The 72089-nt window shown below is 42.3% G+C and overlaps 2 protein-coding genes across 2 annotated transcripts; both read right to left on the bottom strand.

The window, feature by feature from the left end:
* Positions 1 to 33669: 33669 nt before the first annotated feature.
* Positions 33670 to 48176, bottom strand: LOC126237486 (uncharacterized proline-rich protein-like). Its single transcript, XM_049947636.1, has 2 exons — positions 48046 to 48176; positions 33670 to 33925 (listed from the first exon to the last, which is right to left on the bottom strand). Exons 1-2 carry the CDS (start codon positions 48160 to 48162, stop codon positions 33755 to 33757), a joined length of 288 nt encoding a protein of 95 aa, XP_049803593.1. The 5' UTR covers positions 48163 to 48176; the 3' UTR covers positions 33670 to 33754.
* Positions 48177 to 63549: 15373 nt separating this feature from the next.
* On the bottom strand, positions 63550 to 67881 carry LOC126214997 (uncharacterized). The gene is made up of 2 exons (XM_049941659.1): positions 67567 to 67881; positions 63550 to 63732 (listed from the first exon to the last, which is right to left on the bottom strand). Exons 1-2 carry the CDS (start codon positions 67867 to 67869, stop codon positions 63550 to 63552), a joined length of 486 nt encoding a protein of 161 aa, XP_049797616.1. The 5' UTR covers positions 67870 to 67881.
* Positions 67882 to 72089: the final 4208 nt, after the last annotated feature.

Consider the following 72089-nt stretch of genomic DNA (forward strand, 5'->3'; position numbering starts at 1 on the left):
CATTCAGAGTGTTACATCGGCCTACGGTAGAAGTTGGTAGACTAAGTACAGAGTAGTTCAGCAGCCGGTGTAAGCAAGGGATGATTTTTGTACAGTAGTACTCTTCTATGAAAGTGTCTATATCTATTATCCATTTCATAAAGACTGATCCCTGATTTCGAGCTCATGTTCTGGTCACATCGCATGAAGAAAATCTATGTGTTATACCTTGCCGGAATCGTGGGACTGTGTACTTTTATTTGGTGTATGAATATCACATTTAGTCGAAAAGGGGACAGCGTAGGCGGTAATATTTAAGAGAAAGTGCGCTTTTTTGACGATGTTTTGGAGAAAGTCGAATTTTAAGGAGTCATAGGAGTCAGACCGTAGTTAGGAGTAAAATTTACTTTGCCGGGTTAAAGATTATAGCATACTCAACTTCCAAACGAATTGTCGTTGCTTTCCAATTAGTCGTTTTGTCCTAATGACGGTGGGCGTAGATCGCTGCAGTTCGCCTAATGGTGATACACATTAACAAGACGAAAAGTGTAAATTTAAGCTCTGTTGTTGCCTTTCACAGCTGTTTTCTATGCACGTAAATCTACATCAAGCGCTAATATCACATCTTTATTTGCTTTCGCGTTCTACGCGCTCTGTGTTCGCGTATGCTCTGTTGCTGGACCTCTGAGCAGTATTTCCATTTAATTGTTCATTGTTGGAGTGTTTACATCGCGGCTTCCCGTCAGATAGGAAACAATCATGCTTCATTTCGTTGTTTTGCGTTCGTGTGAGACCGTGCTCGTAACATAATTAGTTGGCTTGAGCTTGTGTAAAACCCCGAATCATTTACGTAGTTGTGAAAAGTCTATGGTGATCAGTGCGCGTTCTAACTTCGAAGCCGGAAAAGAACAGGGTGCGAGTAGTTCCTTATCTCAGCCCGTAAAAAGAAATTCTGAACGTCTCGGTATTAGTGAAAGTACGGTGAAGCGGGTTTCAAGAGAATGTAGGGAAACTTCATGTCTTGATGTCTTGTATCACCAAAAAAGAGTTGTGGCAAGAGGCAGAAGTATATATTGGACTGGACCAGTTTGTACAGGGAGTCATAAGAAGAAAAATCCATTTCTACGTCGAAAAGCAGTTTCCAACAGTGGCAGCCGTGTTGGAAAAGATGAAGAATGAAGTGGAAGATTTTCCTTATATGAGTGAAAAAACCATTTGACGAGCTATTCGAACATTATGCTTCAGATACAAAAAGTACAACAAAAAAACCTGTGCTGATCGAAAATAACCAAGTAGTAGGAACAGGAGGCTAGTTCTTACGAGAAATGACACACTTGCGCAACAGTGGATGAATTGTTTATTACAATGAAGAGAGTTGGTGTGGTGCAAATCGTTCCAGAAAATTTGGTTGGCAGGAACAAAAAATTCCACGTGCATCATACTGTTTTAAACACGGTTATCTCTCAGCAACCGTATATAAGTTTCAACATAGGAATCGCACAGCCAACTGGTGCATCAGAAAACGTATACGATTATCACAGACGAAGTGTTCAAAGGTGGAATGCCTGGAATGGGGGAATTCAAACACAGTTCGGTTCTGGTAAAAGGATTTTAATCTGCCATCATTGGGAACGAAGATGGGTTGGTGCAAAATGCTGGTTTATGTTTTACTGGGCAAGAAGGAGGTGCAAATCGTCATTCTGAAATGAATGCCAGACACTACGAAGAGTGGTTTAGCAGCGTTCTGGAAAAATTACCAAACAGATCTGCGATTGTTTTATATGAGGCTCCATATCACACGATGATAAATCCAGTATCACGAAAGACATCTACGAAATCGAGATAGGATTCTGTTATTGAAATGATGGAAAGGAATAATGTAGAGTTTCCATGTAATGCCACATCATTAGAGGAATTTACTAAAGCTGACCTCCTGGAACACACGCGACCGCGCTTTAGGGCGGAGGAATACATTTTGGAAAGTATATTGCGATCATTGGGCAAGAAAATTAAACTTCTGTGATTTCCTGTCGCGCACTGCGATTTGAACTGATTCGGGCATTTGTCAAGAACAAGGTAGCAAAAGGGAGCAAGAATTTTAAAATAAATGATACTTTACAGTTGAATCGCTCCTCTCGGGAAAGTGTTCCCCAAAGTGCCTGGAGGAATTCAGTGAGATATGTACACAAACTTAATAGTTATTCACAAAGAGACCACTGTCTTATAGGAATACAGAGTATTTCAAAAGTGATAATCAATAATGTACTCATGGAGAGCGCAGACCAAAACTAGCTAAAAAGCTACAGTAAACATGTGTCCCCAAATCAACCGTTGCCAAGGTATTGCATTCGAGTTGAGCACCAGCTGTAAATTCCCCTCGATAGCGCGGTATTTACTTTGGTATCTCAAGGTTTGGGATCGATATCTGTTTGTTTCAGCATGCGCGACTACTTCTTTTTCCCCCTCCGTATACTGTGCCGTATCAGCCTTACAATCAGTTATGAATGAGAAGTCACCGTGGACAGAGGTTAAACCAATGAAGAGTACGCTGACATGCACTTTACGTATGATAAAGCGAATGGTAGTGCCTTTGAAGCAGCACGATTGTATGAACGAGCGTTTCCTCTCCGCGGGCAACCAGACAGGCGTACATTCAGCCGGTTACACCAGCGCCTTACAGAAACCGGGAGTTTCGCACACCACGTACGAGAAGGTCGACCCAGATCTATAGAACCCGATGCTGAAGAAAGGATGTCATGCATTGTACACGAACGTTCGAGTACTTCAACAAGGAGGATTGCTACCCAAGACCGTGTCCTGTGTCTTAGCAGTGTACGGTGGATTTTACAGTGTCAAGTACTCCGTCAATATCATCTCCGGCGAGTGCAAGCCCTCAACAATGCCGAGTTCCCTCCTAGAGAGGGCTTCTGCCAATACATGCAACAACAATGTACCCTACATCACATTTTTAAGCACTATTCTGTTATCGGATGAGGCTGGATTTACTAGTGACGGTATTTTAACTTGAATAACTGTCACATTTGGGCCGATGTCAGTTCTAATGCAACAGACGTATGACGACATCAGCAGTGTTATTCGTTGAACGTCTGGGTATGACTGCTCCGAACCGCATAATTGGGTCACTATTCCTACCACAGAGAGTAACCGGGCAGCAGTACATGCGATTTCTGCGTATTGTACTACAACACGTAGATGACGATGTCCCACTAAACCAACGCCTGAGCATGTGGTTCATGCATGACGGCGCTCCAGCACATTTTCATTGACTGGTGCGCCATCTTCTACTTCGAAGTATGGTCAACGTTGGATAGGTAGAGGAGGGCCTGTGCCATAGCCTCCAAGGTCTCCGGATTTAAGTCCCATGGATTTCTGTGTGTGGGGTCATGTCAAAAGCCTGGTCTACGATACCGAGGTCAACTCTCTTGAGGAATTACGTTTGCGGATTGAAGCAGCCTTCCAGATTTACAGAATTCCCCAGGACTACCTGAGAGGATCCGCAACTCATTTGAGACGAGTTGAACGTTGTATTCAGACGCATGGACAACATTTCGAACACCTACTTTAACATGCCATGTGTTCCTAGACACTGATGAACCGCAATAGAAAATGTGTTGCTTGATTTTTGGACTCACGTCTATTGGAGCTTTTTAGCTTCTTTTTGGCCCGTACTTTCCATGTGTGAGTTATTCACAATGACTTCTGAAAGGTCCTGTAGAACCGTTGCTAATCCAAGTAGACGAGTACAATATGCAAATGTTCATTTATTGTGATATGCTGGCATATCGAGCATTTATTTACAATTTCCCATTTCATTTCCCTCTACTCGCAACAAAAACTGAATGCGGCTGTGCTGTACTGGAACGTGACTGCGAAGTTTCGCGTCACAGCAGTGGCGTCGGGCTGTGGTGACAACTACGCTCGAGCGTAGCCGTGCGTGTACCGCAGCTACAAACAAAATTGCTTTACAAACTAGCAAACACGAGGGGTATTCACTGGTAAAGATATATGATGCAACCAACAGAAACTCAAGTTTAACACCAGTGCCTCCTCCGTCGCGATAGCTACAACGAAAAGCTCTATCGCAGCATCTTGCGTTTGACATTGTAGCGATGAAACGAGTAATCAGAAAATATCGAAAATCCGCATGAAAATACGACAAGGTTGTATCTTTAAAATGTGCAAAGAATATTTTTCTCCTAATTACGATCTGATTTTTGTGTGTCCTTAAAGTTGACACACTAAAAAATGCTTGAAAAAGCATGGTTTCTCTGAAATATTACAGCGTATGTCGCCCCATTTCAACTAGGATGTAGTACTCATACGCTAAATAAAAGGAGACATTTTCACGATTCCAGCAAGGTATAAAATAAAGATGGTGTTAATGCAATGTGACCAGTATATGAGCTCAAAGTCGGTGGTCAGTTATTAGGAAATGGATAACAGATCAGGCTTTCCCCGACTGTTACTCTGTCGGAACGCTTTGGGAATCCTGGTAGTCTGATGGAACACCTTGTTTATTTTGAAGATTAATACAATTCTTTTAAAAAATTGAAAAACTTGTTTTGTTCGAAAACTAATAACACAAAAATCAGAATTAAATTTTAAAAAATGTTTAGTAGTGTCAAAAAGTCGGAAAGAAGCGCCATGCCATTAATAGTGTTCCGCGGAGCACTTCTTTACTTTCCGCGGAACATCAATGATCCGCCGAACGCAGTTTCGGAAACCCTGATCGAGGGCACTAGTGTAGTGGATAAATCTAATACATTGTTATTCAACTACTCGCACTTATACGATCCGATTTGTTTCAAAGTAGCAGCGATTTTCACCCTATCAACGTCTGGCCTACATCACAGACACATTTGCCGGACCAAGAGTGGAATGGCGACAATTTCGTGATATGTTTAAGCATACCGTCGGTCCCTAAGGCGATCTAGGGCGGCACAAACTGAAGCGCACAGGTCGCGAAAAGGAATTATCTGGTTTCGAGTTCCAGTCCGCCTCCCAATTTCACTTCACACAAATATTCGTCGCAACGGATTTTCTGCTGTAAAATAATAACATGTTACTTAATACACTAAACTTCCCCCATGAACCATGGACCTTGCCGTTGGTGGGGAGGCTTGCGTGCCTCAGCGATACAGATGGCCGTACCGCAGGTGCAACCACAACGGAGGGGTATCTGTTGAGAGGCCAGACAAACATGTGGTTCCTGAAGAGGGGCAGCAGCCTTTTCAGTAGTTGCAGGGGCAACAGTCTGGATGATTGACTGATCTGGCCTTGTAACATTAACCAAAACGGCCTTGCTGTGCTGGTACTGCGAACGGCTGAAAGCAAGGGGAAACTACAGCCGTAATTTTTCCCGAGGACATGCAGCTTTGCAGCTTTACTGTATGATTAAAGGATGATGGCGTCCTCTTGGGTAAAATATTCCGGAGGTAAAATAGTCCCCCATTCGGATCTCCGGGCGGGGACTACTCAAGAGAACGTCGTTATCAGGAGAAAGAAAACTGGCATTCTACGGATCGGAGCGTGGAATGTCAGATCCCTTAATCGGGCAGGTAGGTTAGAAAATTTAAAAAGGGAAATGGAGAGGTTAAAGTTAGATATAGTGGGAATTAGTGAAGTTCGGTGGCAGGAGGAACAAGACTTTTGGTCAGGTGATTACAGGGTTATAAATACAAAATCAAATAGGGGTAATGCAGGAGTAGGTTTAATAATGAATAAAAAAATAGGAGTGCGGGTTAGCTACTACAAACAGCATAGTGAACGCATTATTGTGGCCAAGATAGACACAAAGCCCATGCCTACTACAGTAGTACAAGTTTATATGCCAACTAGCTCTGCAGATGATGAAGAAATTGATGAAATGTGTGACGAGATAAAAGAAATTATTCAGGTAGTGAAGGGAGACGAAAATTTAATAGTCATGGGTGACTGGAATTCGTCAGTAGGGAAAGGGAGAGAAGGAAACATAGTAGGTGAATATGGATTGGGGGGAAGAAATGAAAGAGGAAGCCGCCTTGTAGAATTTTGCACAGAGCATAACTTAATCATAGCTAACACTTGGTTCAAGAATCATAAAAGAAGGTTGTATACCTGGAAGAATCCTGGAGATACTAATAGGTATCAGATAGATTATATAATGGTAAGACAGAGATTTAGGAACCAGGTTTTAAATTGTAAGACATTTCCAGGGGCAGATGTGGATTCTGACCACAATCTATTGGTTATGAACTGCAGATTGAAACTGAAGAAACTGCAAAAAGGTGGGAATTTAAGGAGATGGGACCTGGATAAACTGAAAGAACCAGAGGTTGTAGAGAGTTTCAGGGAGAGCATAAGGGAACAATTGACAGGAATGGGGGAAAGAAATACAGTAGAAGAAGAATGGGTAGCTCTGAGGGATAAAGTAGTGAAGGCAGCAGAGGATCAAGTAGGTAAAAAGACGAGGGCTAATAGAAATCCTTGGGTAACAGAAGAAATATTGAATTTAATTGATGAAAGGAGAAAATATAAAAATGCAGTAAATGAAGCAGGCCAAAGGGAATACAAACGTCTCAAAAATGAGATCGACAGAAAGTGCAAAATGGCTAAGCAGGGATGGCTAGAGGACAAATGTAAGGATGTAGAGGCTTGTCTCACTAGGGGTAAGATAGATACTGCCTACAGGAAAATTAAAGAGACCTTTGGAGAGAAGAGAACCACTTGTATGAATATCAAGAGCTCAGATGGAAACCCAGTTCTAAGCAAAGAAGGGAAGGCAGAAAGGTGGAAGGAGTATATAGAGGGTTTATACAAGGGCGATGTACTTGAGGACAGTATTATGGAAGTGGAAGAGGATGTAGATGAAGATGAAATGGGAGATAAGATACTGCGTGAAGAGTTTGACAGAGCACTGAAAGACCTGAGTCGAAACAAGGCCCCGGGAGTAGACAACATTCCATTAGAACTACTGATGGCCTTGGGAGAGCCAGTCATGACAAAACTCTACCATTTGGTGAGCAAGATGTATGAGACAGGCGAAATACCCACAGACTTCAAGAAGAATATAATAATTCCAATACCAAAGAAAGCAGGTGTTGACAGATGTGAAAATTACCGAACTATCAGTTTAATAAGTCACAGCTGCAAAATACTAACGCGAATTCTTTATAGACGAATGGAAAAACTGGTAGAAGCGGACCTGGGGGAAGATCAGTTTGGATTTCGTAGAAATGTTGGAACACGTGAGGCAATACTAACCTTACGACTTATCTTAGAAGAAAGATTAAGAAAAGGCAAACCTACGTTCCTAGCATTTGTAGACTTAGAGAAAGCTTTTGACAACGTTAACTGGAATACTCTCTTTCAAATTCTGAAGGTAGCAGGGGTAAAATACAGGGAGCGAAAGGCTATTTACAATTTGTACAGAAACCAGATGGCAGTTATAAGAGTCGAGGGGCATGAAAGGGAAGCAGTGGTTGGGAAAGGAGTGAGACAGGGTTGCAGCCTCTCCCCGATGTTATTCAATCTGTATATTGAGCAAGCAGTAAAGGAAACAAAAGAAAAATTCGGAGTAGGTATTAAAATTCATGGAGAAGAAGTAAAAACTTTGAGGTTCGCCGATGACATTGTAATTCTGTCAGAGACAGCAAAGGACTTGGAAGAGCAGTTGAACGGAATGGACAGTGTCTTGAAAGGAGGATATAAGATGAACATCAACAAAAGCAAAACGAGGATAATGGAATGTAGCCAAATTAAATCGGGTGATGCTGAGGGGATTAGATTAGGAAATGAGACACTTAAAGTAGTAAAGGAGTTTTGCTATTTAGGGAGTAAAATAACTGATGATGGTCGAAGTAGAGAGGATATAAAATGTAGACTGGCAATGGCAAGGAAATCGTTTCTGAAGAAGAGAAATTTGTTAACATCGAGTATAGATTTAAGTGTCAGGAAGTCGTTTCTGAAAGTATTTGTATGGAGTGTAGCCATGTATGGAAGTGAAACATGGACGATAACCAGTTTGGACAAGAAGAGAATAGAAGCTTTCGAAATGTGGTGTTACAGAAGAATGCTCAAGATAAGGTGGGTAGATCACGTAACTAATGAGGAGGTATTGAATAGGATTGGGGAGAAGAGAAGTTTGTGGCATAACTTGACTAGAAGAAGGGATCGGTTGGTAGGACATGTTTTGAGGCATCGAGGGATCACAAATTTAGCATTGGAGGGCAGCGTGGAGGGTAAAAATCGTAGAGGGAGACCAAGAGATCAATACACTAAGCAGATTCAGAAGGATGTAGGTTGCAGTAGGTACTGGGAGATGAAGAAGCTTGCACAGGATAGAGTAGCATGGAGAGCTGCATCAAACCAGTCTCAGGACTGAAGACCACAACAACAACAACAACAACAATACACTAAAACGTCCCGAAAGGCGGCAAATGTTCATTGACTGGCCCGTTGCCAGCACAAGTACTTCGAAAACACAATAACTTGTACTCATTGTGATGATAGTTAGATGCTATTCTTAGTTCATCGTAAGAATAAACTTGATGTAAACAAACACAAAAGCGATGATTGGTCAGCAACCGCAGCTCTCGCACATTGGTATTGTTCGGCTCTTGGAAATTGGTCGAACTTATGTATTAGCTATCTTATTACGAGGGCTAATAGAAATCCTTGGGTAACAGAAGAAATATTGAATTTAATTGATGAAAGGAGAAAATATAAAAATGCAGTAAATGAAGCAGGCAAAAGGGAATACAAACGTCTCAAAAATGAGATCGACAGAAAGTGCAAAATGGCTAAACAAGGATGGCTAGAGGACAAATGTAAGGATGTAGAGGCTTGTCTCACTAGGGGTAAGATAGATACTGCCTACAGGAAAATTAAAGAGACCTTTGGAGAGAAGAGAACCATTTGTATGAATATCAAGAGCTCAGATGGAAACCCAGTTCTAAGCAAAGAAGGGAAGGCAGAAAGGTGGAAGGAGTATATAGAGGGTTTATACAAGGGCGATGTACTTGAGGACAGTATTATGGAAATGGAAGAGGATGTAGATGAAGATGAAATGGGAGATAAGATACTGCGTGAAGAGTTTGACAGAGCACTGAAAAACCTGAGTCGAAACAAGGCCCCGGGAGTAGACAACATTCCATTAGAACTACTGATGGCCTTGGGAGAGCCAGTCATGACAAAACTCTACCATCTGGTGAGCAAGATGTATGAGACAGGCGAAATACCCACAGACTTCAAGAAGAATATAATAATTCCAATACCAAAGAAAGCAGGTGTTGACAGATGTGAAAATTACCGAACTATCAGTTTAATAAGTCACAGCTGCAAAATACTAACGCGAATTCTTTACAGCCGAATGGAAAAACTGGTAGAAGCGGACCTCGGGGAAGATCAGTTTGGATTCCGTAGAAATGTTGGAACACGTGAGGCAATACTAACCTTACGACTTATCTTAGAAGAAAGATTAAGAAAAGGCAAACCTATGTTTCTAGCATTTGTAGACTTAGAGAAAGCTTTTGACAACGTTAACTGGAATACTCTCTTTCAAATTCTGAAGGTGGCAGGGGTAAAATACAGGGAGCGAAAGGCTATTTACAATTTGTACAGAAACCAGATGGCAGTTATAAGAGTCGAGGGGCATGAAAGGGAAGCAGTGGTTGGGAAAGGAGTGAGACAGGGTTGTAGCCTCTCCCCGATGTTATTCAATCTGTATATTGAGCAAGCAGTAAAGGAAACAAAAGAAAAATTCGGAGTAGGTATTAAAATTCATGGAGAAGAAGTAAAAACCTTGAGGTTCGCCGATGACATTGTAATTCTGTCAGAGACAGCAAAGGACTTGGAAGAGCAGTTGAACGGAATGGACAGTGTCTTGAAAGGAGGATATAAGATGAACAGCAACAAAAGCAAAACGAGGATAATGGAATGTAGTCAAATTAAATCGGGTGATGCTGAGGGGATTAGATTAGGAAATGAGACACTTAAAGTAGTAAAGGAGTTTTACTATTTAGGGAGTAAAATAACTGATGATGGTCGAAGTAGAGAGGATATAACATGTAGACTGGCAATGGCAAGGAAATCGTTTCTGAAGAAGAGAAATTTGTTAACATCGGGTATAGATTTAAGTGTCAGGAAGTCGTTTCTGAAAGTATTTGTATGGAGTGTAGCCATGTATGGAAGTGAAACATGGACGATAACCAGTTTGGACAAGAAGAGAATAGAAGCTTTCGAAATGTGGTGCTACAGAAGAATGCTGAAGATAAGGTGGGTAGATCACGTAACTAATGAGGAGGTATTGAATAGGATTGGGGAGGAGAGAAGTTTGTGGCACAACTTGAGTAGAAGAAGGGATCGGTTGGTAGGACATGCTTTGAGGCATCAAGGGATCACAAATTTAGCATTGGAGGGCAGCGTGGAGGGTAAAAATCGTAGAGGGAGACCAAGAGATCAATACACTAAACAGATTCAGAAGGATGTGGGTTGCAGTAGGTACTGGGAGATGAAGAAGCTTGCACAGGATAGAGTAGCATGGAGAGCTGCATCAAACCAGTCTCAGGACTGAAGACCACAACAACAACAACATCTTATTACTATTCACTGTAAAAGAACCTTTAAGACATTCTGATGTATTAACAACCTAAGCCGTTTTTATTACGTAATTTTTACTTCAAAATCGTGTACAGTGACAGTCTCTGTAAGCGCTGCTTGTGCTCTGATTGTCTCGCTGTTTATACGTACTGTAAAAAGGAATGACATTGCTTTCTGCTTCGTCGTGAAACACGCGCGCAGTGCACTGTTAAAGGCGTGAAACAAATTGTGTTACTGCTTTTTACAAGCTTGCAGAGAAAAATCAGCTTTGACGTTTTTCGAGAAAAGCTATATACTCGTAGTAAATATAGGAACAGGTTATATTATATCATAATATGACATATTATCATTTAAATACGCAGTTCATCAAATATATGTTAAGGCATATTTAATTATCATTTTTCAAGAAAAGTGCACGTCCTCTAGTTTCTAATTAAGTATCGCACGCAAAATGCAGGTTTTCATTGCAAATATACAGTCTGAATTATTCATATTTTATACGAGTAAAAGTTTGTTGAAGATTGTTGAAGTTAAGAAAACAGTACACAATTAAATTTTTTTGAGAAAAATGAAAAATCGCTCTTAATTTGAATATGTTCGTTGTTTTGAAGGACAGATACGGTCTCACACGAGCCAGAGTGATAAGCTTCATAGAAACATGGAACACAATAATTCTCGCGGCGTGAGAACATTGTACAAATGTTGTATTTTTACAATTGTCACCGTAACACTGCAATCTGAACCCAATAGAATTGATCTGAAGCCAAGTTAAGTGATTTGCCGGTAGAAATAACTAGACATTTAAGTTGCCCAAGGTACTAGAACTAATGCACGAAGGCGTGTGACACTTAATTGCCGAACGACGGCGAAATGCAGAGCAGCACGTAATAAAAGAGGAGGGGCAAATGCAGATTTTATGGTGGGTTGGGACACTTTTGCTGATCGCATCGTTATCAACATAGCAGTACCGAAATGTACCGTATTCTTCGGAGTCCGATATGAAAGGAGTTCAGAGATTACTATACGACTGACTGTAATACCTTCAGTGGCTTCAATATTTAACTACAGTGAGATCAGCAGAGCGCTTTTACGCCACACATAGCTCATGCAGAAAAATGTCCCTTGTTAAAGTCACAAATTTTCGTCGTTCTTGTTTTTAATTGTAGTACTATGTTAGCTAAGATCGTGAGAATGTTTTTTGTCCATTCACCTAAGAAGCGTATCGTCTGAGTTTTGCCCTATGTTATTTCCTTCTGTTTAAAACTTAAATGACATTCAAAGCTATATTGTTTCTTTGCTCGTCTCTTTTTACGCATTTACTGCAACTGTTCACAACACTACAGGCTAGCTGGATCACTTGCCTGCCACGCGGTATAGCCGCGCGGTCTAGGACGCCTTGCGACGGTTCGCGCGGTTCCCCCCGTCGAAGGTTCGATTCCTCCTACGGAATGGGTGTGTGTGTTGTTCTTAGAGTAAGTTACTATAAGTTAGATTAAGTAGTGTGTAGCCCTAGGGAGCGATGACCTCAGCAGTTTGTCTCATAGGAACTTACTATCACCAATCACTTGCCTGGCCGGCCGGTGTGGCCGTGCGGTTCTAAGCGCTTCAGTTTGGAACCGCGTGACCGCTACGGTCGCAGGTTCGAATCCTGCCTTGGGCATGGATGTGTGTGATGTCCTTAGGTTAGTTAGGTTTAAGTAGTTCTAAGTTCTAGGGGACTAATGACCTCCGATGTTATGTCCCATAGTGCTCAGAGCCATTTGAACCATTTTTTTCACTCGCCTGGCCATTGCTGTTGAACCATACCATCGCTTAGTCGATTTACACGTAACGCACTGCATAAATCGTACCCTCATCCAGATGGTTCAAATGGCTCTAAGCACTGTGGGACTTAACATTTGAGGTCATCATTCCCCTAGACTTAGAACTGCTTAAACCCAACTAACCTAAGAACATCACACACATCCATGCCCGAGGCAGGATTCGAACCTGCAACCATAGCAACAGTACGGTTCCGGTCTGAAGCGTCTAGAACCGCTCGGCCACAGCGGCTGGCCGTACCCTCATTATCGTACTTGACTGTACTCGAGACAGCTTGTGTTCCGCTCCACGTGGAACTAAATCCAATGAGATTCCAGCAAATGCGGAAGAATACAAATTGTAATGTTTATATGAGGTTTATTACTACGATGAATGGAATATAGTGACATATATCTGGGTGTGTGTGTGTGCGTGATATATATTTGTGTGTGTGTGTGTGTGTGTCTGTGTTGATAACCGATAAACAAATAATTTTAGAACGTTCGTATAAGGAGTTCATCTTGGACATTATTCAGAAACTTACGTGTAAGAAATTAACGTTCTAAATCTAATAACTGAAACAGTACATTTGTTATATTGGTAAAATCACGATGGAGAAAATGTCAAGTTGATCCCGCGTTCAACATGAATGTGGGTAAAATAAAATTGTTGTCACACAGTAAAGAGGAAACTATAAAACGGCTCTCATTCACATTTACTCGCACAGTCACTCTATCCCACACACCTTATAACAATGGAGAAAGCGTGAAAGGTACTGTACCAGGAATTAAAACAACTGAGGCGCAACTGAGGCGCCAAAACAACGGCACAGGCAAATATGACCGGCCGACCACTTATAAAAAACCATAGGTGAGCCAGTCACCCTGTGAACACATTAAAAACATCTTCCTAAAATTTTAGTAACAAGTTGGACAGGTCACAAAATATTAAAACTGTAACCCCAATTAGTGTCACTTGAAATAGAGGGCAGATCTGTAGGCAAATCTGCGCTGCTCTGTGGTCTGAAAACAAAACGCAGTGTAGTAAAATGTGGCGCACAGTTATCTGTACGTCACAAGCCCCAACATGGAGGATCCTCTCGCCGCAGTAAGAAGCCATGCATCGTTGCATGTGCTTTCCCTCCCTAGAATGCAGCTACAGAATCATGACGTAAGGTGCGGCGGACGTCACTGTTATTGCTGACATGACATGGTACACTCAGTTCGTGACGTCACTTAGCAACAGTGACGTCAGTCGAGCGAAGGACGACGCCCTTTGTGTCAGCCGAGGGGAAGTTCCGTCCCCAGCCGGACGTGCACGCCAGCTCATAGGCCCCGGTTTTCTGCTCAGCACGTCCGTCACGCAACGTGCCCAGCAGGATACCCAAAGCAACGGTCTCCTGAAGATAAGACTGTAACCTTCCAGCTCCTGACACTGTCAACTTTCACCTATCTGTAAAATCTGTGTCCGCACTGACAGCCTTTTGTGTGAAGTTGAAAGCTGCATTCAACGTAAGTCTTTGTAAGTCAACTGGCAAACCTGTAAGGAAACATTCTAACATAAGCGAGGGTACGAGTAACAGTCAGGAGAATTATACAATTATACTTTCTAGGGAAGCTGAAGTTCAATAAACAATTCCACACAAGAAGCAAGTTAACAAATTTAAGGAGCTAAACACTTATAAATTCCACATAGTATCGCATCACAGAGGAAGCCTACAAGAGGCTAATAGACGGCGACTAAGTCCTACGAGCAATATTAACACGTAATACATTCTCGTACAGCCCATTTCTCAAACGCAAATCTCACATGTCCGTCTGCTCCTCCCATGTATTACTGTTCCCTTTAGATCCTAGAATAACATGCACTGCGCTCTGCCTTGCTTTCCGCGTCCGAATACTTTCTTCCACCCGCCTCCTATAATGGCTTATTAAGTTCTCCATGTCCCCTCAATCACACGATGCACACTTACTTGACTTTTTTTTCCTTATTTTTCCTTTTATCCTTTTTTGAGTCATCAGTCTGCGACTGGTTTGGTGCGGCATGCCACTATTTTCTCTCCTGTAGTAGTACTTGGAACCTGTGTGCTCAAGTACTTGATGGGTGTATTCCAATCTCCGTCTTCCTCTACTGTTTTTATCCACTACAGCTGCCTGTCATACCATGGAAGCTATTCCCTGATGTATTAACACATGCCCTATACTCCTATCGCTTTTTCTTGTCTGTGCCTTCCACATGTTGCTTTCTTTGCCGATTCTACGGAGAACCACATCATTTCTTATCAGTCCACTTAACTTTCAACATACTTTTTCTGTGGTACCACATCTCATACACCTCTACTCTCTTCTTTACCGATTTTTCCACGGTCCACTATTTATTACCATACGATGCTTTGCTCCAAACGTACATTCTCGTAAATTTCTTCCTCACTTAAGTCCGATGTTTGATACTAGTAGACTTCATCTGGGCAGAGACGCGCTCTTTACCTATGCTAGTCTGGTTTTTATGTTATCCTTGAATTTGTGCCGTTTTGCTTCCAAAATAACAGAATTCCTTAACTTAGTTGCTTCATCTACGTCTTCGTGATTACTCTGCTATTCACAATAAAGTTCCTGGCACAGGGTTCAATGAACCACCTTCAAGATGTCTCTCTACCGTTCCACTCTCGAACGGCACGCGGGAAAAACGAGCACTTAAATTTTTCTGTGCGAGCCCTGATTTCTCTTATTTTATCGTGATGATCATTTCTCCCTACGTAGGTGGGTGGCAACAGAAATGTTTCCGCAATCGCAGGAGAAAACTGGTGATCATGAGAAGATCCCGTTGCAACGAAAAATGCCTTTGTTTTAATGATTGTAGAACATATATAATTTTCATAGTAGTATGTGTAAACACAGTTCACATAAATGAGCTGCACTTTGGCACGATTACAGTGCAGCTTGTGATATCTCCACACTTAATAATTGACACTTTATAACTGCCAAAGGTACACGTACTACATGATTGTTAAAGAGATCAAGGTGAACACATAAAAGTATGAATACCTAAAAGGTTACAAATATTCTTTGGTATAGCCAAAGTTTACAGTAACAGAAACACATAAATAACACGACGTCTTTCTCTGATAATAATCTTGATACATAACGTGTTATAATCTGGTATATCGATTTCATTGTTACAGACATTAAAAAGAAGGTACTTATCAGTGTCAAACACTGTAAAAAGAATCCATTTAAGGGATTGTAATGGAACAGAACAATAAGAGCTATATATGTCGACAATGGTAGTAGAAGTATAAGAAGGGTTGAAGCCAGGCGTAGAAAGCAATTGCATTTAGTAACCATTGTGTTAGAGTGACTGGTAAATCTTATTAAAGTATTATTTGGGCCTTGTGGAACCATTAGTTGATAGTAAAAGCTCTACAGGACGACCTCAGTTTAGCACATGTAGAAAAGTGGTCTTACCACTGAATGTAGCTAACCAGATGCTATGGATATTAGTGTACACATGGAGCATTGAAGGTAGTATTATGCAATTTATTTATTGTTTTATAGCACATTTCAGTAAAAAGCACACAAATAAATATAATCCGAAGGAATATGAAGCTTAGATCCCGCAATGTAACGTCTAATTAACAAGCTTAAATGGCAATAATCAAATAGTGAAACCTAGGACCTTGAGCCACCGATGGCACAAAACATGGACCGCGAATAACGGATGGTTTAAACCGAATTGCACAATGCCTTAAATCATCTGTCTAGAATTTAAATATTTAAGAGCTCGTTTACACTGTATTTTGACCTTGTGGCGGTGGGTAATATCTCAGTTCCTGGACAGTGAAATCATGGCGTTGGTGTTTCACCTAAGGCGTATCCAAAAACTATCACTGACCTGGTGCAACAAGTGACATGATTCATACGATCAGGCGACACGTTTCCATTGATCCACGGTCAATCTTGATGATACCGTGCCCAGTGCAATCGTAACTGACGATGCCGTTGGGCCGACACGGGTGCACATAGGAATAACCCCACATTCAACAATGTGCATTGAGCGGAGCGCTCGCCCACACCAGCATTCTGCTCTGTCGTCAGATGTGGAACGGATCGCCGCCTAGCCTCTGGTCTGCACAGTTTGCGATGAGGTCTGGACGTCCAACACTTTGTCGCCTTCTCGTGGCTTCACCGTCCTTCCAGCACTTTCCATAAATGCTCACGTCTGTAGTCCACGAGCGGCCGACCAGCTTCGCCGTTTCCGATATGCTCGTTCTCAGGTACTGGACCATAACAGTCCGCCTTTTCCCGAAGTCGCTTATGTTAGTAGGTTTCCACATTTGCAGTCGGTATCTTTGTGAAAATGATTTTCCACGTTTGCAGTCGGTATCTTTGTGAAAATGATTTTCCACGTTTGCAGACCGAATCTTCGCGAAAATGGTTTTCCACATTTGCAGGCCGTATCTCCACGAAAATGATCTCCAGTTCGTCTTTGCTCCACTGATTTACTATTCCTACATGGCAGAATTACAGAAGGTATCGTATTTGGACGTGTTTGCAATCATATCGTTCGTGATTGTATGGAATTTGTTGTCTGAACGGGGAATGTCCAACGTGGTCAGTCGCAGCCATATAAATGATGCAAGGCGTAAACTGCACAGCCGGTCTATCAGCCGCTTAACTTGTAGTGTGTGGAGGCTGTTGATGGGACCGGAGGTGTTTCTGCGATGTTGTGGGGGTGTTTTTCGCACCGTGACTTGGGCCCACTCATTCTGGTTGCCGTGAGCGTGCAGTAGGACGGTTATTTAAGACTAGCTTAGCGCCACCTGCTTAGCTCGCGTAGACTGTATGGGCAGCAGAGAATTTTTGTTTTTGTCTTTATTTAATCGAATTTTTATGTTCAGAAGCTTCAGCTACTTCTAAGCTTTTCACTCTCATTAAGGCAATATAGGCATGGTATTTTCCGAATGTACTTCTGACCAAAAAGCGATTCTGGTAGTTTGAATCCAAAGTTGTTTTTAATCACGCCTTTTGCGTTCTTCTGGAGGTATTTCCACAGCAACGTTCATCCCCTGACAAATATTTCTTCATATCTAAGCGACAAGTGAATTACCACTTTTCATAAATTTAGTTTTAAAAATCTTTTAAATGTAACGAAATATTTTATTAAAAATTTTCATCACCTATTGCACCGCCTTAGGGGTTGAATTTCCAAAAACACTGGAACACATATTTTTTATTTTTATCAAAGAAGTGAAATAAAAATTGCCACAGATGTAGCCTTATAACTCTTCAGTTGTTCTTTAGTAATTATTTATTTTCAAAAAATTTTCGCCGCCTTAGTGGTTGAATTTCCAAAAATGCTGAAGCATAGATTTAGCTTCAAAAATCCTTGCACAATGAAATACTCCCATAAATACTTCCATACTCGGTTTAGAGCCCATAGTTGTTGAATTTTCAATAGTGAAACAAGTTTTTTTTTCTAACTGAGAAGCCAAATTTAAATTGTTCTAAATTTAGCTTCAAAAATGCTTTCACCATAAAATATTTTTATAAATAATCTCATCCCCTATTTCACCCCTTTAGGCGTTCAGCTTTCAAAAACACTGAAAGACGCATTTTTTATCTGAAACCGAGAAGATGTACTTTAAATATACTTCAGTAGTTCTTTAATAGTGAAATATTTTCAAAAGAATCCTTTCACCCACTATTTCATCCCCATAGGGTTAAATTTTCAAAAATGCTGAGACAAGTCAGTATTTCTGACTCAGAAACCAAATAACAATTGTCGTGGGTCTAGCTTCAAAATTACCTTGATAGACTTCTTCAAAAAAAAATTTCAATCCCTATTTCACCCTCTTAGGAATGGAATTTCGGACAATCTCTTCTTAAACGATGCCTACAGTAAAAGATTCACGACCTCTCCAAACTTCAAATGTCTATCTCCAGCGGTGTGGGCTGGGCGATGATGTCTGTCAGTCAGGACATTGCCTTTTATATGTAGAGATTCTCGGTGGCCAATTGTTGCTGATGCTTTTACGTCTTCATGACGAATGTCCTACGCACAGTACCGTCATCCAATACCACACCATCCGTTTTGAAAGGACTGAACGCCTACTTTCTTGGTCTGATTAACTGTCAGGCAGCCTATGGCAATTCTGGGACTTTTTGGAGCAGCAGGTGAAACTTGGCAATCTTCAACCTCACAGTCTGGTGGCTCTGCAGGATGCCATCATCAGTGAGTGCCTTCAGCTGGATATGGCGTACGTGAAGGAACGCTTGGACTCTCTCTGTCTCCATTACTTACGCCTCTATCAAGACTAGAAGCGATGTTACACAGTATTAGCGCTTTCAACCGGAGTGCGTATACTAATTGCACACTTGTTCACGGGACAGTACTAATAACAAACACAGTGTGCTACTTTAAAATGTTTTACACCGTCGTAATTATGTTTTTCTCTCTTAAGATCTTTCTCGGGTCCTGATAAGTTGACACCTAAAGCTATAGTGACATCGAAATGCCTACTACAATAGGGACATGAAGGGGAAAGATCGCACAGGTTAGTCGTGAGTAAAGCTCGTACCAGATTTCATCTTAATAGTGGAGTACTAGAGAAATGCAGCCAGTCTGCAAAGGAGATGCTTACAAATCACTCGTGCGACCCATCCTAGAATACTGCTCAAGTGTGTGGGATCCGTACCAAATAGACTAGCATGGGATATTTTAGGTATACGAGAACGGCACTGCGACTGATCACATGTGTGTTTGACCCGTAAGAGAATGTCACTGGTATGTTGAAAGAACTGGACTGGCAGACTTGAAGATATACGGAGACTATCCCGAGAAAGTCTCAAATAGTTACCCGGGTCGGCTTTAAACGATGACCCCAGGAATATACTGCAACCCCCTACATACCACTACCATAGGGATCGTGAGGATAAGATTAGATTAATTACAGTACGAAATGGTTCAAATGGCTCTGAGCACTATGCGACTTAACTTCTGAGGTCATCAGTCGCCTAGAACTTAGAACTAATTAAACCTAACTAACCTAAGGATATCACACACATCCATGCCCGAGGCAGGATTCGAACCTGCGACCGTAGCGGTCGCTCGGTTCCAGACTGCAGCGCCTAGAACCAGCGGCCAGTCCGGCCGGCAATTACAGTACGCACGGAAGCATTAAAAGAATCATTTTTCCCGCTCTCTATACGTGAAAGGAATGGAAAAAGGCTCCAATCACTGATGAAGTGGGACGTACCCTCTCCCATGTAGTTCAAAGTGGTTCGGAGACTATATATGTTGATGTATATGTAAATGTAGAGTGTCTAAGTGAATCATAGTTTTGTGCTTCTGGAGCCAATCGTATAGTGCACGAATTTAATGGGATTGCCTCTCACCAAGTGTTCGTTTTTAATGTTTACATTAACTTGGTGTTCTCATAAATAGATGGCTTTTTTTGCAGACTACTGGCTCCGAACGGTAACACTAAATACCCACGGCCATAAGATTTGTCTGGCATAGCAGTAATTTTTTTACGGGCGTCCGCGTAGAGTTATGATTAAAATTTAGAAAACAACGTTAGGTAATTTAATATCAACTCCAAATTCTAGTATAACTTAAACGATTAAGCAGTGCACATCAGAAGAGTTCTGAGGAGACACGGCTTATTTCACAATCTTTATCATATTCACCCAATTTACACGACATATATACTAATTATGTTCATAAATCAGTCTATTAATGAAAACTGTATCAAAATCCGAGTAGTAGTTTCGAGACAGCCTTCACGTATAGACAGGAAATTGAGGTGAAGAACTTAAATTTACAATATGCAGTGAAGTATGAATACACTTCTTAATATTGTCTTAGTTCTACTTCCTATTTTCTTGCTATTCTCGCAGCCATCCCTGGCATACGAACGCACTGGGGACGTGCTTCCTTCGTTAAGGGGCTCCGGAACGCCCTATACTTGCAATGTTAAAATAACGCTTATAAATTACATCTTTCCTCACAAAGTATTTGAGGTAGGAAGTTGAACTTTTTACAGATTATTTATTGGAATATGGGCTACAACTTAACACAGGGATTTTACAAAATTTTAGTTCAGTTATTAAAGATGATTTTTTTTTCAATTGTAATGAAAATTCACAACATTTTTTTGCAATTTTTTATTTATATATTCAAAAATATACAGTTTTTTGGAAAAAGGCTGTGTTAAATTATGCAGAAGGTACTGTGTAACATTTACTGAAAGTTTGAAACAAATATGTTTGGAAGATCCTTAGAAAACATGTAATTAGTATGAGAAAATAAAAGTTTTGGGAATCGAGCGACAAAGATTGGATTAACTTTTTAGTGCATTCCAGGTCCATAGGATGGATTATCTTCATCCTCTGCAAACTCCTCCTCCAGCTTCCTCTTGTTCCTCCTCCTGTTTACTCTTGCTTGTATTTCTAGGCTCTTTACAGCCCTGTCTGCAGCCCGAAGGCGTTCCTTGTCTAAAGCAAGCATCGCTCGTACCATGTTAGAACCTATCTTCATTCCCATATTTCTAAATACCTTGCACCTTACAATGTTGCCATCATTGAAAGTCGCAACAGCATCATGCACACCAAAGTGAAGTGTTTCTATTCCAACAAATACAGTCTTGGGGATTCTCGACCATATAACACTATTTACACTTTCATTGGGGTTTTGAGTTTTTCCGTGAATACACTTTTTCAACAGTTCAGGTGCTGCTAAGTCTCTGAAAATAGGTTTTATCACCTCCATTATTGCATGAGACAGACTATGCTTATGAGTGTACACTTCACCAGTTAGCAATCCTTTGTTATATTTACACCAACTGTCTTCTTCTTTGGGACACAAGCTCTGTTGGGGATTTTCATCGTCTTTATTGTTTACAGTAATAACACATACCTTTGGCTTTCCAACATTTCTCCTTTTCTTAAAAGCCTTCAGAGGATTTCTAATAACTTTACTTTTACTCATTATTATACTTCAACAAAACAGAGACTCAAGAAACAGAATTAATTACGAATATTTTCGAGATAACGACAGAGTAAATAAACATGAAACAATCGACAATCACACCAGCGATATATATTGAACCATCACAGGTTAACCACAACACATACTTTATCTCACATCACTAAAATGTACCTGATGAACACGGACCTTAATAATAACACCATTTGACAGCAGTTTAACAGCGCCACAGTGGGTCACGCCCATGTAGAACACATTTCAAAAAAAATTTAAAAATAGTTGTAGTCTTGGGAATTGAATAAATTATATATCTATTAAAAGGTAATAGTCTGCAGATTCAGAAAACGCAAAAAAGTAAAAATTGAACTTTTCATGATTTTGAGCCTTTCCGGAGCCCCTTAAGAAGTGGGACCATCGCTTTACTGCGCACTTTGCGAGGTCGGCCTGGCGGAACCTCGGCATACAAGAGCGGAGGACGAGACCCACTGAACAAACAATCCACACACCGGATGTTTCTCTCAAACCCTGACCGCGATAGAATTTCTTCCGTGCTCGTATGTATCCATAAACTCGTTTACAAGTCGACAGCAGTCGTTCAGCTAACGCTGAAAGCTGCAAGCGTGCAAGTACCTCTCAATTTTTATGATTCGATCGCTGGTGCTGTCGATGCTTTATCTTACTGGGTAGAACAGTTAACTGTAGGGTAAGACGGGTACTACACAATATGTACAAGGACACAGAGGCGGAAACAGTAATGGAACCCTTACAGAGAAGTGCTTGGATTAAAACGAGTGGGAGGCAGGTTCTGAGAAGATTTACTGATGACATTGCTATCCTCTGAAAAATTGGAGCAATTACAAGAGTTATTGAATGGAGTGAACTGACTACTAAGCACAGAATATAAGAGTAAACCAAGGGAAGATATAAGTAGTAAGGGGTAGCAGAAGTGAGATTCACTATAAACTTACCCGTTGTGCGCATGCAACGAAATTAAGAGAATACAGCACACAGCACTCGTGGAGAGATGTGCTTCATATGTTGAGCAAGAGTCGACGTCACATTTTAATCACACACACACACACACACACACACACACACACACACACATACGTCAGCCATATTTTTGAATAGTGTTGTGATTTCGACCAAGATCGTCGAGAGGATTTCCTCGATATTTGGGCAACTATAAGACCTCGTTCAGAAGACACGACCTCTACAATGCGCTCTCAGACAGTTCGACTTCACCACATGGCGACCGAAAGAAAAGCTAAGGCACGATTTCAACATTTATGAAGTAATTTATTCTGTGTCAGTCAGTTTTTCGGCAAAATTGTGGCGTCATCAGGTGCTCAACACTTACAGGTATGTTAATCTGTAATGTGATGAAGTCAATGTAAATAAAACTGCACAGCATCTGATGATAGCACAATGCTACCGAAACGCGTCGTACAAATAAATATTGGCAAAAAGTAGCTGCAGCAGAAAAAATTATTTCATAAATTTATAATACAGTCACTAACTTCAACATATTGAATACACCATTGGTAAATGAAATATTTCAACGTTGTCTATTGTTGTATCATAGTTTTCCGCAGCGTTAATATGGCAAGAGCATGCTGTCATCTAGTGTCAATTAATTTATGCTTTGTGTATTACGTTCCCAAACTTTGTGGGAACCAGTAGAGCGCAACGCTATGAGCGTTATATTAATAATTACGAAAATGTTGGGGCTTTTGAGAAAGTCCCACCGTCTGATACAGTAATTCACTTTTATTACTAAATTTAAAGGACCTTCAGTTGATCGAAGTGGTTTAATTGCGAGAATGAGTAACTTCGAGTAAATTCCGTTAGCGATTTATCACTGTTGGAAGGAGACACTCATAAATAAATGGTGCATTTGAGTTTCCCCATTAACTGATGCTGGCTTAGAAAAGTGCTCCCCACAATGAAAATCAAAACGTTTACAGTAATGAACTGGAACAAAAATGTGTCGATGTATTCCGAAGTAAGTGATTAGCTCAGTTCGCACTTTCTGACAAATACAGTAAGTAGTTCGACTGTCCAGGCTGCTTCTCAGTTGGTGCGTGTTCTTAGAGACGAAAATAACACTGGAGGAGTATTTCCCTTAGTTTCGTTAGGGCTGCTGATAGAGGGTAGGATACCCCACAGCAAGCCGATCATGTTGCAATCCATGAACGAATGGTTAATGTAGTAGTTTAGTGCTGTCTGTTGTACTTGGGAATTGTTAGTGACGTGTTAAGGTAATCATTGCAATGAGGACTGAGTTGAAATTTTTGGACAGCAACAGGATGTAACCAAAGGGACAATTCGAAGAGTTCGAAATAGCGGAGGGAGGAGTTAAAGCACCTATCTTACACGCAAAGTACAATGGAGAGTTTCGTTTTCCTTGTAGTTATTCATTAAAGTTTACTGTTCAAACGTCTTAGTGTATGAAAAAATTCTTCTTGGTTATGCACGCTTGAGACACCGAAATACAGAGGTGATTTCTAGATGTGCAGAGTTAAGTAGAGATCATTGCATTTCCAAAAGAAATGAACGACCACTTGCGATATTTCTGACAGTCTTGATGAGAAAGGTGTTAAGAACCGCAGCAACCAACAAACAGTGACATTCTGAGATCTCTGTGGATAAACGTAGTCTAGCTGAACCCTTTGCATTCTAAGACAGTAGTTCACAAATGATGTGAAACCACGTTATCGAAAATTCCCATTACCTTAAAGGAGCCAACCCATTAACGTATTTATACTATTAGCTGTTGAAGTTGCTGTGCAACAAACGTCCGATTGCCATCAACTGTGTCAGGTAAGAGTAACACCATCTGCATTCTGTATATAATGTATTCCTTTCAGATTACGCTGATGCAGTAGATCCCTACTTAGCAAACATATACAACCGCTCGCTCACCGATAGATCTGTACCTACAGATTGGAAAATTGCGCAGGTCGCACCAGTGTTTAAGAAGGGTAGTAGGAGTAATCCATCTAACTACAGACCTATATAATTGACGTCGGTTTGCAGTAGGGTTTTGGAGCATATACTGTATTCAAACATTATGAATCACCTCGAAGGAAACGATCTATTGATACGTAGTCAGCATGGTTTCAGAAAACATCGTTCTTGTGTCCCACGAAGTAATGGCCGCTATCGACAGGGGATCTCAAGTTGATTCCGTATTTCTAGATTTCCGGAAAGCTTTTGACACTTCCTCACAAGCGACTTCTAATCAAGCTGCGGTCCTATGGGGTATCGTCTCAGTTGTGCAACTGGATTCGTGATTTCCTGTCAGAAAGGTCGCAGTTAGTAGTAATAGATGGCAAATCATCGAGTAAAACTGAAGTGATATCAGGTGTTCCCCAGGGAAGCGTCCTGGGACCTCTGCTGTTCCTGATCTATATAAATGACCTGGGTGGCAATCTGAGCAGTTCTCTTAGGTTGTTCGCAGATGATGCTGTAATTTACCGTCTAGTAAGGTCATCCGAAGACCAGTATCAGTTGCAAAGCGATTTAGAAAAGATTGCTGTATGGTGTGGCAGGTGGCAGTTGACGCTAAATAACGAAAAGTGTGAGTTGATCCACCTGAGTTCCAAAAGAAATCCGTTGGAATTCGATTACTCGATAAATAGTGCAATTCTCAAGGCTGTCAATTCAACTAAGTAACTGGGTGTTAAAATTACGAACAACTTCAGTTGGAAAGAACACATAGATAATATTGTGAGGAAGGCGAGCCAAAGGTTGCGTTTCATTGGCAGGACACTTAGAAGATGCAACAAGTCCACTAAAGAGACAGCTTACATTACACTCGTTCGTCCTCTGTTAGAATATTGCTGCGCGATGTGGGATCCTTACCAGATGGGATTGACGGAGGACATCTAAAGGGCGCAAAAAGGGCAGCTCGTTTTGTATTATCACGTAATAGGGGAGAGAGTGTGGCAGATATGATACGCGAGTTGGGATGGAAGTCATTAAAGCAAAGACGTTTTTCGTCGCGGCGAGATCTATTTACGAAATTTCAGTCATCAACTTTCTCTTTCGTCTGCGAAAATATTTTGTTGAGCCCATCCTACATAGGTAGGAATGATCATCAAAATAAAATAAGAGAAATCAGAGCTCGAACAGAAAGGTTTAAGCGTTCGTTCTTTCCGCACGCTGTTCGGGAGTGGAATGGTAGAGAGATAGTATGATTGTGGTTCGATGAACCCTCTGCCAAGCACTTAAATGTGAATTGCAGAGTAATCATGTAGATGTAGATAAGGAAATATGACGCTGCGAGTTTCTTATTCAGAAACCGCATCTGAATGTTACTTTCCTGTGAGACAATCGTTTTATGCCTCGTGTAAGGAGAAACGAGTACGAGCCCGTGTCGGAGTTAGACAACGGCAAGAGGAGTAGGAGATCAGTGTTTAACGTCCCGTCGACAGCTAGGTCGTTAGAGACGAAACACAAGCTCGGATTATGGAAGAATGGAGGAGAAAAGCGGCCATGCTCTTTCGAAGGAACCCGAAGGTTGCCTTAAGCGATTTACGGAAATCACGGTAAACCTAAATCAAGATGGTCGCACGCGGGTCTGAACCGTAGTCCTCCCCAATGCGAGTCCAGTCTGCTAATCACTGCGCTACCCCACTCGATGACAACGGCAAGATCGCGGCCTGCCGAGGCTGTGATCTATCGTTCTGCGATATTGCTGCTCGCGTTCGTCTGGATCCCGCGACTGCCATGCAAATATGGAGGGCCATGTTCAACGCCATGCAGGATCTCTGCCGCCACACGCGACTAGCGCTCGAGAGAACAGATATATTCCAGAATGAGATTTTCACTCTTCAGCGGAGTGTGCGCTGATATCAAACTTCCTGGCAGATTAAAACTATATGTCAGACCGAGACTCGAACTCGGGACCTTTGCCTTCAGCGGGCAAGTGCACCACGATCTGAACTACCCAAGCACGACTCACTCCATGTCCTCATAGCTTTACCTCAGTCAGTCCCTCGTCTCCTACCTTCCAAACTTCACAGAAGCTTGAAAGGTGGCTACACTGAGCCACAGCGCCAGAGATCGCGCTAGAGAGTATTGTTCCGCCGCCTCCACTGGCAGTGATTATTGAGAACTCGTAGTGGGCAGTGCTTTGGGAGAACTCGTGGTAGTCAGTGCTGAGATGTCGTAGTGAGAAGTGTTTGTTGAGATGAGCTAGTAGGCAGTGCTTGCTGAGATGTGATACTGAAAAGTTCTTGTTGAGATGTGATAGTAGCGAGTCGGTGTGGAGAGATTGTAATGTCTAGAGTGCTTTTCATCAATATCAATTATGGTAACAAACTACTTTTCTTTTCTTTCTCATTATTTCAATGTCCTGAATAATGCGTCATTACAGGTTCAGTCAACAAAGCATCTGGCTTGTGTTCTTGTATTAGATGAAAAGCACTCTAGACATTACAATCTCTCCACACCGACTCGCTACTATCACATCTCAACAAGAACTTTTCAGTATCACATCTCAGCAAGCACTGCCTACTAGCTCATCTCAACAAACACTCCTCACTACGACATCTCAGCACTGACTACCACGAGTTCTCCCAAAGCACTGCCCACTACGAGTTCTCAATAATCACTGCTAGTGGAGGCGGCGGAACAATACTCTCTAGCGCGATCTCTGGCGCTGTGGCTCAGTGTAGCCACCTTTCAAGCTCTCCTGCGAACCTTGCAGAACTGGCCCTCCTGGAAGAATGGATACTGCGGAGACATGGCTTAGCCACAGCCTGGGGGATTGTCTGAAACGTCGTCTCTGTCCAAGAAATAAAAGCAAACTTCCTGAATATACAGCCGAATGAGGAACAGAACATGATTAAGTACAATCACGTTTCCCATACAACAATGTCTCAAACTATTAAATAGAAAAAATTGGAAACCAAAGATATGTTCTTCAAATTAAGTGACCAAACTCGTAAACGTTTCCGTAACATCCAGACAGGAGACGTGGTTATCCCTAGCCGCCATAAGTGCAATGTAGTGCGCCGGCCGCGGTGGTCTCGCGGTTCTAGGCGCGCAGTCCGGAACCGCGCGACTGCTACGGTCGCAGGTTCGAATCCTGCCTCGGGCATGGATGTGTGTGATGTCCTTAGGTTAGTTAGGTTTAACTAGTTCTAAGTTCTAGGGGACTGATGACCTAAGATGTTAAGTCCTATAGCGCTCAGAGCCATTTTTGCAATGTAGTGCTTGCTGAACTGTCTGTGGGATGCTCCAAGAATTCTATTTACAGCCGTTCCTCTTCCTGAGAAATTTGTAATAATCCTTGGTGGTGCCTTTCTGGTTTCAAGTTATGTCTCTAATACATCCAAGACGTGCTTACTGTCCAATTTGTACAGTAAGGTATCTTCGCCTACGAGCAAATCATGTGCCAGAACAGCTCGAAGTTGCAGAATGTATCTTCAGTGCAGGAGGTGTAAAACAGAAACGTACTCCTGATAACGGAAGACAGTTTCCAAAACTGCTTATAAGACAGAGTCGTTACAGAGATTTTCTGTTCCTGGTGATCAATATTACACTCATATACAAAGTGTTAAAACTGATATTGACGAACCTCTAGGTGCCTTGAAAAACAAATTGAGGATAGGAACCAATGTCCAGAAACGATGCTAAAGGGCGTCGAAGTTAGAGGGAAACTCCTTGTCACTGGACAACCCTTTTAACAGAGTCCGTACGCTGACACCTCCGCTGTCATAACATCTGACGGCGTCTACGTGCTGTTTTGAGAGGCGTGGATTCGTTAGACGCCATCAAATGTCATTAAATTTGTCAGATCCAGTGTGAGAAGTTCCGCTTGGGGTCCAGTGAATAAATTTACATTTGTGGATGACAAAATAGAATTTACAGACACATTTGAACACGTCATGGCAGTTTAAAACTGTCTACCAGTTCGGGAATCGAACCTCGGATCTCTGCATTTCGGGGCAGATGCAGAGCTACCCAAGCGGAAACCACGACCTCTGCTCACAGCTTTAATTCCGCCGGTATCTCATCGTATGCGCTCCAAGCTTCACACAAGTTCTCCAGCGTATTTTGCGAAGCTCCCAGGTTTGAGTCACGGTCCGGCACACAGTTTTAATCTGCCGGGAAGTTTCAGATCAGCACACACTCTGCTGCAAAGTACAGATTCATTCTACCATTAGACATAATGAAATTTATTACATTTAGCAATGGCTATAGCCGTGAATTAGTTAACAGAATTCTACAGAAATAAAAAGGGACATCTTGCCTACATTTATGACCTCTCTGCATTAACAGTCACAAATCAAATGACGTTTATTTACTACTTATTACTTATCCAACAAATTAGGCAAAACTTTCAAATCCTGAAACTACAAAAGCTGATTTTATGTAAGCATAATAGTCCATATCTTATTCAACAACGAGGACAAAACGGAGTTATTAAGTAACAGCGGTGTTTATAAAATCAGTTGCATTGACTGTAACAAAAAGTATACGGCTCAAACAGGCAAGGCTGTAGCAACTGGGCTGACTGAAAGCCAACGTAGCTGTGTATTACATGAGTCGAACTGCACATTTGCTTAACATGTGTTGAAGGAAGGTTAATATGCATTTTGCTCAAAATCCTCACTTAGCTCTGAATGATCAGTTACAGCTGAGCGTATCCACACTCTTAAGTTTCACGTGATCCAATCAATCAGCCACACATTCCCTGACCTCAGTCTCACAACTCTTAAAATTATATTCATATAACTTGTATACGTTAATGTTCTGTGTTTTGCTTATGTAGTGTATTTCGTAGTATCCATGTAGTCTATTGCAACTTAACATGTTTGGCACACAACGTGAGTGGCGAGCGCTCTATTTGCATTTCTCACATAATGTCATATTTCAAGATTCTGCGTGTGCTCCATTTTTCTCCAGTATTCGATTTGTGGACGCTAGAAGGCTGATGCTGACAGTGGTCTAATAGGATGAAAACAGATTCGAAATAAACAAATATTAGAAGAAGAAAAACATATTTTGTTTGTTTTTCAACCTTATGTATAACCTCATGTTTACTACCGAATGGCCGGCCGCGGTGGTCTCGCGGTTCTAGGCGCGCAGTCAGGAACCGTGCGACTGCTACGGTCGCAGGTTCGAATCCTGCCTCGGGCATGGCTGTGTGTGATGTCCTTAGGTTAGTTAGGTTTAAGTAGTTCTAAGTTCTAGGGGACTGATGACCACAGCAGTTGAGTCCCATAGTGCTCAGAGCCATTTGAACCATTTTATTTACTACCGAATGGGCTGCCCGGCAGCAAGCGTGTTCCGCTGCGATTTCGAAGCTCTACCGCATCACTGGGCGCCGTTTACAGACGTGCAATCCTGTCATCAGTTTGTTCCACAGGACACCCTCTATAACTGTCGAAGGTTGTCTACACCATATTGTTACATTCTGTGCACAGGATATCCAGAACCAGAGGGATTTTCCTATTGATATAAGGGACCTTCGGTCTCAGGTGGCTTGTAACAGAACAGTAATGTAATTATAATTCATTCAGTTTGTCCCAGTTACCGTTACCGTGTGAAAACACCTTCATAGCAGTAAAAAGGCCTGTGATATGCAGTCACCAAAACGTGCAACACACAACACAGAGTAATACAACATCGCTCAGATGCAGAACTGCTGTTTTGCCGTCGCTGTGGGAGCATCCCGGCATAGCGTCGTTGTGTCGCTCTTCCAATGTTCAAATGTGTGTGAAATCTTATGGGACTTAACTTGGTTCAAATGGCTCTGAGCACTATGGGACTTAACTTCTGAGGTCATCAGTCCGCTAGAACTTAGAACTACTTAAACCTAGCTAACCTAAGGACATCACAAACATCCATGCAAGAGGCAGGATTCAAACCTGCGACCGTTTCGGTCGCGCGGTTCCAGACTGAAGCACCTAGAACCGCTCGGCCACCCCAGCCGGCGGGACATAACTTCTAAGGTCATCAGTCCCTAAGCTTACACACTACTTAACCTAAATTATCCTAAGGACAAACACACACACCCATCCCCGAGGGAGGACTCGAACCTCCGCCGGGAGCAGCCGCACAGTCCATGATTGCAACGCCTTAGACCTCTCGGCTAATCCCGCGCGGCTGTCGCTCTTCCACTGCATTCAGTGACCTCATATGCGAGGAAGAAATCGGCCAACTTTTCGTCATAAACCCAACCATATTGTGTGTACCAACACTAATTTACAACTAACACAGCCGGGACGAACAAATCCGAGACAGGATCGGTCAGAGTCGGACGCAAGATTGAGGGCGAAGAGTAAAATGGGCCTTACTGTTTTAAGCAGCAAGGATCGTGAGTCAAGAGAACAAGTCTGTTTCCAAACGAGACACACAGCGCATGCCGTCGACATTTGTAATGTTATGCAGATCTTTTCAATGCAATACAGATACAGAGATTAACAGAATAAAAAAATCGAACGAGATGTGATTACTCTGTAAGGAGCCAGTGGGGGCCACGGGTCCCTCACACCAAAACATGCAGAAATTTTCTTGGCGGAGTTCGAGTTTACCGTCTGTAGTACAATGATCACCAACGATCACCGCGGGATTCAAGCTCCTGCGATCGTACGTTTAGATTCTGTGTGCAACATGGGAGAACTCGTCCTCCAATTATTTCCACTCCTAGTAAAATATAATGCATATGTTACTAGAATGAAATTTTCACTCTACAGCGGGGTGTACGCTGATATGAAACTTCCTGGCAGATTAAAACTGCAGGGTTCACAGGAGAACTTCTGTGAAGTTTGGAAGGTAGGAGACGAGGTACTGACGGAATTAAAGCTGTGAGGACGGGGCGTGAGTCGTGCTCGGGTAGCTCAGTTGGTAGAGCACTTGCCCGCGAAAGGCAAAGGTCCCGAGTTCGAGTCTCGGTCCGGCACATGATTTTAATCTGCCAGGAAGTTTCAATGCATATGTTACGTATCACAATCATGCACTATTACGGGATTAGCCGACGAGTCAGTCATAAAATACGTCCACTCATCGTGAAGCCTGTTGCACAGAAGAGTTTCTCCAGGTAGGAACCCACCAAAATAGTTATTTTCCCCGACTTGGGGCATGTAACACTGGAGAGAGTGAGAGCAGCAGAAGTGACACAGTGAGAGGTCTCAACAAATCCTATCGAAGCTGACGTGTGTAACCATACGTACGACTATATACACTCACTTGTGCACTCTACGAAAAAAATATAAGTAAAAAAAAATACAAAGAAAGCTACACACCACCAAGGAGTTACGCAAGTTGGTCACAAACTGTTATTAATATAGATATCGACGGGAAAAGCAAACTTGTAAACTATTGCGGCCGATGGATGACTGCGCGACGCTGCAGCGCAATTACACAGCGCAGCTGGCAAGGACAATAAACAGGGGACATGTCGACACCAGACCATCAAGTCTTTACGAATTTCATGTACTCAGTTGGACAGTAACTATGCCTCGCAGGGGCGTGAACAAAATACGAAGAAATGGTTCAAATGGCTCTAAGCACTATGGGACTTAACATTTGAGGTCATCAGTGCCCTAGACTAGGAACTACTTAAACCTAACTAACCTAAGGACATCACACACATCCATGCCCGAGGTAGGATTCGAACCAGCAATCGTAGCAATCACGTGGATCCGGACTGAAGCACCTAGAACCGCTCGACCATAGTGGCCGGCAAATACGAAGACGTCCGCATTTGGGACACGAAGTGTAGTTGGGCTCAAACAAGCGGACTGTAGTAATCGGTAAATCGCTCCACAACAGTGTAGGAGCGATGCCTCTATTCCACGATGTTGACAGGAAAGTGTAAACCATGGCCCAACACAGCGTGACGAAGGAAGCAGTCGACCTAGAGAGGCGAGAGACAGAGGGAGGACCGTGGAATCGTCAGAGAACCTTTCAGAGCGTCGGGTTCATCATTATCATCTACCCGACGTGCAACCGATACTTCAACGACCAGAAGGACCATTAATAGGTGACTTACAAAATGACGGCTGGGCTCAGGGCGTCCCTTGCACCGACTACCACTGACCCTATACAATAACAAGCGCATTTGCAGGAGTGTCGAGTAAATTCGGCTTGATTGGAATATAATTGCCTTCAGTGATGATTCCCTCTTCGAACTGAGGCCCGCTGACCACCGAAGACATTTCTAGAGACGACCAGGATAAATGTGGAGCACCAACGTGACTGTCGCCCACGATACGGCTCGACAACCAGGAGTGGTGGTCTGGCCAGCCATTTCGTTTTATGGCAGGATCATTTTGGTTGTCATCCACGACACTCTTACAGCAGAGTGGCACGTCGACGATATTCTACGCCCCGTTTTGTTAGCTTTCGTGGAAGCCACCCTGTGCTTACATTGACCAAGATAACGGCTGTCCGCACACGGCGATAGTTTCTTCTGCGTCTCTTCGTTCTTGCCAAATCCTACCTTGCCCACCAAGATCGCCGGATCTCTCCACAGTTGAGGACGTCTGGAGCATTATGGGCAGTACCCTCCAACCACCTCGGAATTTTGGCTATCTAATGTGCCGCATGGACAGAATTAGATTTTTTATCTCGCCTCGAAGGTGGGGCGTCGGTAGGAGCAGGAGCAGGAAAATGACGTCGGTACTGCAGTGAGTAAAGGTGGTTTACTGGTGCAAGAAAGAATACATAACTTTGTACAGATGCGAAGTCGTAGCCCCGTCGTATGTAGAGCAAATCTGAAGCGAAGTGTTCTGTTTGTCTGCACTTGATGAAATGGGCTCAATCTGTAGCGGAGCTCGTAGAGCTGCACAGCACCAGCTATAGGGCGCTGTCGTCTGTGTCTCGTGGTAGTGCCAACCTTTGAAACTATGCCGTGGCATCGTTGCTATTGATACCACATTTGGCACTATCTAAATCAGAAGGACATTCAACAACTCTGTCAGTGGCAAGCCAAATAACTAATGCACAAGGACCAGAGGTGAACCAATGCGATAGTGACTTTCTCAGTTTATAAAGGTATTTCGCTTGAACAGATCATGCAATCTTCTGAAATTGAAATCATTAATTTGTTTGTACACATACACCTACCGTTTTCGGTCCCATTCGGATAATTCTTTGGCCTTAGAGTGTATTTGAGTACATCAATAAATCTAAGTTTGCAGTCAGCCGATCCACAGAAGAACCATAACATTGCCGAGCAGATTTTTAATTTTTCACTAGCTCTCACGTCAAATATACAAGAGAAATGGTGCTCAAAATCATTGGTTTATTTTTATTTAGTTTTGTGTTATACAGGAAAGACACGCACATTAATAACTAGACTGAACAGTTTTGCAGCACTGGAGCACTCCATGCGACAGTAGCATGGTTGAGCTTCTGGAATGCCTCATGTCTACCAGCGTTCGCGGCACATTCCCCGTGCGTCCCGCGAGTATCCCGGCGGGCACATCCCGAGGAAGGGCGGCACGCCGTGTGGCCAGTAGTGGCGCTGTGGCGGCTCTGCTCGCGGCGGAGGAGGCGGTGCTGGGAGCCTGGACGCCAGAGGGGCGCTGACGGGCGGGACCTGTCGGAAAAAAGCAGCATTCTGTAGCGTATCACTGCGAAATCCACCCTGCTGTAAGGAAGTAAGGACATCTACAGGAAATCTAGCACTCCTGGTTCCTGAGACACTGGCGAAGCACTACTTTTCTACTTTTATTGTATCCATTACAAATCTTTGATGTAAGGCTGCTACTGCTAAAAATATATGCTTATGAAAGAACATTTCCGGCTGCCAGTCACGATTTTCTTTCATTTATTCCTTGTATGACCCCTTTCGGGAAATGATTCCCATTTTCAAGTGCGTTTCTTCGTGTACTATGGCAGATGGCGTTTATAGGCATACGCACGCACTCTCACACCTCGGTGAAACACTACAAATGAGTGGATATAACAGAGACTCAAACGAAGAAAGAAAAACTAAACTGGACAAGGCATACAAAGTAGTGTGGAATCATTACAACAATAAGTCTATCTCACAAAAAGCCAAATTACGCCACTACGACACGGTGGTGCTCCCCGAGGCACTATATGCAGCAGAGACCACACTAATCCTAGGGCATACACGTATCAGACAACTAGAAAAAGTAGAACGGAAATACTTAGGAAAATATTTGGCCCAATTAACAACAATGGAATATGGATCAAGACATCTACAGAGGAACTATACAAACATACGGAGACAATCACAGAAAAGATTAGAAAATGTAGACTACAATTCTATGGACACCTATACAGAATGCCATCACACAGACTGACCAAACAGATCTTTGACTGGGTAACAACCAGAAATAACAAATGGGTGGCAGAGGTAAAAAACGACCTGAACCAACTGAACATAACAGCAGACACAATAAATGACAGAACAAATTTCAGAAACATCATTAAGAAAAGTAAACTACATGAGATACAATGTGACCAACGAACAAGTGTAAAATGGACCGAAGAATGCAAACAAGATCACAGCCGGAAGATGAAAGAAATATGGGCAACCAAAAAGGCAATCAAGATGAAGCCGAAGACACAAAGCTGACAAGAAGCATGGACAGAGGACTGGAAACAGAAACACAGTGAGCGAATGACGGAAGTTAGGGCAGCAAGGAAGTCAGCAAAAGGAACTGGCCATGTAGTTTAGTCCAAATGCGCTCTTTAAGGGCAAAACACCAATAGTCCACAAATCAACCGATATTGAAGTATCGCATTAACTCGAGTTAGGAACCAACTTTAAACGCCCCTGGATACCACGGTATTTACGTCGGTATCTCAAGGTTTGGGATCGATTATCTGTTTGCATATGCGCAATACACTCGTCTGGTGTGAGACGTTCTCTTGAGGGGGGGGGGGGGGGTCCAGCGGGAGCCGAACCACACGATGACCCTGAAAGAGTGGTTCGGTGTAGGGTGGGAGGGGGGTGACGTGGACTGCGGCAGTCGTCATTGGGTTGTGGACCACTGCAGCTGTGGCATAGATGGAGCCTCTCCATCGTTTCTTGGCCTCCGGTTAACGTACAATACAATACATACAATACTCTATCCATATCACCTAAAGCGAGTGCAAGCCCTCAAAAATGCAGACTTCCCACCTAGAATTTCTGCCAATGGGTGCAACAACAGTGTGCCCTGGATTCCCTGTTTGCAAGCTGCATTCTGTTCACGGGTGAGGCTAGATTTACCCACGATGGTATTTTTAAATACCATTGCTGTCATATTTGGGCCAATGTCAGTCCTAATGCAGCAGACGTTGAACGTCTGGATGGGACTGCTCGGAGACCACATAATTGGACCAGACTTCCTATTGCAGAGACTAACCGGACACTAGTAAATGCGTTTTCTGTGGACTGTACTTCCGGATGTACATGTTGATGTCCCACTAAACCAATGCCTGAATACTAGTGCGCCGGCTTCTAACTTGGACATATGGTCAACATTGGATAGGTAGAGGAGAGCCTGTGCCATGGCCTCCAAGGTCTCTGGATTTAAATCCCATGGATTTCTGTGTGTGAAATCACGTCAGAAGCCTGGTCTACGGTATCGAGGCAACTTTCTTGAGGGCTTACGTTTGCGGATTGAAGCAGCCTTCCAGCATTTACACAATTCCCCAGGACTGCCTGAGAGGATTCACAACTCATTTCACAGACGAGTTCAATGTTATATATATATATATATATATATATATATATATATATATATATATATATATCCACAGCTTGTGGCTTTGTGGTAGCGTTCTCCCTTCCCGCGCACGGGGTCCCAGGTTCGATTCCCGGCGGGGTCAGATATTAGCCGTGCCTCTAGATGACTGGGTGTTGTTCTTTCATCATCATCATTCTGGTCAGAGGAAGGCAATGCCAACCGTCTCTGCTAGGACCTTATATCATCATATATATATGATGAGGTGGAAGGGCCAAGGTGGAGGTAGGTCTTCTGGCGCCTAATCGCTCTGTGAGTGATTAGGTGGCCATTCCCTCATCAGGGTCCAATCAGGCACACGTGGGCAGAGGTTCGCTAATTATCGGGAGGTTCAACTTTTGGCACGCAATGTAGTGGCTTAGGAAGGTGGCGCTCAGGGCTGGAATGCTGGTGCACTCGGTATGTCTATGGGGTCCTTATCCGAGATGTGAAGTTGGCCTTGCCTGCGGCTATCGAGCGTGCAGGGTGCATTCGTCTGCAAGATGTGGCTCACATCGGCACCAACGACGCCTGTCGCATGTGTTCTGAGGCCATCTTCAATTCGTACACCATGCTGCCAAAGGCGTGGAGAGCCTTTGGCTTCGCGCGTGGGATACAAGCAGAGCACGTAATTTGCAGCATTGTTCCCAGAGGTGATCGGGGTCCTTTCATTTGGAGCCGAGTGGAGGGTCTCAACCAAAGGATTTGTAGACACTGACGGTTTTGGCTGCAGATTTCTATAACTGCGTTTTCTCTTGGGGACTTGTAGGACTCCCCTTGATAGGTCAATAGTGCGCTGCACAAAGGAAGCAGAGTGCTTGTTTAGTGCACATGGGTATTATTTAGGCTAGGCTGTAGTTTGTGGTCAATACGCAGATAGCGAAATCAGACCACGTCAAACTGAAGACAATTCGACTGTCAAAATTTTATCAGTAAATTGTCAAAGTATTCTTAACAAATTTCCAGAATTTGCTGCCCTCCAGGAGAGTTCTCGCGCTCATGTTCTCCTTGTGCCCGAAAGCTGGCTGAAACCCTACATAGGAAGCTCTGAGATGGTTAGACGCCAAGAGAGGGGGAGTGTTCACTGTAGTTGACAAAAATATTTTCTCTATGGAGGTCGAAGTTGAGTGTGGCATTGAAGTTATCTGGTCGCGTATAACAGATCTAGGTGAAACCATGTTAATTATTGGACGCCTACAGATTCATCGCAAGGGGTGCAGACAGATTGTCTTGCGAAGAACTTTTTAATACGTTTTAGGAAAATTGTCTTGAGCAGATACTTCCTTCTTGCACATGCAATGGAAATGTCTTAGTTCTTGTAGCTAAAAATAGGACGGTCCTAATCAACAACGTCAATACAGAGATGGGAATTAGTGATTATAATGTCATCATAGCGACTGTGGTTATGAAAATTAATAAATCAGTGGCGAAGGCTAGGAGAACGTTTCTGTTAGAAAGATCAGATAAACAGTTGTTAACTTCTCACTTCTACATCTACATCCATACTCCGCAAGCCACCTGACGGTGTGTGAGGGAGGGTACTTTGAGTACCTGTATCGGTTCTCCCTTCTATTCCAGTCTCGTATTGTTCGTGGAAAGAAAGATTGTCGGTATGCCTCTGTGTAGGCTCTAATCTCTCTGATTTTATCCTCATGGTCTCTTCGCGAGATATACGTAGGAGGGAGCAATATACTGCTTGACTCCTCGGTGAAGGTATGTTCTCGAAACTTCAACAAATGCCCGTACCGAGCTACTGAGCGTCTCTCCTGCAGAGTCTTCCACTGGAGATTATCTATCATCTCCGTAACGCTTTCGCGATTACTAAATGATCCTGTAACGAAGCGCGCTGCCCTCTGTTGGATCTTCTCTATTTCTTCTATCAACTCTGTCTGGTACGGATCCCATACTGGTGAGCAGTATTCAAGCAGTGAGCGAACAAGTGTACTGTAACCACTTCCTTTGTTTTCGAATTGCATTTCCTTAGGATTCTCCCAATGAATCTCTGTCTGGCATCTGCTTTACCGACGATCAACTTTATATGATCATTCCATTTTAAATCACTCCTAATGCCTACTCCCAGATAATTTATGAAATTAACGGTTTACAGTTGCTGACGTGCTATATTGTAGCTAAATGATAAAGGATCTTTCTTTCTATGTATTCGCAGCACATTACACTTTTCTACATTGAGACTCAATTGCCATTCCCTGCACCATGCATCAATTTGTTGCAGATCCTCCTGCATTTCAGTACAATTTTCGATTGTTACAACCTCTCGATATACCACAGCATCATCCGCAAAAAGCTTCAGTGAACTTCCGATGTTATCCACAAGGTCATTTATGTACATTGTGAGTAGCAACGGTCCTACGACACTCCCCTGCGGCACACCTGAAATCACTCTCACTTCGGAAGACTTCTCTCTATTGAGAATGACGTGCTGCGTTCTGATATCTAGCAACTCTTCAATCCAATCACACAATTGGTCTTATAGTCCATATGCTCTTACTTTGTTCATTAAACGACTGTGGGGAACTGTATCGAACGCCTTGCGGAAGTCAAGAAACACGGCATCTGCCTGGGAACCCGTGTCTATGGCCCTCTGAGTCTCGTGGACGAATAGCGCGAGCTGGTTTTCACACGATCGTCTTTTTCGAAACCCATGCTGATTCCTACAAAGTATATTTCTAGTCTCCAGAAAAGTCATTATACTCGAACATAATACCTGTTCCAAAATTCTACAACTGATCGACGTAAGAGATATAGGTCTGTAGTTCTGCACATCTGTTCGACGTCCCTTCTCGAAAACGGGGATGACCTGTGCCCTTTTCCAACCCTTTGGCACGCTACGCTCTTCTAGAGACCTACGGTACACTTCGACAGCGAACTGACATCATGTAGTTTCCTTATGATGAATAATTTTGGGTAAAGTTTAAACAGATGGTAAATTGCTGTCTGCAGAAGTTGAGCCTATAGTAAGGACGGAAAAGACCCTCCGTGGTTTAAGAACAAATTTCGGTAAACGATGAGGAATCAAGGGCTGTTCAAAAAAGAACGCGCAAATGACAGTAGGCAAATATTCATAGAGATACTTACGTATGTGAAAAGACCTATGCGCGAAGCACATAACAGCTACCACAGCGAAATATCTGGCCGAGGACCAGAGAAAATTCTGGTCCTGTGTAAAATTGCTAAGCGAGTCTCAGGCTTCCACCTAGTCGCTCGTTGACCAGTCTGGTATGTCAAACGAGGACGGCAAAAGAAAGCCGAAGTCTTAAATACCATGTTTCAGAAATCATTCACTCAGGTAACTCGTAGAAACATACCGTCGTTTGACCATCGCACAGAGTCCCGTATAGACGATAGAGTAATAAGTATTCTGGCGTAGAGAAACAACGAAAGAGTTGAAAACAAATAAATCGCCAGGTCCGGATGGAATACCATTTCAGTTTTACAAAGAGTACTCTACAGGATTCGCTCCCTATTTATCTTGCCACTGGAAATAAGCACAGGTGACTCCTGTTCATAAGAAGACTAAAAGAACGGATCCGCTAAATTACAAACTAATATCCCTAACATCGGTTCGTTGCAGAATTCTCGAGCATATTTTGCGTTCGAACATAATAAATATCCTTGGCACAGAGAATCTTATGTCCACGAATCACCACGGTTTTAGAAATCGAAACTCAGATTGCCCTTTTCATACATGATATATTGCAAACAGTGGATGAAGGGCGGCAAGCGGATATCACATTTCTAGACTTCCCAAAAGCACTGCATACGGTACCTCACTGTAGACTGGTAACAAAGGTACGAGCATATGCAATAGGTTGCATATGAATATGTGAGTGCCTTGAAGATTTCTCAATTAATAGAACCCAGTATGCTGTCCTCGGTAACGAGTGTTCGTCAGAAACAAGGATATCGAAGAGAGCCCCAGAGAAGTAAGATAGGCTGCTATTATTTTCTATATACATAAATGATCTGGCGAGCAGGATGGACAGCAAGCTGCAGTTGTTTGCTGATGATACAGTTGTATACGGGAAAGGGTAGGAGTTGAGTAACTGCAGGAAGATACAAGATGACTTAGACAAAAATTTTAGTTGGTGTGATGATGACAGCTAGCTCTAAATTTATGAAAAAGTAAAGTAATGCGAGTGAGTAGGAAAACCAAACGTGTTGTGTTAGAATACAGCAATTATAGTGTCCTGCTTGACACAATCACGTAGTTTAAATATCTGGACATAACGCTGCAAAGCGATATAAAACGGAACGAGCATGTGAGGATTGTGGTACGGAAGGCGAATGGCCGACTTCGGTTCAGTGGGAGAATTTTGGGAAAGTGCAGTTCATCTATAAAGGAGACCGTATATAGGACGCTGGTGCGACCTATTGTTGAGTGTTTGACATCCTCACCGAGTCGGATTAAGGGAAGACATCGAAGCAGTTCAGAGGCGGACTGGTAGATTTTCTACTAGTAGGTTCGAACAACAAGCACGTACTGCGGAGATACTTCACGAACCCAAATGGGTATACCTGGAGGTAAGGTGACTTTTTTTTCGAGGAGAAAGTTTAGAGAAAATTAGGAGGGAAAAAAAGAAAATTTAGAGAACCAGAAGTTGAAGATGAGTGTAGAATTATTCTGCTTTCGCCAACATACATATACATCTACGTGATTACTCTGATATTCACAATAAAGTGAATTAAGGACCACGAAGATAAGATCCGAGCATTAAGGCTCATACGGTGGCATATAGACAGTTGTTTTTCCCTCGTTCTATTTGCGAGTAGAACGGGAAAAGATGTAATAAGTTAAAAGATCAAGAAACACAAATTTGTTTCCAGAGTATACAATGGAGTTGTTGCTTATCGCTCCTGTTATTTAACGCATATGGAAGAATCAATTTGGAAGTAAAAAGTATTTCTGTACTATAATAATAGTGCAAGTGGAACAAGATTCACAAAGAACATGGCACCTCGGAAGGCATCATCTAAGAAAGTCTTGGAGTACCCGTCGAGTACAAGGGGCGTTCAGAAAGTGAGCTCTGATCGGTCGCGAAATGGAAACGACTATGAAAATCCGATAAAGCTTTGCACAGATGTGTTGGGTAGTGTCTCTAGTATAACCCCAGTTAGCATCACGTCGCTCTTCTCATTTCTGAGCTCGCAGTGAGTGCGTAAAGATGTCTAGAAAATAGTGTCTGCCGCCAAGTACGAGGGCCTGGTGAGAAATTTCGCCTGAAGCTATGCAGCTAACATTACATAACTGTCGTGCTGTTTCTTCTTCAAGACAATTCTCAGCCGCATTCTGCAGGGGCAATGAAGATGCTCCTGCATCGTTTTCAAATGGAAATGTGAGATTACCCACAATACAGTCCGCAATTGTCTCCCCCTGAGTTTCATCTCTGGTCACATGAACCGCTGTCTTTGAAGACAACATTTTGACACAGACAACGAGGTGTAGGCCAGCGTGGAGAATTGGCGGAAAGCACTGGCGGCTGCCTTCTATGATGAGGCTATTGAAAAGTTGGTACAACGCTATGACAAAAGTCTAAGTCAGAACGGCGACTACGTAGAGAAGTAGCTGAAAGGTGTAGCTAATTGTTACAAGTAAAACATTTCTGATGTTCACTGTGGTTTCAATTTGGCAATCAGTCGGAGCTTACTTTCTGAACAGGCCTCGTAGAATGGGCAGCATACGTATCACCTTATCACGGCACATTGTTTAAGTACAAGCCAAACTGTGACGAAGGTGATCCAGAGTAGCAGGTGGAAAACAGCGACTAGATAAAGATAAAAATTCATTAACATGCAATAACAGATAAGTGAAACAGTAGTCCTATGTTGGAAGTAAGATCCTATAGAATTCTCGAAACCTAAGGGAAATAGATCTATGCATAGGAAGCTTTTTTTTTTTCAACAACGGAAACTTTCTGATATCACAAGCTAATAGAATTGATGGAGATACACCTAAAAGTGTATGGGGCACATTGTATGGAACTGGTGTGGACAACTGGCAAAAAAGAGAGGGAGAAGTGGAAGCACCTAGATTGTGACTGGATGGATTGGATTTAAGGTGCTAGAAATGAAGATGTACTTTACAAAATAGAGGAGAGAAGCAGATATTTAGTGTCGTTGGCAGAAGAAAGGGCCGAATTGTAGTATGTCTTTTACGAGATACTGAATATACAAATTTTATCATTTTTATTAATGTTTAATTCCATTGGGAACTGTGTGCACCATGACCATATTATGGTAAACATATTTTGTATAAATGGCAGCGTCGGTCGTAAACATTGAAATTCTTTATATCATTTCTGTCACTGTGTGACCGTCTTCAGTGGTAAAAGTACATAAGAATCATCAGACATGCCGGTCTTAACATAAATGTGCTCCTATTTATAGCCAACATAAAAAAATACAGAAACAGGAAAACATATACAAATGTATATATTATGGTACATACCAAATTATTCGAGCCTTGTAGTTCCATATCATAACAGCAGAACATTTTCTATGGAATGTAACATGCGCTGTGATGATTACTTCCAACAGATATCTTCACTTTTACTGCGTACAATAATTTTTAAATTTACAGAAGACCGTATCTTGTAAACTTAGCAGTTAACCTTGTACAGTGATCTTATAGCTTACACAGCCAGATAGCTAAGCTCAGTATTGCAAAAACAACTGAGCTTAACTAGATGGCTATGTAAGCTATAAGATCACTGTACGCTGGATCGGGAAATGATAAGGTTAACTGCTAAGTTTACAAGATAGGCTCTTCTGTAAATTTATGCAGTGAAAGTGAAGATGTCTTTTGGAACTTGGAAGTAATCATCACAGTACATGTTGCATCTCGTGGAAACCGTTGTGCTGTTAGGATATTGGCCTATAAGGTTCGAATAATTTGATTTGTACGAGAATCTGTATATATTTTCCTGTTTCAGTATTTATTGATGGTTTTTATAAATAAGGCCACATTTGTGTTAAGACCCTCAAGTCTGACGGTTCTTATATATTTTCAGCATTTAAGATGGTTACACAGTGACCGAGATCGATATGTAAAATAAAGGATTTCAGTATTTACTGCCGAAGCTGCTATTTGTCCAAAATATATTTGCCATTTCAAGCAGTAACTGAAGGAACACATACCGATAACCAGAGATCAAAATCAGCTTATCATTTTGCCGTAGCTAACTAAAGATTTGGACCTGGTTGGGTGTGATGGAATGTCGCATCCAGTTCACTCAAATACTGAAGACTGAAAAATAAGAGCCGTCTGTCCTGATAAGGTCTCAGTGAATGATCAGGTATGGTGGCAACAATGTATGGTATTGTTGATACACAAGTCCGAAGTAGCAATAGTACTGCTTGTTGTTTTTTTATTCTAGAGTGAAGATAAGTAATGGGAAAGTCTTATAATGGAATACGTTGTTTTCGTCATGGCTGATGTTAGCATTGGTGACTGATAATGTAAGCAGTAGTATTAGTGAAAGTTGTTGTTGCCTTTCACTTTCCCGTTTTGTGTGTGACTAGAACAAAACGCACTGAATTTTAGACTCATTAAAATGATTAAATACACTGGTAATCAGGTTGCAGATCAGTTACCCATCTACTCCTGGTGATAAGTTCTATTTGACATACTTCGCTGTTCCTTGAAACTGTGAATTAATTGTATGCACTTTTTACTAGAGTCTTCCCATCTGATTTTCGTCCTTCTGCCGGCCTGTGTGGCCGTGCGGTTCTAGGCGGTTCAGTCTGGAACCGCGTGACCGCTACGGTCGCAGGTTCGAATCCTGCCTCGGGCATGGATGTGTGTGATGTCCTTAGGTTAGTTAGGTTTAAGTAGTTCTAAGTTCTAGGGGACTGATGACCACAGATGTTAAGTCCCATAGTGCTCAGAGCCTTCGTCCTTCTGTTAGGTGTAGTTATTGAACCGTTGACATTAGCTTTATGAAAAATATGTAATATTAGTTATATTTCACTGCTGTCCGTGATAGACAAAGAAGCTATGAGATAGTTAGTAAACAAATCAAATCCGCATAGCCAAATCTTCTTGATGTAAATCTAAGTAATTATTACTCCTGAGATGAAAAAATAGTGAGACCTATCTTCTGTTTCGATCTACATCAACACCTTTTTAAATATTATATTTGGCTTTTTATTTTATTTTTTGGGGTCAGTCTTCTGTCTGGATGATGCGGCCAGGCACAACTTCTGTGGCAAGCTCCAACCTCTTCATCTTACACCTCATATCCTTGGTCATTTCTTGGATCTGTTCCCACCTCTGTCTGCGCCGAAAGCGTTTGCCCTCTACGATCCTCCTAGTATCATGCAAGTTATTCCCTAGTGTTTAACACATGTCCTATCATACTGTACTTTCCTCTAGCCACTGTTTCCCACACATCCCTTCCCTCATGGCTTATCAGGTGACTCACACATCTCTTATTGTATCTATTCACTTAATTTTCAACGTTCTTCTGTAACGTTTTCTCGTTTTACTGCAGTCTATGATTAATTTCCACGCAGTGTTGAGCTCCAAACGTATTTTGCCAGTAACTTCTCCCTCAAACTGACACCTACTTTTGTTACTAGCAGTCTGTGCCAGGCTGAGATTCATACGTCATGGGTAATTTTGCTTCCATGGTAGCGGTATTACTTCGCTTCGTCTATTATGCAGTCTCCAATTTCTGCAACTCCTCGTTACTTTCGTTGGTCATACCATTATAAATTTTTTGTGCAAATAAGAACAGTTATTTACTTTTATTAATGAACCCAATTATTAGTTTCAGTTAAACACGAAATCAGAGATTCTGCTAAAACAATGAAGAGAAATGGCTACCTGTAGATGTATATACTAGAAGTATCAGCTATATCACATAATTTCTTGAAAAAATTATCTTGATCTCGTGAAGGATTTGAAAAATTTACACTTTGTCTGTAGAGTTAAGTATGTTTACTTCCTTCTAATTTAGAGGTCCTGAATCTGATACAATGGTACTCCAAGGGAAATGCGTAGTTAGACGTTATATGTAAGTGATTTTTGAATAGACACGGGGAAATAATTGCGCTATACTGTTGAAGGAGCCATCCTGACAATCATATAAGGTGAATTAAGGGACGGTCTATAATGTAATTACTGTGTCTTGGAACCATGGAAGCATTTCTTTTTTCCTTACCTATGCACCTTTCGCAGTTTATGTATTGTATTAAATGTCTAACAGTTGCTATGAGTCAAAAAGGTCAACAAGCAAAATAAACGTTCACAAAAATCGTTAAGCTTAAAATAGAAAACCTAATGTAGCTTACCAAATGATCTACAGGCCAATTTTACTCTTTCTTGTATGTTTAAAATATCATTCACATGTTCTGTGACTTCATTGTTAATTTGTATTGTATTTTTCTCTGCTTTCTTTTTTCTAAATTATATTGGTCTTACTTCAACAGATTTTCAACTCTGATTGCTAAACACTCGTTATAAAGTTTAGATGCACCAGAGGGAAACAGTACACTGCTACTAGCAAAACTAACGCAATTCAGGTATGTTGCATAATGCATATTCCTATTGCTTTTACAAAGTTTAAGAACCAGAAAGCTTCCTCTAGTACCATTAGGAACAGTGGAATCTCCTTGTTTGCTTTCTCTTGCGTTTCTGAATTCGTCACTATCCTGAACAAGTCTAAAGGAATCTGAAACATTAACGCACGTATTGTGTCACATTCTGTAGTACATGATTCTATACCTCAGTGCCACGGAAATCATTAGACTTCTTCTGGATAGTGAGATGTTCACAATTGTTGGAACTGAATTCGAACGAGGCTCAAATTTGCTCGACAGTACTTGACTCTTCGTTTTATGTCGCAGCGCGGTATCGATAGGTTTACTTTGTCATTTTCATACCCAAAATCTGATAAATTGTAAAACAATTATTTTGAAGTAGGTGTTACATAAATAATATAATTATGAATCTGAACCTATTTCGTTCAGGAAATCAAGTATTAGTACCTCTTATTTTATTTCATTTATCTTTGACAGTTACAATTTAGAATAATTATTTTATTTTATTTTACAAGTTTGTATATCAAGTTAAACTAGCAAGTACACTAAAATCTTAAAAGATACTAGTATTATTAATGTTACATTACTGAACCCTCGTAAAATTTACGATTGCAGTTGGTACCAATTCGCAGTTCCCGCTAGTATGGTACTCTCAGTATAGGGTGTAAATTAGGACATTTTCTACTTATTTTTTACTTGACATATCGTGTTAAACCTTATAATTGTGACTTCTTTTGAAGAAAATGTGGAGTGGAAAAATTTACAGTGGTTTCGTAACAATGTAACATCCCCCGATTAGTATTCTAGGGTTAAATATTAACTTACATACATATTTGTAATGTCTCTTCTTTGTACTGTAATGCTTTGGTGTGGTGCCGAGTGCCTCTCGGCGGAAGACTATTGTAAGTTAGTTATGAGCTTGACATGGACTATGTGACGAGTTGTTCATTGGCCAGGATGGCGAAGTGTTCGTACATCTGAGCAGACTCTACTAATCGTCTGAAGAACAATGATGTGAACATATAGAAAAGCGAATAAATCTAAGAAAAAATAGTGCAGCTGTTTGATTTGTGAAAACGTGAAGCACATTAAGTTATGCAAAGTTTAAAAACAAACCTAGAGACTTTCTGAAGTTAATAGAGCGAGTATTACAACAATGTGAGGACGCGTTCGCAAGTTAAGTATAAGGAAAGATGCGCGTTTCCTGCTCCCGACAAATTAAATTACGAGGGTTGGAACTTTAATAGTGGCAACTATTTATGTACAGCTCGTAAAAAGTTTTACTGGGCTTCAAAGTAGTCACCAGCATTGTGTCTAACCCGTTGCCAGCGATGTGGAAGTCGTAGGATACTCTTAGCAGTGCCAGTTGTGTTGACAGTTTGAGGGGCGCGGTCTATTGCCCGACGAATTTGTAGCAGTTCTGAAGCGAATGCCGTGAAGTGTTTTCTTCAGTTGAGAAACCGATTTGAACTTACGAGGGCTTAAGTCAGGGGAATGCAGTAGGTGGTATAGCACTTAGCACCCCCATCAGTCAAAGAAATCAGTAACAGCTTGCACTGTACGTGCTTGAGCATTGTTCTGCAAAATGATTGTCAAGTCCTGCAGACAGTGTCATCACTTCTGTCTCTCTACTGTTGATTTTTGGATCACAACCTACGAACAGCTTAGAGACAGAAGTGATGACACTTTCTGCAGGACCTGACCATCATTTTGCAGGAGAATGCTCAAGCACGTAAAGTGCAAGCTGTTACTGATTTGTTTGAATGATGGGGCTGCTAAGTGCTAGACCACCTACTGCACTCCACTGACTTAAGCCCTCGTAAGTTCAAATCGATTTCCAAGCTAAAGCCGGCCGGTGTGGTCGTGTGGCTCTAGGCGCTTCAGTCTGGAACCGCGTGACCGCGTCGCAGGTTCGAATCCTGCCTCGGACATGGATGTGTGTGATGTCCTTAGGTTCGTTAGGTTTAATTAGATCTAAGTTCTAGGTGACTGATGACCTCAGAAATTAAGTCGCATAATGCTCAGAGTCACTTGAACCATTTTTGAACCAAACGGAAGAAAACACTTCACGGCATTCACTTCAGAACTGTTACAAATTCGTCGGGTAATAGACAGCCCCGATCGAACTGCCATCACAACTGGCACTGCTAAGAGTATCCTATGACTTCCACATCGCTGGCAATGGGTTATAAACTGTGCTGGTGACTACTTTTAAGGTCAGTAAAACTTTTAAACACGTATCTACTTTGTATGAGCCGTAAATAAATAGTTGCCACTGTTTAAGCTCCAACCCTCGTATTTTGCAAAAACAGTCGTAAATTTTCTTGGGTTAACTGCAATTTACTGTTGATCCCCGAATGACACCTGTCTTAGTGAATAATGAGAGCAGGGATGACCGCTCCTTGTACGACCGTACCTTATGTGGAGGCCCGGGCTGCGCCCGCTGCCCGTAGCGCTGCTGGCGTGGCGAGGCGGCGGCCAGGGCGCACAGTACAGCGGCACCGAACACCAGCCGGCTCGCCCACTGTGCCATCCGACGGTCCGCGGTGCCCATGACTGACTGAACCACCTACGGCCTGCTTACCAGTCCGACTTCACTCATTTCTTTCCGCGACTCGTCACCGCATCCGTCTGGGTATTCCTCTGACCTGAGAGGAAGTAAGTCGCACCGGCTGACTCACCTGGCACCAATGACAATGGTTCAAATGGCTCTGAGCACTATGGGACTCAACTGTATTCTAAAAATTCCACTATAATGGTGCATTTCACTCGAAGTTATATCTGTATGGTATATTTTTTGTGAACGACCATACGATGCTCCACATTGTTCTTGTTTTGTGTCAGCTGTGGTCATTTATATCTCCATACGAATGTGAGAGTTGCTTACTGTAACCCAGGTTCTAATAGAGCGTTCATAGAATTTTTAGAAAACGTGAAAGGGGCTTCGTCCATTTGTTAGCTTCAAGACAGCCTGATTCCTTTATCTTTTGATAAGTTAATTTTACAGTTGTATCGTATTCCACCGCCATCTGGCGGTACATACGTTCTCTTCGTTTCTTACACCAAAATTTACGTTGATAAAACACGTTAGTATGATTATATGAAGATCAGATGCATTGTGTTGATACGTGCAACTACACTGAAGAGCCATAGAAACTTGCATAGGCACGCGTATTGAAATACGGAGATACGTAAACAGGCAGCATACAGCGCTTCTGTCGGCAACGCGTATATGAGACAAGTATTGACATCTTCAACTTTTGTAGTCCTGTCTTCCTCAGTTGCGTGTAATATCACGGTATATTGATAATTTTTACTTAGGGACCGTCTGACAGAAACTGAATAAAACACAATTTTAGTGCCATACGCGTTTCGCCTATATTTTCTGCAAGGTTTCATCAGTGGCAGAAAGAAACTGTCATCGCAACCTAGCAGTAAGAAACTGTCCACGCAACCTGCCACTGATGATACCTTGCAGAAAATAAAGGCGAAAAGCGTATGGCACTAAAATTGTGTTTTATTCAGTTGCTGTCAGACTGTCTCTAAGTAAAAATTATCAATATACCATGAGACAAGTATTTAGCGTAGTTGTTAGATCGGTTACTGCTACTACAGTGGCAAGATTTAAGTGAGTGTAAACCTGGTGTTATAATCGGCGCACGAGCGATGGGACACAGCCTCCAAAAAATGGTTCAAATGGCTCTGAGCACTATGGGACTTAACATCTATGGTCATCAGTCCCCTAGAACTTAGAACTACTTAAACCTAACTAACCTAAGGACAGCACACAACACCCAACCATCACGAGGCAGAGAAAATCCCTGACCCCGCCAGGAATCGAACCCGGGAACCCGGGCGTGGGAAGCGAGAACGCTACCGCACGACCACGAGATGCGGGCTGGACACAGCCTGCCCGAGGTAGCGACCAAGTGGAGATTTCCCGTACGACCATTTCACGATTGTACCGTGAACTTCAGGTATCCGGTGAAAAATCGAATCTCCGACATCACTGCGGCCCGAAAAAGATCCTGCAAGAACGGGACGAACAACGCCAGAAGACAATCGTTCAACGTGACAGAAGAGCAACCCTTCCGCTGCAGATTTCAATGCTGGGCCAGCAACAAGTGTCAGCGTGCAAACCATTCAACGAAACATAATCTATTTGGGCTTTCGGAGTCGAAGGTTCACACGTGTACCCTTGATGAAAGCACCGCTTAACGCATCGCCTGGGCCCGTCAACACCAACATTGGACTGTTGATGACTGGAATCATGGTGCCTGGTCCGAAGAGTTTAGTTTCAAATTGTATCGTGCGGATGGATATGTACGGAAATGGAGTCAGCCGCATGAATACATGGATCCTTCATGTCAACAGGGGACTGTTCAAGCCGGTGGAGGCTCTGTGATGGTGCGGGGCGTGTGCAGTTGAAGTGGTATGGGACCCCTGACACGACTACATACGACTCTGACAAGTGACACGTACGTAAGCATCCTGTCTGATCACCTGCATCCATTCATGTAAATTAGGCATTCGGACTTACTTGGGAAATTCCAGCAGGACAATGCGACATCCCACACGTTCAGAATTGCTACTGAGTGGCTCCAGGAATACGCTTTTGAGTTTAAACACCTCCGCTGGCCACCAAACTCCCCAGGCATGAACATTATTGAGCATATCTGGGATGCCTTGCAATGTGCTGTTCAGAAGAGATCTCCACGCCCTCGTACTCTTACAGATTTACGGATAGCCCTGCAGGATTAATGGTGTCAGTTCCCTCCAGCACTACTTCAGACATTATTCCAGTTCATACCACGTCGTGTTGCGGTACTTCTGCGAGTTCGCGGAGGCCCTACACGATATGAGGCAGACTTATCAATTTCTTTCGCTCTTCAGTGTTTTGGCGTATTTCATTGTAGACTGTTTGTGTGTGGTAGTTACGTTCATTCGAATTGTTGTATGTGCCTTAGGAATAAAAGTGATGGAAACCGAAATGCGTTAAAAGATCAAATGAAAATAAAAAAGACACTTTTGTAATCCAAATTTTATTAATTGCTGAAATAATGGCCGTTACTCTGTGTTCCATATCATCAGTAAAACGTATTCCTTGTACAAAAAAAGTCTGTGCTACTTTAATGACTGTCTGTGGAGATTTTGACATTTCTGTAGATATGCAAAACGAATCTTCCACAATGCAGTGGTGTCTACGCTTTAAGAATGCTTTCTGTTGATTAAAACTACATTTTGGGCTGAAATTACAGAGTGCAGCTTTGCTTGGAACTATTTTATTTTCAGAACCAGGCACGAGTTTTCCAGCTATTACTGATTTCGTCCAACTCGTCATAGTACAGCCAGTCTTACTGTGGCTCTTGATTCGTCTGGGAACGCAGTGTTCCGTAACCTTCTGCAGCTGAACATGCGGACGCTGGTCATTGTGCTATCATATGGCTAATTTAAATTGGGGTTTGGTCCTTAAAGTCCAGTGCCTTTATCAGTTAAGCTTGCTGCCCAGCACCACATTTATTTGCCAGGAAGTATCTCTAAATAAGATGCCATGCTAACTCTGTGATTATGAAGTCGTTACTCCAGGTGATTCAAGTCCGGTAAATATACAGGGCATTCAATTAACGGACATATTCTTTTCGCACAGTTTCTGCTATGTTGGGTGCTACGTTGTGACATGTGTTGGTAACGAAAAACAATTCGGCACCAATATAAAACTGAAAAGCACACACAACATCGGTACGTTCCATTGCGGCCACGATTCGAGATGAGATTCAGCGCCGGTCGTGTCTTGGCCATAACATCCGTTCAACGTATGATCACTCGAAGTTTAGCTGTCACCTTCGGGGGTGCTTCAGACACGGGACCTCCTTCCCCATTTGCTTCACTTGGGCTGACGTCAGGAAACAGTTTCCCTCGCAGAAAAAGACTTTGGCCTATCCGTAGTTGGGATCAATAGCGTTCTTCAGTAAACCACTGCGACCTGTTTGAATAAGGCGAGCGACTTGAAACTATCGTAAACAATTATCATGATTTTCAAAAGTGTGTTGTCGTCATGAAATGATTCTACGACATTTTGAAAGTCTGAACCCAACTCCTTAGCGGAGGCTTCTAACACACGTTAGCGTGCTGGCACTCGACTCGGTGAATCATGTATGAATCATGACGGCTTAAGAAATTTGCACCGGCAGTATTTATCTTTCGAGGGAAAGAGAAGTGGCACTGTAAAATTTTCCGTCACCAATCTGTCCGCCATTATCCTGGATTAAATGCTAAATCTCTTTGCAGTGCTGAATGAACTTAATTCAAGCCACAATGTTGATAGTCATTCGCTCATCGGATGGAGACGTTAAAACTAAGCGACACCTTGGTCTTATTAGACAATATTAGTTTTTGTGCCAGCACCGGAGTTGGAAATCTTCAGATTTTTTATTTTTTTCTCTCTCTCTCTGTATATAAACGGCAACGTCCTCCTGACTCATAGATTCACTGATTCATTGTCCCGCAGCCCAAACCACCAAGGATAAAAACTTGAAATTTGTAGAGGGTGTTGATCTTATACTTTAGGTGTCGTATAAGAAGGTATTTATCGATAGTCCACCCCTAAGGGAGCCAAATAGGGGATGAAAGGCTTTGTGAAAATATGCCGTTATTAAAGTTAATTTGAACGTGTACCTACGAAAACTGGCATTTGGTTTCTTCGTTAGAAATAAAGAAACATGTGTTCCAGCATCTTTAGAAATTTAACCCTTATGTGGGTGAAATAGCGGGGGAAGTCCTTTTTAAAAATAAATCATTATTAAAGAACTGCCAAAGTGTTTTTAAAGCTGCATCTACGAAAATTTGACTTTCCGGTTACAAACAACTAAAAATGTGTTTCAATGTTTTCATAAATTCAACTCCTATCGGGGTGAAATAGAGGATTAATGTTTTATGGAACTGTATCACAACCAATCATATTTGAAGCTAAATCTACGAAAATTTGTATTTGACTTCTGTGTTAGAAATTAATAAATACACATTTCTCTGTAAATTCAAGCCCTAAGGGGGTGAAATAGACGGTGAAATGTTTTGTGAAAATATTTCGTTGTGATAGTATTTTTAAAACTAAACCTTTGAAAATTGGTATTTGGTTTCTCAGTAAGAAATAAAAAAAATACGTGTTTCAATGGTTTTGGAAATTCAGTCCCCGTGGAGGTGAAATAAGGCCACACGATTCACTGATTCATCATCGCGCAGCCCTAGCCACTAACGACAGAAATTTGAAATTTGGAGAGGGTGTGAATTTTATATTGGAGGCATCATTTAAGAACCGACTGTTCGAAATTCCACTCCTAAGGTCGTGAAACAGGGGATGAAAGGCTTTTTGAAAATATATTGCTATTCAGGTAGTTTTGAAGCTAGAACTACGAAAACTGCTATTTATTTTCTGAGACAGAAATAAAAAAATACGGGGTGGCGCAGGGAAACGGGAAATTTCGAAATAACGTCATTTCCATGAAGAAATTCATAAAACTAGTAATTTATTAACGAAAGTGAATGTATTCAGTATGCCATTATTCAGTATGTTTTTACAATCAAAATGTCCAAAAGTGTCTCTTTACTTTTTAAAGATGACATCGGAAAGATGTGCTCCAATTCGGCGTTTACACTCTAACAGCCTGTTATGAAACCTCTGGAATGCGCAGTGTAGCAAATCTTGGGGAATGGCAGTGCTGTCGTTTTCAATGTTCTTCTTTAGTTCATGGATTGTTGCAGGACGTGTACGGTACACCTTGCCTTTAATATATCCCCACAGGAAGAAGTCGCACACACTAAGATCAGCGGATCTCGCAGGCCAAGCAATGTCACCGTTACGTGAAATAATGCGTCTTCCAAACAATTGACGAACTGCTGCCATCGATTGTCGAGCAGTGTGTAACGTGGCTCCGTCCTGCTGAAACCACATGTTTTCGACGTTAAGATTAAGCTCGTACAGTCTCGGTGTAAAGAATGTTTGAAGCATTTCAACATATCGAGCGGATGTTACTGTCACTGCACTACTATCCTCACGTTCAAAAAAATAAGGGCCGATAACACCATGACATGATACATCACACCATATTGTGACCTTGGCGCTAAGTAGTGGTCGCTGGTGAAACTCACAAGGATTGTCCTGTGCCCAATAACGAAAATTCTGATTGTTCACGAATCCGTTCAGGTGGAAATGGGCTTCGTCTGATATCCATAAGTTACCAAGGAAATTCGCGTCCTCGTTCATTTTAGCCAATAGCTGGCTACTAAACTCCATACGTGACGCTGGGTCTCGTTCATGTAAGTGTTGCACAATCTGCAACTTATAGGGATGGAAGTCTAATTCGTGCAGTATTCTTTGTAAGCTTCGTCGCTTAATCCCTAGCGAATAAGCATGCTGTCGAACGGAGCGGCGAGGACTTCTCTCGATTGCAGCTCTAGCAGCTGCAATGTTCTCTGGGGTACGTACCGTTGGAATGCCACCTGGAGGTTTCTTTTTCAAGGCAGATCCTGTTTCTTCAAAATTACGCACCCACGTTGTAATCGCATGCGCAGATGGGACACGTCCATGACGTCCAAGCTGGTAATGCTGTCGAAATTTTCTCTGCGCGGTAGTCTCACTATCACCATTTTTGTAAAACGCTCTTACAGCTACTGCATGTTCCGCACCAGTCCAGTGCTCCATGATTACTAAATGGCAATGCGTTCACATCAATTGTGCAAAGTTTCGAACATCTGCCGGCGCTACAGTGCTGCCAACTGTAACGTTCAAAATTTCTCGTTCCCCTGCGCCACCCTGTACGTGTTTTAGGATTTTTGGAAATTCAGCCACTAAGAATGTAAAATAGTTGGTGAAATTTGTTTGAAAGTAAATTATTATTAAAGAACCACTGCAGTATTTTTGAAGCTACATCTATGAAAATTGGTAGAAATAAAAAAAAATAATGTTTCACTATTTTTGTAGATTTAACTCTCTAAGGGAATGAAATAGGAGATGAAAATTATTATGAAATTATTTCATTATGAAAGCATTTTCAAGGCTAAAATTATGAAAGTTTGATTTTGATTTCTCTGTTAGAGATTAAAAAATGTGTTTCATGGCTTTTGGAAATTCAACCCCTACGAGGATGAAGTTGGGGATGAAAGTTATTAAGAAAATATATCGCTATATTCACTCCTCAGTTATACCTAGGGAAAGTTTTTATGGAAATATTGACACAAGGACGCAAAAGGCATGACTGACAAAAACATTGTACTCTAGCAACCAGAGTGACTTTTTGATCGGAAGTAGATTTGGAAAAGACCACGCTTCTGTGTCCTTATTAAGCATGAAAATTTAAAAGTGTTGCAATTTGTGAAAAATATAAAAATTCGATTAAAGAAAAACAGAAAAAAACAAAAAATATCTGTGCAGACCGTGCAGTCTACGCGAGTGAAGGAGCGGGCGGGCGCACAGTTTATCACCAATAATAACGTAAACATGACACCAGACTCAAGACGCAATCATCAGTCACTTACGCCAAACAACCACGCTGATACATCGCTCATGCTGTAGAAAAGACAAGCACCGACCCAGCAACTTATCCGATTAAAACAGATGCACCCCTAGAGCGTATCTCACCCTTTTAAGCTCTCAGCACGTCCGTCTAATTTGCAGTGGTGATGACTGTCTAACAACCGTCTGAACAAGAGTCTGTACGTTATCATTTACATCTATATCCATACCGTGAAAACAGCTGTCATCTGCATGGTATAGGATGTTTCCCATTGTATCACGTATTAGGGATCCTTGCATTTCATTCGCGTACGGAACATGCGACGAAAGACAGCTTTAATGGCACTGTGCACGCTGTAATTAGTCTCGTCTTGGTGGTCCTTGCGCGAGTGATGTCTAAAGGGAAAATCGTTACTGCTCGGCGTAAACGCAAAAGCTGGCATCGCCAGTCGGGAACGTTAGAGCAGAGAGAGCCGTGAAGAAGACGTCAGCCAATTGCACGCTGGCCGACCCCTCTTTAGGACGACAACGCGACATCTGCAGCATCTAGGCGAAGAGAACATAAGCGCCTCTCCCGTTTGGTCGCGGCCCAGTTCTACAGAAGCGTCAAGACCAGCGATCTGGATAGAAGCATCCACTGTATTACTTCACTTGTATTTGAATCATTATACTGAAGGACTCTGATTATACTGCATGTCGCCCTTCGATTGCGACACATCTATGTATGTCTCAAAGTTAAGTATTGTCATTTATTTTCTGTAATAAAGTTCATTTATACGATTTGCTTGAACTGTTGTCTAGCGATCGGAGAAAGCACGTTTCCTGGGCACCCCATATTTGACGCGTAGGAAAGATACAACAGTTACCATATTTCCAGATTAATCACGTAATTCTCGTTCTTGAAACTTCGTAAGTAGGCTTTCCCGAGGCAGTTGATGTTTATCTTCAAGCGACTGTGAATTCAGCTTTCTTTAGCATTTGTTGACGCTCTCCGAGACATCCCAACGACGAAAGTCGAAATAGTTCCATTTGCCAGCAGTACAGCTGTGTATCGTGCTCCTAAGATGGCAGCGAATCAAGGTTACTGTTCATTTTGCACAGGATGAGTCAGTTGCCCCTACCTATGGATTTTATGCAACCTGCAACGCCTTCAAGAACCACGCATGAGATCTGATTATTTTCTATCTCGCTATGTACAACATATTGGTCTTACAGAAAAAATGAAAAGGACTTTCTTGTGAGATATTTAACTTAGTTAAATTTTGTTCTGGAATAAATTTTCGTTAGAGGTCGTGGTTTTGGAATTATTCTAGAAAAATGCACGAAAATGACCTTCAACCACGATTTTTTTGAATAACTCGAAAACTGTGGCCTCTAACGAAAACGTATCCCACTACACATTTTAGCTACGTTACATCTCCTAAAAAAAGGTCCAGTTTATTTTTTTTTTTTGTATGGCTAATAGTTTGCATGTAGCGAGCTAGAGAACAATAAAATGTGACAAGTGGTTTTTGAAGGCATTGTGGGTTGCATGAAACTCAGAGTTAGGGGCAGCTGAATCACCCTGTGTAACTGTAGTTTAAAAACTAACCAGTTTACAAACATCTAAATTGCAATGGTCGAAGGAGAAGTTCGAATGTTTTGTACTCTATTGTGATAACAATGACAGAAGGATTGGAACTGAATGCATCGACAGTTCCAGTTCAACATTCTCAGTGTGCATTCATTCCCTCCCTGTATTACCCCAAATACCATTTAACTGGTCCCATTTGTACAGGTAATGCAGGATATGTGAGGAGCCTACTTCTGCTATACCAAATCAGAACAGAACACTGAGATTGTTTAATTGTTCACTCAACTGATGTCTTGTAAAGATGTATTTGACCCTGCACGGAAGTAGCATTCATGCCGTGAATACTTCGTTCTCTGTGTGAGGCTGTGATATTTACTATTAAGTTGTCTAAGTCTCACAACACTACTAAATGAGTATTCGAAGTTTGCCTGATATGTCAAAGGCTTTTCGTTTATTTATTAGCCACTGAGTAGCTAAATCCATAAACTGCTGACAAGATAATAAAAAAACGTATGCCTACAAAAAGATGAAGATGAAATGGGAGATATAATACTGCGTGAAGAGTTTGACAGAGCACTGAAAGACCTGAGTCGAAACAAGGTCCCGGGAGTAGACATCATTCCATGAGAACTACTGACAGCCTTGGGAGAGCCAGTCCTGACAAAACTCTACCATCTGGTGAGCAAGGTGTATCAGAGAGGCGAAATACCCTCAGACTTCAAGAAGAATATAATAATTCCAATCCCAAAGAAAACAGGAGTTGACAGATGTGAAAGTTACCGAACTATCAGTTTAATAAGTCATGGCTGCAAAATACTAACGCGAATTCTTTACACACGAATGGAAAAAACTAGTAGAAGCCGACCTCGGGGTAGATCAGTTTGGATTACACTGAAATATTGGAACACGTGAGGCAATAGTGACCCTACAACTTATCTTAGAAGCTAGTTTAAGGAAAGGAAAACCTACGTTTCTAACATTTGTAGACTTAGAGAAAGCTTTTGCCAATGTTGACTCGAATACTCTCTTTCAAATTCTGAAGGTGGCAGGGGGAAAATACAGGGAGCGAAAGGCTATTTACAATTTGTACAGAAACCAGATGGCATTTATAAGAGTCGAGGGACGTGAAAGGGAATCTGGTTGGGAAGGGAGTGAGACAGGGTTGTAGCCTCTCCCCAATGTTATTCAATCTGTACATTGAGCAAGCAGTGAAGGAAACAAAAGAAAAATTCGGAGTAGGTATTAAAATCCATGGAGAAGAAATAAAAACTTTGAGGTTCGCCGATGACATTGTAATTCTGGCAGACAGCAAAGGACTTGGAAGAGCAGTCGAACAGAATGGATAGTGTCTTGAAAGGAGTATATAAGATGAACACCAACAAAAGCAAAACGAGGATAATGGAATGTAGTCGAATTAAGTCGAGTGATGCAGAGGGAATTAGATTAGGAAATGAGACACTTAAAGTAGTAACGGAGTTTTGCTATTTGGGGAGCAAAGTAACTGATGATGGTTGAAGTAGAGAGGATATAAAATGTAGACTGGCGATGACAAGGAAAGCGTTTCTGAAGAAGAGAAATTTGTTAACATCGAGTATAGATTTAAGTGTCAGGCAATCGTTTCTGAAAGTATTTGTATGGAGTGTAGCCATGTATGGATGTGAAACATGGACGATAAATTGTTTGGACAAGAAGAGAATAGAATCTTTCGAAATGTGGTGCTACAGAAGATGCTGAAGATTAGATGGATAGATCACATAACTAATGAGGAGGTATTGAATAGGATTGGGGAGAAGAGAAGTTTGTGGCACAATTTGACCAGAAGAAGGGATCGGTTGGTAGGACATGTTCTGAGGCATCAAGGGATCACCAATTTAGTATTGGAGGGCAGCGTGGAGGGTAAAAATCGTAGAGGGAGACCAAGAGATGAATACACTAAACAGATTCAGAAGGATGTAGGTTGCGGTAGGTACTGGGAGATGAAGAAGCTTGCACAGGATAGAGTAGCATGGAGAGCTGCATCAACCAGTCTCAGGACTTAAGGCCACAACAACAACAACAACATGCCTACAAAGTCACGGGTAACACAGTTCACATATGTAACACCTCACTTATGATTCTGGTACGTTAAATTACAGTCACAGATCAGTTTCACATTACATACTCTGTTCTCTTCTACATTTCTCGCAAAATCGCGATTTCTTAAAATCATTGTACACGGCGTGCAGCTCTGGTCTTAATAGTACAGCCGTTAGAATGAACTGTACTGTATGGCCCCTTGTCAGTGACAGATCTCTTCAGTACGAATCACCTGACTCGACGCACATCTTGACACCTAACGGAATTCGGTGGTTATGAGCAAATTTGCCTATCAGTATGTAATGCAAAAAGGGATGACACTCAATCGATGGTAATTAACACACCGTTCCTACATAATCCATGTCTGTGAACGAAAGGTGAAACAAACAGCGAGAGGCGTTTTAGTTTGGAAGCCAGAGGGACAAGGGCAGAAGCGAAGGCGTGCCGCAGGGGTTACCATGGAAACCACTTAAAGGGGTGTCAGGCGGAAAGTCAACGACCCCAACCAGGTGACTCAGGTGGCAGAAACGCGTATAGCGGCCCATCTGCAGAGGGACAGAGAAAAATCTTCAGAGAACTGCGTTTCGGAATTCCAAAGGTTTACGAACAAAACCAGTGACGCATTTCGATCACGTGTCCAGATAGTGGGACAAGCGTGAAGGTCAATATACACTTTTAGGCGTCTAGAACGGGCACACAACGTCCAATTGGCAGAAACGCACTAGGAAAGAGAAAAATATTGAAATTTGAGTTTAATAGAAGGGACATTGGGATTGGTAGAGTGAGTTTCCACAAAATAAGAGGAATGCTCTTTTTGGTCGAAAAAGGCCGTGACGTGAAGAACGAATGAAAGCAGGTGGGGAGACAGTTCCGCCATGAGTAGGACAAGAGGGAAATTTTCGGGGACTCTTCTCTGGTTTGGCGTCAAATGCAGAATGAAGCGCTAACGGTCTGTACGACGCAGAGAAGAAATTTGTGTGAACACTGCGTTCACAGTGGCTGAAATCCAGCTAGAAATTAGCTGCAGCAACGGTTAGCTCCAACTGTGGAGAAACGAACCAGCCAATTAGTTAATTGTTCTTGCGAGAACTGAGAGGGCATTATAATATGCACGCTGCTTCAACTATGCGTGTATATATCGCCACATACTAAGACTAGGGTTGAGTACATGTTTTCTCGGATAACGAGAAACATAGCGAAAGTTTCTGCTGGAAAGTTCAGCAAATGTTTAATTACTTTCATAGGAATTTCAGCGGAAGAGAGCGGCCTAGTAGACGACAGCTTCTTATCGCAGCTTAAGGTAAATATCGCATGCAGAGGCGTAAACTTGTTGGTTCACCAACTTGTGTCGACTGTAAACTCGAGCGATCTCGGGTAATCTTTCGCTCAATTGGTCACATAACTAACCAACCATCGTACACTTGATTGTCATCTTAAATAGTACCGAACTTTGAACCGGAATCGGACGATTTTCGTAGTACTCACCAACATCATTACATATGTGTAGGAACAAATTTTGTAAAGAAACTTCTAATTAATCTTTAATATTGTTGTGTTTAGGATTAATATTCTTTCTGAGAGTAATATTTAATATTGTTGTGTTTAGGATTATTTCACCTTTTGACGTTGGCGAGATGCGCTAGCCTGACAATTGTTTTTATGTTGTCAAATTGAAAACTGTGTAAAAGCGTATATTGCTGTGCTAAAATTGCGACATTGAACATGTCATTTCAACTTACACAGTTGTTCTCAATCATAGAATAAGGTAACCACAGTGCCCACCTTACAATGGTTCTGTCTGCTTATCGTTACACTAGCGTAACTAAAACTGGTTATAAAATCAAATCTGAAGTGATGGTTGATAGCCTACTATTAACAGGATAGCTAGAACGATTCTCAATTAAATCTGAGTTATACTTTAGTAAGACATTAACAAATGAAATTCGGAGATTTGGCGGCCTGGTCCAAGAGCAATCCCTTCATCTCCTGTTGTGGCAGCAATTAGGTTAACTGGATACTAAATTGCCACAATTTCTCACAGAGTAGATACCAAATGGACCATCTGTTGTCTGCACCTCATCCCACTTCTTACATCAGACATAAGCTAAAGCAGTCTCAACTATGAAGTGAAGTTCGGGATGACATATTATGGTTCCTAAAGTCATGAATGTTACAATTATTGGTGCCTTAAAATGATACACAATTAGTAAGACCTGAGGCTCGTGGCAAAAATGATTTACCTCAAAGGCAGGACGCTAGTTTCTGTCTCTCTCTTAGAGGTACCACACTCTTTGACTCCCATAATATTTAGCCGGCCAAAGTGACCGAGCGGTTCTAGGCGCTGCAGTTTGGAACCGCGCAACCGCTACTGTCGCAGGTTACAATCCTGCCTCAGGAATGGACGCGTGTAATGTCCTTAGGTTAGTTAGGTTTAACTAGTTATAAGTTCTAGGGGACTGATGGCCTCAGAAGTTAAGTCCCGTAGTGCTCAGAGCCATTTGAACCATAATACTTATTTATTGAATCTGTCCAGTTCTTTTGTTTTCATTCATGCTTCGAGTAACTTATTAAGATACTGATATTTGCAACTCGTATGCTGCCTGGAAAAAGATTCATAGGTGTATCCTTGGAATGAATACGGTAACGGACATTGACCTAAAAACATTTGGCTAACTTCAGAATCGCTGTAGTATATTTCAGTCATTTGACATATAACATGTTTTACAAGAATAGTCCTTGCAGTTCAGAGGAAACTACATTCGTGTAGTTGTGTATATAATCTGCAAGAATGGATTCAGAAAAAATTGGTCATTTATGCAAGAGGACAGCTTTATTAATAGCTCGAAGATTGGTTGCAGAGTTATCTTATTCAGAGTTTTTTTTTTTGTTATTTTGCTTAATAAGAACCTAGAACCTAGCAGGGCCAGCGAAGACTATTTCTGCCCCTCAGGAACTTCTGTTTTTCTACAGCTTTGCCTTCGGAACTTGTGCATCAATTCACATTCTAAGGCATGGTTGTAATTATCACCACTGTATCTAAGAGTATGTAGATCAAAAAAAGTTTGCAGAATATCAGTTCCCTATAGTTAACTTCTTTTCTTCTTCTGGAGCATAGTTATAAACTATCTGATAGGGTTACATTATTAATAGATGAGCAATCCTTACCTCTACGAAGTTTTTGATATGTAAATGTCGTGGCTAACGAACTAGATAACAATCTGTGTATTTCGTCTGAAATCAATCTTGACACTGACTGAAATTTCAGTGTACAAAACTTACACTTGTTAGTCGCTAGCAGAAATGTATTACCCTTACGTACTTTCAAAACGTATCCTTTTTCTAGAACACCATCCATAGTTTTCAGTTGTACAGTGCATCGTTATTTTGTAGTAAATAGCACCTCTGTGTGTCATATTGATCCGTGCATTATATACAAGATGCACCGAAATTTTGAGGTCAAAGTTACGCAGATAGTAGGGGATGCTAAGCGACTAGAGTAGGATACTGGTAAGAAAACAATATTCAGCAAAAAACTAAACATGAGGGAGGCACATAAAAATTTGCCACACTCTCTGATATTCGAGTTCATTGCACTATGACACAAGTGGTTAGGAACTGATTAGCCATCCTACTGACGTGTCACACGCCGACTTTACACAACATTATACGGAAAAATACATCAGGTACTTCATCAGGTCCATCAGATATCCAGCTGCAAAATTTTGACTCCAACGATTTTTGGGGCATCCCGTACAGACTGAACCTACCGCCCTTGGCATGAGACTCTTCCCTCGTTGTTTCCTTTCCAGGTCATGTGGTTACTTCTCGTAGCAACCACTGGTAATTATTGATCAGAAGAGTTTTTCTTAGTTAATAACACTATAAATTTTCGTATTTAATGGTCTTCTCTTGGCACCGGCCTTGCCGCAGTGGATACACCGGTTCCTGTGAGATAACCGAAGTTAAGCGCTGTTGGGCGTGGTCGGCACTTGGATGGGTGACCATCCAAGCCGTCATGCGCTGTTGCCATTTTTCGGGTTGCACTCAGCCTAGTGATGCCAATCGAGGAGCTACTCGACCGAGTAGTAGCGGCTTCGGTCAAGAATACCATCTTACGACCGGGAGAGCGGTGTGCTGACCCCACACCCCTCCCAACCACATCCTCCACTGAGGATGACACGGCGGTCGGATGGTCCTGGTAGGCTACTCGTGGCCTGAAGACGAAGTGCTATTTAATTGTCTTCTCTGCCATCATATGCGATGCATTGGTTGAAATTGTTGTCAAACTTTGTCGTCGAACTCAAAAACCTGCTGCATTTAATGGCAGGCAGAAAATATCAAACATAATATTCCACGAACGAATGTTTTAGTTGTTGTTGCATCACAGTTTACGAAAAAAATTGCAGCTTTATGCTTACTACCGTTGTATTCAGTTTAAAAGTGTTAGTATGTTGAAGTAATTATGAATACATACGTGGTGCTAATAAAAGGATTAATGAAGCAGTTTCAAGAAACTTCCGTATTATGATATAAATCTTTATTTACAGTACAAACTATAGATAAATACTACAAAGAAGTAAATAAATAGACATAACAACATCTAATATATTTACAAAAAACAATATTACGTGTGAAAAGTTTGAGAACTAAACACAGCCATATCTTTGACGCCATAGAGGTAAAGCGTCTGGAACAACCGCGAAGGAGACAGGATCAGTCGAGGGCGTCCCCCCAGCGCGCCGTGGAACGCCTCGGCCGTTCGCTCACCAGACGTCGCGGCAGTTTCCCGCAGAGTCGCGCAGCTGTCCCTCAGGGCACGGGATGTCCGGCACGTTGATGAAGCTCAGCAGGCCCTTCTTCCGCGTCGTCGTGTCCATGACAGCTCTGGCTACCACCGCAGCCCCACTGTCTGCCGTCGCCACCGTCTTTGTGGTCATCGTCGGAGACTGCAAGGACAATGTTTCGGTCGTCAGATGACAGAGCCCTTCTCGACTTCAACATGCATGAACAGATCCCCCGTCCTTACCATTTGATGATAACTAAAGCATTAAGAAAAACGTGAATAGCTAGAGTTCTACAAGCGTTACAGTCTGCAGATACCGATTTATAATATCTGCAACATTTCAGCAAATGCATGGAATGCTAAAAAGCATATTTGTGAGAAAAGTCTCCGAAAATTAACATACAGATACTTAGCGATAGCAAATGGTTCAAATGGCTCTAAGCACTATGGGACTTAACATCTGAGGTCATCAGTTCCCTAGACTCAGAACTACACTACTGGCCATTAAAATTGCTACACCACGAAGATGACGTGCTACAGACGCGAAATTTAACCGACAGGAAGAAGATGTAGCGATATGCAAATGATTAGCTTTTCAGAACATTCACACAAGGTTGGCGCCGGTGGCGACACCTACAACGTGCTGACATGAGGATAGTTTCCAACCGATTTCTCATAGACAAACAGCAGTTGACCGACGTTGCCTACTGAAACGTTGTTTTGATGCCTCGTGCGTACAATCACATTGCCGACTCTGATATGGTCGCATTGTAGTCTATCGCGATTGCGGTTTATCGTATCGGAAAGACGTGCTGGATCCTAACGGCCTCGTATCACTAGCAGTCGAGATGATAGGCATCTTATCCGCATGGCTGCAACGGATCGTGTAGCCACGTATCGATCCCTGAGTCAACGCATGGGGACGTTTGTAAGACACCAACCATCTGCACGAACAGTTCGACGAAGTTTGCAGCGGCATGGACTGTCAGCTCGGAGACAATGGCTGCGGTTACCCTTGACGCTGCATCACAGACAGGAGCGCCTGCGATGGTACTCAACGACGAACCTTGGTGGACGAATGGCAAAAAGTCATTTTTTCGGTTGAATCCAGGTTCTGTTTACAGTATCATGAGGGGTCGCATTCGTGTTTTGCGACATCGCGGTGAACGCACATTGGAAGCGTGTATTCGTCATCGCCATACTGGCGTATCACCCGGCGTGATGGTATGGGGTGCCATTGGTTACACGTCTCGGTCACCTCTTGTTCGCATTGACGGCACTTTGAGCAGTGGACGTTACATTTCAGATGTGTTACGACCCGTGGCTCTACCCTTCATTCGATCCCTGCGAAACTCTACATTTCAGCAGGATCGCATGTTGCAGGTCCTGTACGGGCCTTTCTGGATACAGAAAATGTTCGACTGCTACCCTGGCCAGCGCATTCTCCGAATCTCTCATCAATTGAAAACGTCTGGTCAATGGTGGCCGAGCAACTGGCTCGTCACAATACGCCAGTCACTACTCTTGATGAACTGTGGTATCGTGTTGAAGCTGCATGGGCAGCTGTTCCTGTACACGCCATCCAAGCTCTGTTTGACTCAATGCCCAGGCGTATCAAGGCCGTTATTACGGCCAGAGGTGGTTGTTTTCTCAGGATCTATGCACCCAAATTGCGTGAAAATGTAATCACATGTCAGTTCTAGTATAATATATTTGCCCAATGAATACCCGTTTATCATCTGCATTTCTTCTTGGTGTAGCAATTTTAATGGCCAGTAGTGTACTTAAACCCGACTAACCTGAGGACATCACACACATCCAAGCCTGGGTCAGGATTCGAACCTGCGACCGTAGCAGCAGCGCGGTTCCGGACTGAAGCGCCTAGAACCGCTCCGTCACAGCAGCCGCATAGCGATAACAGTATATTTGCTAAATAATATTGTACACAACTGTATGTAACATTCGCCGTCCATTTCATTTAGGATTGAATACTGAAGAGCTGTACGTATGCGAAGTGTGAAGGACAGATATAGAGTGAAATACTTTTTCCTAGTAAGAAGAGCGGAGACAAACGTTTAAATTCTCAGATGGGACACTCCCGATACAATTTAGTCCTGTTCCGAATCGAGAGGGGTGTCAGTCACTCAGTCAATTTCGGCCATACAAAATATGCCGGAGTCGATGTCTGCGAGGCGGTAAGTAACAAATGACAGCTAAAAATGCTTTGTATTCTACACTGATATCGTTGCGAAAGGTGTGTAGACATAATACGTAAGTGAAGGTAGAAGTGTGGCATTTGCGGGTACTATAGATGCACAAGTTCGTTACCTCTAGTGAAATAAATATTATTGGTAGACGACAGCTATTATTAGATTTTAAGAGAACTACTACTCGATGAGACGTACCTCGCCTGGCGTGACAGGCTTCCAATTAGTTGGCAGCTACGCTACTTGTGAAACAGTTTAGAACGTCAGTGCGAGGCCGTCAGAGGTACAAGCGTCTCTAACGCGTCTGAGCTACGTTCGAAAACCACTAATTGCGTCTGTGACTCATCAGTAGTTTGTACTGGGTGACAACGTCCTACGGAGATCTAAGTTACTTGGTACATGTAGAAATCGATTCAGGAAATGAGATAAATTTTTAGACCGATATCCTCCTCTTAAAGGCGTTTCTGAGTTCTGTACAGTAGTAGTACAGTAATCCAAGGCAGCTTATTGTCTGCAAAAGTATTCTTCCCAAGAGAGCCTGTATACGCGTCAAACTGTCGAAGTTGACACAATTTCACAATTTTACCTCCCTTAACGTACTACCATCGCGAATGATCACGTGACACTGTAGCGTCAGCCTTGATCCTCATATTCAGCATGGCACAGTTATTTTTCCAAAATTTTCCAGTGCAGATCTTCACAAGCACTATATCACATTCTGTCTTTTCATGAGCTCTCGTGTGTCACTAAGCAATTACAGTCTACTAAAAAATAAACGCTGTATATAGCTATACAACAAAAATTCCCTTTTGCTTTGTACTAGTCGAGAGGGTATAGTGTTTAAGAGCCCGTACTCGTTTTCAAGAAGCGTTACACTCTAACTATTGTGGCAGCACGGTGCTTTGCGTGTCTCGTAATTCCTGCAAATAAATTAAGTGGCTGTTGTCTGCTCTGTCCAAGCTTATTCTCCGTAACTATCAACGTCGGAAGGGTGCTGAAGCCTAAACTTCTTTTGCTTTTTGCGCACTCCTAGTAACCGGAAATAAGACTTCAAAACGAGGTTAAAAAAATATTTTTTCTCGTGGCACATAACATGCATTTAAAATAAAACAAAGCTAAGTTGAAGTACAACAAAGATCAAAACAGTTAGTTATGTATGTCATCCGAAATGAGGAAGGAAGTAGAACAAGCGAAAAAGTTTTGCTGCGTAACAAGCAAGATAACAGAACATGTACAAAGCAATATAGAAAGTCACAAGTGGATGGCAATAGGTGGAGAAAGCTTCCACGAAGAAAAGATTTCTATTGTTATGACATACTGACAAGTAACTGAACAAATATGCCTGATATGCCCGAAACTGTATAGTATTGTGCTGTAGCCATACGGGGAACGGTGGGAAATAAACAGGAGAATCTAGAAGCATTTGAAATGTAGTGACTCTACAAATATTCGAAATGTACTGCTGATGAAATGTGTAAGAAGGCAGCAGGAATGTTATCTAAAGAAATATGAAAATTTCTTAACAACCTATGAGCAAGGTTAGTGAAACATGTAATAATGCATCCGGAAATGTGGCTTGCCGCTTGAAGGAGAAAAAGTGAGGAGAATTTCTTAAATGTGCGCAACAGACTGTCGATGATAGTGTTCACTGTTATGTGCAGAGACAGAAATGGTAAGACGAAATAGGAAGAGATATGGGTAACATCCAGCTAGTCGAAGTTCTGTTTCGTACGAAGTTCATTTCTTATTACTACGCTTAAAATATTTTGGAGGTATCTCAAGTTTCTTACCTCTGTCTGTTGATCCGACTCCACACCACCCTGCCAACTTTCACTTATTCCTTTCTGCTGGTCTGGTGGCTCCGTGGCTTCTGGAGTTGTAGTCTCTGGTAGGCTCACAGGGTACCAGTGAAGCAGTAGGAGGACCAGCTGAGGGGGCAGAGGCGGAGCTGGAGGCAGCTGCTGAAGTTGAGGCTGCCCCACGGACAGCATCTGGTGGCTCTGGTGCCAGGTGAAGCCCTGAGGCAGCGCCACCATTGTGTGCGCGGCGACCACAACCGCGGCCACCACGAGGATTCTGCAGACGCCAGCCATGTGTGCTCTTCGTCTTAGCGCCGTGTGCAGCAGACTGGCTCGTCCTCACACAGGCGAAATCTTAAGTACGGTGGCTCTGACGGATTTCGTCAGCGGGCAAGCCCCCTTGCTGCAATCAAAGGCTAAATATAGCAACCGCGCAGCCTTCCATAAACATCGCGGACCCCAAAACGGCGACCACGTGTTGCCTACCCTATTCTGCTCGTAATCCGCAGAAAGGGGACAGGCGACACAAGAAGTGCGACATTCATTTAGGAGAGGACAGTTTCTTGACTGCTGCTGGGCTCTTACTACTTCCTAATGAGGTTCTTAAACAGATACAATATAAAAAACGATCATTTCACTTTTTAATTGCATTTTAAAATATCTTCACGAAATGCTTTTATGTTTACGTGATTTTCGATATGATTTAATATTTCACACTTTGAAAAGCAAATACACTATAAAAATATTACCATTTCAGAAGAACTGGATGATTTATTCAAGAGAAATCGAGCAAGTAAATAACACGTTGGTCCACCTTTGGCGCTTATAGCAGTTATTCGACTTGAAACTCGTTGACAGAGTTGCTCGGTGCCCTCCTGAGGAATACAAGCCGAATTCTGTCCAATTGGCGCTTTAGATTGTCAAAATCGCGAGCTTGTTGGAGAGCCCTGCGTATAATGCTCCAAACGTTCTCACTGGGAGAGATCCGGCGACCTTGCGGGCAAAGGCAGGGTTTGGCAACCACGAATACAAACAGCAGAAACTCTCGTCGTGTACGTTCGGGCATTATCTTGCTGAAATGAAAGCCCAGTATGGCTGACCATTAAGAGCAACAAAACGGGAAGTAGAATATCGTCGACATGCTGTCGTGCTGTAAGTGTGCCCGGATGACAACAAAAGAGGTCCTACTATTAAATTTAATGACACTCCAGTTCATTACACCTGGGATGTCAAGCCGTCTGGTGGACAACTCTCAGGTTTGTATGCTACCACCGCCTGCGGTGCCTCCAACGCGTCTTCGGCCCTGAACTCGCATTAACTGGAGTAGAACTGTGTTTCAGCGACGAGTCCCTCTTCGAATTGAGCCGCGGTGACCAGCGAAGATCTGTCTGGAGACGCCCAGGACAGCGGTTGGATACTAACCTGACTGCGCCATAGGCTCGACAGTTAGGGTGATAGTTTTGGCTTGTCACTTCACAGTGAGGTACTTTTGTTTGTCTTGTTTCTCATCTGCGGCACCCTTACAGCACAACGGTACGTCTAGGATATTCTAACAAGGGAACCTCCCCATCGCACCCCCCTCAGATTTAGTTATAAGTTGGCACAGGGATAGGCCATGAAAAACTGAACACAGATCAATCGAGAAAACAGGAAGAAGTTGTATGGAACTATGAAAAAAATAAGCAAAATATACAAACTGAGTAGTCCGTGTTCAAGATAAGCCACATCAAGGTACATGTACATTGATGAGCACCGTGGTTCCGTGGTTACCGCGAGCAGCTACGGAACGGAAGGTCTCTGGTTCAATCCTCCCTCGAGTGAAAAGTTTTAATTTTTTATTTTCAGACAATTATCAAAGTTCATGCACTCAGACATGATCAACTTCGCTCTCTAAAATTCCAGGACATGTTCAGATTTGCTTGGACACATGCAGGATTTGACGGTCTACACACGGAAAAACTTGAAAACGTTAAAAACGTATGTTTTGACAGAGCACAGGGAAAACTGTGCGACTCTGAAACTTGCATTCATTTGTTGCCGTTTATGTGACAAACTCTTATGTTTTCATCACTTTTTTGGGAGTGATTATCACATCCACAAGAAAACCTAAATCGGGCAAGGTAGAAGAAACTTTTTACCCATTCGCCAAGTGTGCAAGTTAGGTGGGTCGACAACATATTCCTGTAATGTGAAGCACATGCCGTCACCAGTGTCGTATAGAATATTTCAGACGTGTTTTCCTGTGGAGGAATCGGTTGACCTATGAATTTGCGATCAAATGTTTTCGGTTCCTATTGGAGAGGCACGTCCTTTCGTCTACTAATCGCACGGTTTTGCGGTGCGGTCGCAAAACACAGACACTAAACTTATTACAGTGAACAGAGACGTCAATGAATGAACGGTCAGATCGTAACTTTGCGAAAATAAAGTAAGTAAAATTTTTACTCGAGGGAGGACTCGAACCAAGGACCGCTCGTTCCGCAGTTACTCACTCTAACCACGGGACCACGGTGCTCTTCACCTTACACAGTACTTGATGTTGCATATGTTACACTTGGACTACTCAGTTTGTATAATTTGCTTATTTTTTCATAGTTCCACACAACTTCTTCCTGTTTTCTCGATTGATCTGTGTTTAGTTTTTCAAGGCCTATCCACTGTGTCAATTTATAACTAAATCTGAGGGGGGTGCGATGGGGAGGTTCCCTTGTAAGCCCTGTTTTTTGCCTTTCACGGAAGCTATCCTGGGCTTACATTTCAGCAACGTAATGCATGCTCACACAAGGCAAGAGTTTCTACTGCTTGTCTTCATTCTTGCCGAATCTTTCCTCGGACAGCAAGGTCGCCAGATCCATCTCGGGTCGCGAACGTTTGGAGCATTAAGGGCAGGCTCTCCAACCAGCTAGGGATTCTGACGATCGAACGCGCAAACTGGACAGCATGTGGCACGACGTCCAACGACTCTGTCAATCGATACCAAGCTGGATACCTGCTTACATACCAACGCTTTATTGACTTGCTCAATTTGTGAAGCTCTTCCTGTTGAATAAACCGTCCAGTTTTCCTGAAACTGTAATGTATTTAAAATACAGGTGACAGATGACACAAGGACGATCATTTTTTTGTCAAGGAAAATGAATGTTTTGGTCCGTCGTTTAACAGTTATGCGCATCGTCATGATGTGGCCGCTACCTAGCGGCCTGCAGCGCTGCTGCTAGTGAGTTTGTTATTCTGTGGAGTCGTACCAGTCCTGTTACTCACCTTGTTTTGTTGTAACATTGTATCTACACTGGCGAGAGTCTTTCTATTAGTACTCAATGAAACACGGAGTATGCATTTGATGAGATCACTGACATGATTATGTGTTACCGTCAGGTGTGGGGAAATGGAAGAGCAGCTGTTCGTATCTACGAAAATCGGTTGCCTAGCAGAAAACACCTACACCAGCCTTTTGTTGACGGTAGGCGTGATGTGAGAACACCAGGTTTTAAGGGTGAAGTGATCCGTAGATTGCCGGCTGGAGTGGCCGAACGGTTAAAGGCGCTACAGTCTGGAACCGCACGACCGCTACTACGGTCGCAGGTTCGAATCCTGCCTCGGGCATGGATGTGTGTGATGTCCTTAGGTTAGTTAGGTTTAAGTAGTTCTAAGTTCTAGGGGACTGATGACCACAGCAGTTAAGTCCCATAGTGCTCAGAGCCATTTGAACCATTTTTTTGATCCGTAGATTTAACAGTGAACCTTCAAGCAACAAGTGTATGTTGTAGCCCGTTGTATTGGAATATATCACGTATCAGTTTGGCGAGTAGTACAGACACACAATCTACACGTGTACTACCATATGCATGCATGTCTGAAGCAGATTTTTTTTTCTTTACAGATGACACCTTTTTTACGCGTCACGGGTATTTTAGCAGCAGAACCCGCTGTTTGATCGCACGACGAAAGTTCACCATAAAGATGTGGGCGGGAATTAACTATAATAATCTTCTAAGAATGTAATATTGCCACCTAGGTTAACTGGAGACAGCAGTTCCGGAACTGCTGGACTATGTATCGCTTGCTGTGAGCAGAAGCCTTTGGCTCCAGCACGATGCAGCCCCGACACACTTGTATTGACGCCCGCGTGAATGTAAAAGTCGGTTTTGGGGAACATTGGATAAGACGAATTAGACCTGTGGCGTTGCCAGCGCATTGGCCCCTAGATTACTTTCTTTGGAGTCATGTCAAGAGTATGGTTTATGTTCCTCCAATTGTCACTAGAACTGAGCCACGAATCACAGATGCATTCCACCAAATCCGACAGGATGTGCTCGCCAGAGATAGGCAGGGATTGATATGAAGATGTCCAGCACGTATTGAGACGTAGGGTGAAATGTTTGAAACATTCAGGTAAACTACTCTCAGAACATGCCTAATAATAATAATAATAAACAGTAATTTTTATCTAATTTTAGTTATTCATTATGATGGCCTTAAGAACGCGTTAAAAACTATACATTCCTTAATAAAAA

This window comes from Schistocerca nitens, chromosome 1 (genome assembly GCF_023898315.1).
Source record: "Schistocerca nitens isolate TAMUIC-IGC-003100 chromosome 1, iqSchNite1.1, whole genome shotgun sequence".
Lineage (NCBI taxonomy): Eukaryota > Metazoa > Arthropoda > Insecta > Orthoptera > Acrididae > Schistocerca > Schistocerca nitens.

Excerpts from the sequence above, each read along its gene's own strand:
- LOC126214997 (XM_049941659.1), bottom strand. The coding sequence starts at position 67,869 with ATGGCTGGCGTCTGCAGAATCCTCGTGGTGGCCGCGGTTGTGGTCGCC. Across the intron at positions 63,733-67,566 it reads AGTCGGATCAACAGACAGAG|TCTCCGACGATGACCACAAA; the intron begins GTAAGAAACTTG and ends TTGTCCTTGCAG.
- LOC126237486 (XM_049947636.1), bottom strand. The coding sequence starts at position 48,162 with ATGGCACAGTGGGCGAGCCGGCTGGTGTTCGGTGCCGCTGTACTGTGC. Across the intron at positions 33,926-48,045 it reads AGCCCGGGCCTCCACATAAG|GTCCCGCCCGTCAGCGCCCC; the intron begins GTACGGTCGTAC and ends TTTTTCCGACAG.